A 72,089-nucleotide genomic window follows, 5' to 3' on the forward strand; every position below is an offset into this window, starting at 1 on the left:
AGAAACGTTTAATCTTTCCTTTAAGACATTCTGAAGTATTTTATTTTATACGACTTTAAATTGTTTGTTTGGATCCTTTTAAACATGTTCGTGTGTGACACGTATTGTGCCAATAAAGTTTATTTGGATTATAAACGGGAAAGAGTTTCATGAGAAAATAACGATTCTAAAGTATTTATTTTAGGAGCATTTTAATTTTAACAGAGAAACTAGCACTATATATAACTACAGTATATATATATATATATATATATATATATATATATATATATATATATATATATATATATATATATATATATATATATAACTATATAGTTAATTACATAGGGTAAGTGTTGTTTACCTAATATTATAAAAAGAGTGTTTTGTTTCATTTAACTCTGAAATAAAACACAGATTTTCTATATTATTCATTCATTTTTAATAATGTCAACGGCATTATTTACAAAATTTGTTTTAGTGTCAAAGAAAAAACAATCTTTTTTGTTATAAAACCAAATTTATCTCGTTAATTCACTTAAAAAAGACGAGTTTATAATAAAGAATAACAATTAGAATAACAGCACAAATAAGAATATCAAATATACAAATTCATAAATCATAAATATGATTAATATATTGTGAAATTATTCAGTACATACAAATTTCAATGTAGATTATATACCAGCTGAGATTTTGATGATTGATCAATTCATTGTTCTGTTTAATTGTTTTTACAAGAATACCAAAACTCTTCATCAGCCTCTATTTTGTTAACATATATTATTATGAACTGAATATTTTTGGATTTTGGACTGTTTAAACAAAATAAGACATTTAAAGATGGACTAAACTGTGAGGAGCAATTTCCACCATTTTTTGTGAGAACGTAAGTCAATAAAGAGTGAAATCGTCTCTCCAGTGAGGAGGAGACGAGTAACATCGTACCTGGTTTCTGGTTGAGAGGCTCCTGGTTGGTTTCCACTGAGCGCGCTCCGTACGAACCCTTCAAGCGACGCCTGAAGATCTCACCTGTGTCTCTCCTCAACGTCTCCTTTATTGTCTTGATCGTTGGCAGATTTGTCGACCTCTCGCTCCTCCGGGTGTCTCCTGAACCTCCTGTCTTGTGGTTTCAGGATCAGTTTCCAGTCTTCCCTGGAAAGTGCTGACCTGAGATCTGCCTCCACCCTCGTCCCTCGACCAATCACAGTCACCTGAACACTGACAGCGGGACCGGCAGCACCTGGGCCTCCCGCCTGGCAGGCCCGTCCCAGGTGACATCCCAGCTCACACCTGTAAACAAACAAGAGAGCAGGTAAAGACTGATGTGATTGGCCGCCCGGTGAGCAGATGGGTGGGGTGGGGAGGCTGCACCCCGGGGACCAATTAAATAAAACAAAAGGGTGTTTAGAAGGACGTCTGGGATCTGCACTCGAGCATGAAAAGACAACGGCAGGAACTCCACTTTCCCCTCCATCACCTGCTGCGTTTGGACCAAACTGGTTTCTTCCTCCTGTTTAACATCATTCACAGATACATCAGATTAAATCTAAAACAGGTTCAATGAAGGTACCGAGTAGAACAAATGGTCCTGATTATTCACTAAATAACCCATTGAAGTGGGTCACACAGCGTTAATGTAACAAATCAACAACACACAGCAGTGATGTGTTCTGAGGATTAAAAACACTGTTTAACAACAGTTCATCTGATCTAAAGGGAACTCAAAGAACCTGAATGTTAATTTGATATTTTAATTGGGGACGAATGTTTGGTGGGAGAACAGGTGAGAGAAGAGAAGAGATGAATGTCAGGTGAGAGAACATGGGAGAGAACATGGGAGAGAAAGGTCAGGAGAGACAACAGCTGAGACAACCGGTGAGAGAACCGGTAAGAGAACAGCTGAGAGAAGAGGAGAGATGAATGTCAGGTGAGAGAACATGGGAGAGAACGGTCAGGAGAGACAACAGCTGAGACAACAGGCGAGAGAACCGGTGAGAGAACCGGTGAGAGAACAGGTGAGAGAACAGGTGAGAGAACATATATATATATAAAGAATACAGTGGCGGCTGGTGGAACATGTTCTCGGTAGGGCTGTGCCACATCCCAGAAGGATTTAATGCAAAAACATTAAGGTATCAAACACGTATTGCTACTTTACAGTTAAATATTTAACCTTTATTCCAACATGAAAAAAAGCAGAAAATAACACTTTGACAAACACGTCAGGACATCTTATTATAGTCTCAGTATAATATAATAATATATATATCATATAATAATATTCAGTATAATATAAAACACACACACACACACACACACACACACACATATATATAATGATGTATTTATAACTATATATCATGTCTCAGCAGGTGCTTCATGTCCCTCACTCCCTAACTGTCCGTGCTGGATCTGTCCCCGTTGTTTTAAAAAGCTAAATAAGTTATTAGCATGACGTCATCCAGCTAGCCAAACCTGTCTGGTGTTCAGCTGGTGGAGAAGCTTCATGTGCTGCTTCCCTTTCCTGCTAGTCTGCTGTCTGGTTGTGAGGTCAGGCTGATCTGATATCAGCTCTTTGGCCTGAAGGTTCTCCTCAAAGTTCTCCTCTCAAACGGGTCTTGATCGCTTCCTTCTTCTTCCACCATTGCTGAAGTGACTGAATATATATATATATTTATATGTATATTTATATATAAAGATAATAAATGTCCTCAGTACTTTTCTCCCTCAGCATGTACTGAGTATTTTCAGTATTTTATCCTCTGATCAACAAAAGCAATTATGCAGCTTTGATTTTTAAACATTTTATTAAAAATAACAATAAAACACGGAGAGATTTGCAGAGAAAACACAGAAGGACAAACTAAACTCTCCATCACTCACCTGCTTGTTTCCAAGGTTGAACCCACAGACAATATATATAAGAAGGTGTATCTGAAATACCTTACAGCAGGTGGCGCTGTTGAGCTTTAAAACACATGGACTTGATCAGAAATATAATTTTTTGCAGAAATTCCAGCTCAAAACAATCATTCATTTTATTTAGACCAGCAACAAATGATATCACGATTCTGTATTTTACTGCATGTTTAACTCTTTGGCAGCTGGCTGGTATTTATTTACATTAAAGAAAGTTTTGGTCCATCAAACCTGAAAATGGTTAAAGTGCTGCAAACATCGGCTACATTTACACCTTTAAAAGTGAGCCTGCATTATTAAAAAGAGGAAGAAGATTGAGACGTGTGTTGGTTGACGGGTAGAAAACACAAAACCGTTCAACTGTGGAATCAGCTGTTATAGTGACGTCTCTCCTACAGTAACTATTCTAACATACGAGTATTATTCAGACACTAAACGTATTATGTACATTTGAAATAGTTTTGACCCCAAAAGAAGAAGTGATTCAAACCATTTAGTGGATGTAAATATTGAGTTAGTGTCTCTTTAAAGTGATTTGTTCAGCTGATATTCAAACAGCGATTCTAAACCTTCTATTTCTATTGGAACATTTGAAGAAGAGCTTTGCTAAAGCAGCACGTTGCCCCTTAATTCCAGCTTGTTCTAGGCTGCTTTTATTGTGAAACACGTTGCCACTGAAACAGGAAGCTGTTCATGTTTAAATCTGCAGACATTTTGATGCTAAGCTTCCACTTTCTTTTGCCGATAACTGGTGATTTCTTCAATTCTTACAGACATACAAAACAAAATATTATATATTAGAAAAGTGAACTTTCTGCAAGCTAAAAGCACACAGTCAAGCTTTGGTGGCAACTTTTGGAGAGTGGTGTGTGTGTGCGCGTGTGTGTGTGTGTGTGTGTGTGTGTGTGTGTTTTGTAATTTGGGTGAACTGGCCCTTTAAATATAGAGACGGTGGGAGCAGCCCTGCTTTAAAAAGAAGATACAAACTGTACAATAACATACAGATAACTGACCTCTATACAAATTAAAAAATACGTCTTCATCTCCTCTCCTCTGTGTGTGTTTGTGTGAGTGTGTTTGCACCAGTGTGTACACACTGCTGTCCATCATGCGTCATGTCTTTAGTTCAGTTCATCGTCCTCATCCTCTGGTTGGAGGACTGAAGGCTGCTGGTCTCATCTTCATCTCAGTGAACGGGACGGAAAAATCTTTTCCTTTCCAGGCGGTCCAGATCACACCCTGACACACACACACACACACACACACACACACACACACACACACACACACACTCAGTTAATGAGAGCGTATTCTCATAAAACAGTTCAAATGATATCTTACGAAAAGTTTTCTCCTCATTTTTCATGCATCTTCCTACAAACGTCCACGTGTCAATTTCTACTCGTTACATGAAAACAGTCTTTTCAAAATAAACTTCAGTCTTCACAGGAAACAACTTAAGTTTAGGCAACAAAACTACTACTAACTAATAGTTAGTTATGTTTACTATGGTTATCAAATGATCTTGTATAGGCTCAACACCGCTCACACAGACTGGGAGATTACTTTCTCAACACTTCACGACCTGCAGAAGAATTTAATCGTGGTATCGATTTGTTTTTAATCTTCTGTCAGAAAATCCTGTTGTCGTTTTGTTTTGCTTCACCACCACCGAACAAGTTCAACTTCCAGCTCAAGCGAACCAAACTAAACTGGCAAACACACCTTAATGAACGAGACCACGTCCACACTAACAGCAATATACTGTAAAGGTTCTCATCGCTTCACCTGGTGACGGACGTCGGTGCCGTAGACGCCGTTGAGGTTCGCCTCGTGGCAGTTCTTGTACCACCAGCCTCCGCGGTACGACATGGCACAGCGGGTGATGAAGGGGGACAGGTCGCGGTCTTTGGTGGAGAAGACCCGCTGGCTGTGGTAGCTGAGAGAGTCACCTGAGACCACGAAGGAGAGAGGAGACACCAGCAGTAAAGGGCTATTCACTGGTTTCCTTCAGGAGATGTTACAAGAAACCGTTTGAGATTAAATACCAATAGAGAGGTGAAGCCCCGCCCCTTCTGGTGTCTCCAATGGAACTTTATCTCTGAAAAAATATGTGCGGTAGTCAACGGCGAGAGACAAATTTGATCCTGTTTGAATTGTGTCATGATTTACACAAATTAAATTTGTCAATTTAAAAGATAATTTTGTCTTAGTTTGTATTAGAAACATTTAGTCTCTGAATATGTCACCTACACCAACATGGCCGTTAGCTTGGCTTGCTAGCTAGCTAGCTAGCTAACGTAGCTATGTTCCACGCACAAATGTGTCGTCCTTCTAATATATATTTTAACAGTTTTACAACAAACTGAGATGTTCTTGACATGCTAAATGATCTTCTAAATTAAAAAAACATCATATGTGTAATTCATGGCTCAATTCAAACGGATCAAAACATTATTTGTCTCTTGCCGTTGACTACCATACAAATTAGTTTTCCAAATTCCCCTCCCATGGTGCGAAGGGGCGGGGCTTCTCCTCTCTCATTAACCGAGCACGTTTCCTCTGACCTGCGGTGCCGCTGTATCCGCCCACGATCAGCTTGTAGTGCCTCTTCACCAGCTCAAACATCGAGTATTTGGCGAACACCGCCTCGTCTTTGTCCCGCAGGTCGACACGCAGACTCATCCGGGTCATCGCTGTCAGGTTGTAGAGGCTCTCCAGGCCTGAAGCGGCGAAGATAAAACTGTCTCAGATAAACACGACTTCCTGCTTGGGTTTACTTCTGGTTTAATGTTGTTGTTGTTTCTGAACAAAGCAGTAACTGACTTTTTAAGGTTTCTGGAATAAAAACTGGATTCCAAATTTCCTGCCACTTAAACGTCGATGCTTTGAACCTCTAATCCAAACACTTGTTTTCATAAAGGGACTTGTTCACTTCTTTTTCCCAGAATCCCCCTTGTTAGCGGCAGTAGTCTGGATCTGGTCAGGTAAAGAGTTTCCTGCTGAAAACATTGAAGTTTGACTTTGATGAAGAATTGAGAACCAAATGTTCGTTTCTTCTCCACTTCCACATTAAACTGAAGCTTTTTACTTTGAGTTTTTGGTGCTTTTGTCATGAAAATACAAGAGAAATTACTCCACGTGGAATAGTTATGTCAACAAATTACTTCAGCTGTAAAGTTTAAGATTTGTTGGAAAATCATTTTTGAGTTCTATAAGAGATTAATTTAATACCTTTTAAGATCTTTTAAAGATCAAATATTAAGAAATCTAAGACGTGTGTTTGGGGAAATCATGCCGGAAGTTTTCAGTCAGCGAATGGTGAACATTGGGGAAATATTTGGAGTTTTAAAACCACTGAATTTGATGCCTTTGGGAGTCAAAGTACGGCAGCCTGAATGTTCCAATGCTGGGAGAAATTGTTATGAATTGGTAGATTTTCTGGAGAATCTCGACGCGTCAACGAGCATTAATCCACAACGTCACATTTCTGGACAGATATTTTACATATATAAGGCCTTAAGATTCCAGTTTGATGCTCTATATTGGTAAAAATGAAAAAAAAAGACATTTTAAGGACCTGCAGATGTCGTGCAGAGTCAGAAAGAGTCAAAGTCAATGGAGAAGAGTTCTTGGTGAGTTTAAAGAGCGTTTGTTACGAGCTATAGTTAACAGTTTAGTCTGGCTTTTTGTGCTGCAGTGAAATTTCCTTTATTCTCAATCTGACCCAGCGCTTAAACTACTGTTAACTTTATTTAGGTTGACTTTGCTGTAAACACCACATTGACTGTGTATTCCCAACATGTTTTAGTGTCTTAGAGAGTCTCTCTCTCTTTTTCTCACCGAGCCAAAACTCTCCACTCAGACTCCCAAATCCTTTAGTGTAGTCCTTCCAGCCTCGGAAGAAATCCACGGAGCCGTCCTTCCTCCTCTGGAAGACCTGCAGACAGGAAACACACAGGAACACCTCCTTTACCTCCTTTACCTCCTTCACCTCCTTTACCTCCTTTACCTCCTTTACCTCAGTAAAAGTACTACGACCGCACTATCAATAGTAACAAAAGAAGAATACATGTTGTTATCAATTAAAACAACAACAATAAATAAAAGTAAATAAATAAAAAGAAAATATAAAAACAATGACTTTTACGACCATTAGCGTAAACTGTTGGGTAATTTAGTTATATTTATATATAAATATAAAGATCTCAGATAAATGAACTAAAAGTACAATATTTCTCTGTGAATTGTTCTGGATCAGAAATATAAAGTAGCATGAAAAGTTAAAGACTTAAGTAAAATACAACTTCGTTACATTTGTCCTAAATGTACTTAGTTAATTCTGGCTGTCAGTGGCGTCACCGTACCGTCCAGCCGCCGCCGTCGGTCTCCATGTCGCAGGAAACCATCATCGGCGTCCCGAGTTTCCCCTGAGGGAAGACCTCCGCCTCGCCGGACGTCCTGATGCCGTTCAGCAGCTCCTGGGAGCAATCTGTGGGGAAGGGGAACCTCAGGGTGCCTGAGGGAGAGGAGGGAGGAGGGAGGAAGGAGGAACACAAGAGGCGGGAACGTTAGCTCTCCATCAGTACATCCTCATGATAACGGTGTAAAGCGGTCGAGGCCGTTACCGGTGGTGAAGTCAGTGGAGATGGCAGCAGAGTATCGGCCTCCTCCCTCGGCCTGGAGCTGCACCGCGTACTTGGATCCGGGGTGAAGTCTGGTCAGGTTGTACTCCGTCAGCGAGGCGTCCACCATCACTTCCTGTGAAGACGCACAAAGACATTTTTTTGTCCTTTTGTTTTGTTTGTCTTTGTTAAGGATGGATGTTTTCATATTCAAAATATTTGGTACATTTTTATTTGTTTTTGTTTTTGATTGCCAGAACCAGACGGCAACCTCAGGTTCTGAAGAGTGAAGTCAAAGCTTCATGTGTTAAAGCTGCATTCTCTCTAATGTCCACCAGGGGGCGACTCCTCTGGTTGTATAGAAGTCTATGAGAAAATGACTCTACTTCTCTCTTGATTTATTACCTCAGTAAACATTGTAAACATGAGTTTATGGTCTCAATCTCTAGTTTCAAGTCTTCTTCAATACAGCATGATGTTCATTTAGTACATTATGGTCCATTTAGAGTCAAACAGACCATAAAGCAGGGGATGCTTTAGGGCGGGGCTACACAGTGATTGACAGATTATTTTTATTCTCTTTTCCATTAATCGCCTCACGACCCCTCAGGTTCCTCTGGTGACCCTTTGGTGGGGCCCGACCCCTAGGTTGGGAACCACTGGACCATTTAACTGTATATAAAGTAGTTAAAATAGCTCCAATAGCTTATAGTTTTGAATGCAGGACTTTTACTTGTAACAGAGTATTTTTACATCCATGTATTGCTACTTAGGAGAGACACTTTTTGTTTTGGGACAAATGAATCAAACCCTCCTCTCACCTTCGTCTCCTGACCTTCGCTCTGATAGGTCAGACCCTCCTCTCACCTTCGTCTCCTGACCTTCGCTCTGATAGGTCAGACCCTCCTCTCACCTTCGTCTCCTGACCTTCGCTCTGATAGGTCAAACCCTCCTCTCACCTTCGTCTCCTGACCTTCGCTCTGATAGGTCAAACCCTCCTCTCACCTTCGTCTCCTGACCTTCGCTCTGATAGGTCAAACCCTCCTCTCACCTTCGTCTCCTGACCTTCGCTCTGATAGGTCAAACCCTCCTCTCACCTTCGTCTCCTGACCTTCGCTCTGATAGGTCAAACCCTCCTCTCACCTTCGTCTCCTGACCTTCGCTCTGATAGGTCAAACCCTCCTCTCACCTTCGTCTCCTGACCTTCGCTCTGATAGGTCAAACCCTCCTCTCACCTTCGTCTCCTGACCTTCGCTCTGATAAGTCAAACCCTCCTCTCACCTTCGTCTCCTGACCTTCGCTCTGATAGGTCAAACCCTCCTCTCACCTTCGTCTCCTGACCTTCGCTCTGATAGGTCAAACCCTCCTCTCACCTTCGTCTCCTGACCTTCGCTCTGATAAGTCAAACCCTCCTCTCACCTTCGTCTCCTGACCTTCGCTCTGATAGGTCAAACCCTCCTCTCACCTTCGTCTCCTGACCTTCGCTCTGATAGGTCAGTCTGTAGCCGCTGGCGGGATTTGAGGGTGGTTTCCATGACAACATGGCGGTGCGGGGGGTCACGTTGTCGGCCTGCAGATCACGCGGGACGTCACCGTCACCGCTACCAGAGCCTGGAGAGGAAGACGGGAGGCCTTCTGGTTATTTCTACAGCTTCAAGGTGTGTGAGTGAGTGAGTGAGTGAGTGAGTGAGTGAGTGAGTGAGTGTGTGTGTGTGGACCTCCGGTGGTGGTGAAGCTGCTGGAGGCCTCTGGGCTCTGCGAGCTGCCCAGCAGGCTGCTGATGGTGACTGTGTACGTGGTGGATCCCTCCAGACCGCTCAGCTGCTGCTCCGCTGCGTTTCCAGAGACGGTGATCCTCAACTCTGAGTCTGAACACACAGAAACAATCAATCATAGACGTTTTATTATTATTATTATTATTATTAGTTTCATTATTATGGTTCTCTGCTGTAATTAAAGGTATAATATGTAACTTTTACACATCAAGATGTCTAAAACTGAAGAGACCTATAATATATAATCTGTTGTTTATTTATGTAATCCCAAAATTATTTTCAACGCCAGAGAAATCTGTAATTTAATCTCGGTAAATATTGTTTATATAACTTTAGTCACTTTCCAGGTTCAAATTAATAATACAAAATATAATCAAGAAATAAACGATGATGTATTGTATCGATAAATCTGTATTAATCTATAAACTATATATATGAAAAAGAGCTCCACATGTACGAGCTGCAACATTACAGTGATGAACACATTTATGCATCAACATAAATAAATGAGACATTACTGTGAATTGAAGCTATTCTGATGCAGAAACATAAAGTTCTGGTTCTTGGGTGTTTGATGGGCGGATGACATCACTCACCGGTCCCGGCGCCGTAAACGATGGCGTACTTATCAACGGCGGCCATCGCTGGACGCCACAACAACAAGGCGCTGGTGTCCGTGACGTTTAAGGCCCGGAGGTCTCTCGGCGGGTCGGGGACTAAAAGAGACATAAAGATGGTGAGAATCATCTTTATTCATCTGCACCAGAAATAAAACAATTACTGAATGACGACACGTTGTTTGAATTCACAAAAAAAGGCAAAAAAACAGACAAACAAAGAAAGCAGAGAGAAGAGTATTGTATGTGGTCACATATTTGTGGTATTTTTGAGACCAGACTCAAACTATGTGTATAAATATACGTGTATAAACAATAAGATCTCTGCCGAATTCATCCCTAGATTACGTTCAATGTTAGCTTAGCCTAGCACTGATGGATCCAAACTCCATTCAGAAAACAAACATTTTAAAAGTTGTTTGCTTGTCGTCTTGCTTACAGACCTGACAAAGCATGAATTCACATATTTTCTACAAATCAGCATCATTATGTAGTTTTATCTGTTTATTGCAATTAAATCACTGTTAATGTGCTGATTTTAGGTTCATACCGCTGAAGTAAATTAGCGATACGTATAGAAATACGAAAATTTGAACTCTTGACTTTCTTAAAGTGAATCTTATAGAAAAAAGGAAACTCTCATAACTGCTGAAAAACAACACCTCATGATGCAGTAATGCCGGGGCGTTTTTAAAGTAAAGACATCTCACTTAGAAAACACAGGATGCTTCATATTTGAACATTTGTTACATTCTCATTGCATCCAAGAGCAGCTCCGCTAAGACACAATAAAACAGGACTCACGTGTCGTGACGAAGTCTTTCATCGGATCGCTCTCGTCCAGTCCGAGGACGGAGATGACGCTGACCTCGTAAGAAGAACCAGGTGAGAGCTTCGATAGGCCGAGGGTGGAGTCGTCCGAGTCCAGGGACACGGACACCGGCTCACCTGCAGACACAAAGGAAGCTGAAACGTGCGGGACATCGCAGATTCACTGATACTCTAATCGATTGTGGCTGAACGCCGGCGAGCTCGTCTGTGTTCTGGCCCCAGAGTAGAATATCTAAATCAATCAGCGCATGAAAAACAATGTTATTCTTCCACATTGATCCAAATACTGAAGGTTCTGCTTCAAACAATATAAAGTACTGTACTATTACTGTAATATATATATATAAAAATCAGATTATATATGATTTGAACATTACATCTCTGACTCTTTGGTAAGTAGCCAAGAAAAGTAAAAGCCATAATAAACTCAGAGGTGTCCTGAAAGAGAAAATAACAGAGACTTGTTACATATCATTGTTAAATAAATCAAATAAAACATGGATGTCAGTTCTCACCCTCCTCTGTGTGGGTGTAGGTGACTTTGAAACCACTGATGGGCGTCTTGGGTTTGGTCCACGACACCGTCAGAGAGTTTTCCGACACCTCACTGAAGACGATGTCGGTCGGAGGCTCCGGGCCTGAACGGATACGAAGAATACCATGAGAGAGGTGGATGAAAGCACGGGAAGGAGACGTGGGAAGTGAAGAAGAAGTAAAAGAAAAGCTGGAAACATGAAGGAGAACTTATGAAATAGGAAGAAGAAACATCAGGTGAAGTAAAGAAGTGAAGGTTTCAAGAAAAGACGACAAAAGTGGCCACTAAAAGAGTGAAAACAGTGTGTTCAGTATTATTTTATTCATCCACACATTTGCTATTAGTGCTCTGGTGAGTCTGAGTGTATATATGTACAGTGCAAACATATATACAGTATACAAATCATATACAGACACGAAGTAATACAACAATTAAAAGCAAGATGATGGATCCTGGATAGCAGCGAAGGAAAGAATGGTGAGATGTAATAGTTAGCTGGTCGCTCACAACCTGTAAATAAAAGCGTGGCCAGAGTGAAGGATGTCAACACAAAGGGAGAGAAGATGAATGAAAACAAACACATTCAGATATTAATCCGACACAGTCAGAGGATTCAAAGCGCCGGGAAGTAATTTCGGGGACAGATTTTGAATCTTGCTATAGTGTGGATTATTCTTTAGGTAAAAACAACTAAGAAGTGCTGGGTATCACATTTAATATCTTATTATATTACACAATCGTATTATTAAAAAGAAGAACAAGACTCTTCTTGGTAACACCCAGACCTGTGAAATTCTAAAACTCAAAACACTGAGAAAAGTCTTGATGATTTGAAGTAAATGGAGGCCACGTTTAACAAAAGCAGAACTATATCAGAACTATATCACTACGTGTTTTAAATGTTAAGGTTTTACCGAAGATGCACGTGTTTTTGAAGTAGTGAACATATGACTGGATTAATGAGTCTTGGATTATTCTGCACGAGTCGCGAGAGTTTGTAAACTTAACTAAGTATTTCACGATCTTTTCCCAAACCTAAGTATTTTCCGATCTTTTCCCAAACTTAACTAAGTATTTCATGATCTTTTCCCAAACTTAACTAAGTATTTTCCGATCCTTTCCCAAACTTAACTAAGTATTTCATGATCTTTTCCCAAACTTAACTAAGTATTTTCCGATCTTTTCCCAAACCTAACTAAGTATTTTCCGATCTTTTCCTGAACTTAACTAAGTATTTTCCGATCTTTTCCCAAACTTAACTAAGTATTTCACGATCTTTTCCCAAACTTAACTAAGTATTTTCCGATCCTTTCCCAAACTTAACTAAGTATTTCATGATCTTTTCCCAAACTTAACTAAGTATTTTCCGATCTTTTCCCAAACTTAACTAAGTATTTCATGATCTTTTCCCAAACTTAACTAAGTATTTTCCGATCTTTTCCCAAACCTAACTAAGTATTTTCCGATCTTTTCCTGAACTTAACTAAGTATTTTCCGATCTTTTCCCAAACCTAACTAAGTATTTCACGATCAATCACAATAAATCCTTCAAACACATATTGTAAAACCTTCTGTCTGCTTCTCTCTGAAATCAATTTATTGTTTTTCCAAAACGTTGACATTTTTCCAGGGAGTGCAGTTAGTGACAGTGTGGGCTCCATGATAACATAGGTCAATTCATCAAGAAGCCTCAGTTTTTTTGTTCTCTGTTCACCATGGAGGCATGACAGAAAAACGGTTTTCTTTAAGAATTCAAGGTAACACGAGGTGAGTAGCTGATATACAAATGGTCATCTTGTGGGTGAAGTATTTGTTTGAAACGTGGATGTGAGAGGTGAAGACAGACCAAACGTACAGAGACCAGCCGTGGTCTTACCCTGGTTGGGGTGAGAGGTGAAGGGGTGTCAGTGAAGCTGGCTGTTAGCTTACCCTGAATGAGAGAAAACCAGAGCAGCAGTGAATGAATTGTGTTGTTATGTTGTTACTGTTGAACTCTCGTTTGATGTCAACTCAGGTAAAATAAAAGCTGCCTCACTAAAGAGGATATAGTTCTCAGTGTGCTGCCAGTCTGCAGTCCTTGAAGGCAGTTATTTATGTGGCTTGTAGCTGTTTGTGTGTTTCCTGCCAACATTTTAAAAAGATGTGTGGGTTGCAAATAAAGTATAGTAGGTGGTGAAGTATTAACATTCTTTAATATAACTTAAACCAATCCTTTCCTTTCAAAAGTACTAATAGCATTACAAGTAAAGCCATGCAATGTTACTTCAGGATAGTATGCAAGTATTATCAGGAAAATGTACTTGTAGTATAAAAAGTAAAGTAAAAGTTTTTGCTAAACATTTCAGTTTAAAGATTATCAAAATAGTTGCTACTTAATTTTCTGTCAACCCACTAATTGTTTCAGTTTTACTTAAATATACTGTTCAGTAGTTAAATCTACATCAAAATATTATATTAAATATTGTTATATTTTACAAGTTCTTCATGTGTTTTGTATGAAGAACTCTTAATTTATAAAGTAACTAAAGCTGGTAAATATTTGCTGCAAAGTAAAAAGTACAATTTTTCAGAAAATAGTAAAGTAAAGTACCTCAAATTCATACTCAAGCACAGCACTTGTGCAAATGTACTTTGTTACATTCCAACACAAAGTATAGTTTAGGTTTGGTGAAGTTTAGGTAACTCAAAAAACATGGTGAAGTTTGCTTCTTGTTTTTATTTAAATTGTTGCTTATTTGCATAACATCTGCTCAATATTTGAATGGAAACTTAGTAGAGGTTTAATTTCCTTGAAGCAGTATTTAGTGCTCAAGTATAGAACTTAGAATCAATCAAATGATGAACAAACTGTTTGCCAGCTAACAAAGTTAGCCAACATGCTAAGGGAAAATCATGCTAATGTTGCTAACCTGCATCTACAAGCTATCTAGTGCACAACTTGGCTGGCTAACAATGTGACAAACTGTCAATGCACATCTGAGGTTTGACATCAAATAACCGAGTTTATGGTTGAGAGAGTGTTGTTGTTATTATAATGTATGACTGCTAATTCATGAATGTTCATTAAAAGCTGATGAATGAGTGCACAAACAGAGCATTATTAACACAAAACACAATCACTTGATTGAAATTTCGAAGAAGATCCACTGAAAACAAACAAAACAGGTTACGTCGTCACCAAACCAGTGATGAAATAAGACATGGGGTGAACCTGTAAATCGTGAGCTTACAGTTTTCAAGAGCACCACAGCACTTAAGCTCTTGAAATGGACATGGAGGAAGCATTTAGTGGGCGAGCAAACATTTCCAGTCATACCCAACACGACTGACAATTAGTTAACAATTATTTTTTGGTTTAAATCAGCACAAGACATGTAAAGATACAAGATGTGTGCATGAGCATTTTTTTTTTAATTTCAAGGTGATGGTGCGAGGTGAAATGAGCAAGTTTTCTGTAGAGGACTTTACAACATTGACGGTAATGTTGTCGCATTGTGCAGTTAATGGTCCACTGTCACAATGGCTTGTACCTGTACTGATGACAAGCTTGTGTAGTCTGGACAGAAGGCCGGGTCCCTTTCCAAGCAAGGTCACGGTGTACTCGGTCTGAGGAGGAAGATTCTCAAACTGGAAAGAGCGAGCTGAACCAGGAAGAACTTTTTTGAAGGTTTTGTCACTTCCTGCTACAGGTTTGGCTTTTATGCTGCTTAGGATCCTTGGACCTCGTGCAGAGACACTTTCAGGTACTCTATTTTCATCTTCGGATTCTGTTTCTTCGGTTGGATGATGCTTCGCTTCCTCCTCCTCATTGCCACCCTCTTTCTCTTTTTCTTCATCTTTCCCAACGTCTCTGCTTGTCACCACAAAGTTTTTGAACTTCTCTTCCGGTGACTCCCATATGAGCGTAAATCCATCTGAGGTCCGGTTCGTCACTCCCACGTGGTCCAGAGGTTCCCTTGTGACTCCAGAAGAAGATCCATCTGATCCCGTTGTAGGTTTGGAATCAACACTTCTTGTCTGCTCAGGTTTACTGTCAAACAAATTTGTTGCGGTATTATTTGCTTTTGTTTCCACTCTCCATTTACTCCCACTGTTGTAGCGTCTTATCTGGGCGTGATGCTGTGCGGTTGTACCTCTTGATGGTGGTTGGCGCTTTGGAAGTGGAACTGGTCTTGGGGCTTCATGTCTTGAATCGGAGGAAGTTTGTTTGACATTAAGTCCACCTCGACTTGTAGCTCCAGTGTTTTTGCCAGCATTGACTTTCTCTTTATGGGTGTCAGAGTCAGAGTTTGAATCTGGGGTGCTAGTTGTTTCTCCTCCAGATTTAGGGGTTTGGATCGGAGCATTGTCCCACCCTTCTAATTCATTCATCTGTGGTCTGATGGTTGCATCATGGCCATCCATTTGGGAATGTGGAATTACTTCTGCAGTGTCTTGTTCTCCTGATTGTCTAATTTGGACTCCTTGGGTAGGCATGGGGGCATCCTGCCCTCCTGATTGGTTTTCAGGGGTATTATCCTTTTCTAATTGCATAATTTGACGTCCAACAGTATTGCCTCCATTTAGCCTTTTGTTTGGGAAAAACTTCCTCATGGGCCCCTTATGTGGGTGTTGAGGTGGTCTCAGGTTTGTGCGGGTTTTGTTTTGTAAACGTCCACCATACAATTGCGGCCGACGGATGTAACCACCTTTGTTAGTGGGGCGATGAGAGGAAGGCACTCCACTTCCTCTGATGGTCTGATTGAACTCAGTGGACATGATTGTCGAGGACAATCTTGTCCCAACTCTGTCTACATTTTTGCCTACTTTTGGCCCTGTATCTTCAGCTTCATAGGATTCTTTGGAGACAGGAGAAGAAGAAGTGGCTGGCAATTCAGTGGAAAATACCTGGTCTAACCTTGTATCTGATGCAGGATTTAAAGGTCGAGAGGGCAGAGGAAGCAGCCTCAAATTTGGATGAGTCCGGTTCTGAAGAGCTCCAAAGTTTGGACGACGCAGCAGGTATCCTCCCTTTGGAGGAAGACGGCGAACTGGGATTCGTCCTCTTCCAGTTGGCATCTTTTCCTGGTTTTGTTCAACTCCAGAGGATGCAGTTGTAGTTGCCCGATCTTCGTCTCCACTCGTACCCCTTATTGGTGAATTTACCTCAACTAAAGAGTCCTCTGAGGCAGATGATGATGGTGAAAACGATAATTCACTCGTGGATGTATGCCTGTTCTCTGTCTCTCCTTTCAGGACGAGGTTCAAACGAGGAGTCAAATGGTGAGGAACTCTTGAATTTAGACGGGTTCTGTTCTGAAACGATCCAATGTTTGGGCGCAGACGACGTACGTATCCATGTTTTGCTGGTGTGCGTTGGAAAATAGGTCCTGAGGGCGGTAGTTTTCTGTCTTCAGGTGAGGTAACGTCAGTCGTACTTTTGCGGTTATCAACATCTGGTTCATTACTTCCCACTGAACCTGATTTATCTGAGTTGGAAAGGGATGATGATGGAGTTGATCTTGGTAATGATGGTAGTGATGATGATGGTGGTGATGGTGTGGATGAGGGGGATGACATTAACAGTGTTAGTGAGGATGATGGCGCTGCTGTTGGTGAAGATGGAGCATGTGAAGGTGGTGCTAAAGAGGATGGGGATGATGGCAATGATGATGACGGTTCACCTAAAGAATGCGATGATGAATGTGGTGGTGATGAAGCTGCTGCTGATGAAGATGGACCAAGTGAAGGTGATGATAAAGAGGATGAGGACGATGACCGTGTTGATGATGATGAATGTGAAGTTGATGAAGGCAATGACCAGGACAAGGATGGCGACAATGGCCTCAATCCCCTTAAAATCTGCTTGCTCGCTGTTTCTGCATTAACAGAGAGATTTGATGGTTTGGACAGGTGAACAGAAAAAGATGTGATATTCAAACTGTCAAAAGTGTCCGTCAGGAGTTTGAGTAAAGGATCTGTTGAATTGTCGCGGTCCGTCTCTGCAGACGAGGGTCTCAAGTCTTCTGTTTCAGAGGAACCTTGATCTGAACCCGGTGTCTTTCCTACCAGCGCAGTTCCATCCCCTCTAAACCCACTGCCTCTGCCCCGATGGGGTAATCTAATGTGTGTCACTTTGACTTTGTTCATACATTTCTTCTCTTGGCTTCGAACAGTCCCAGTTGGCTCTGAAGACACTGGAGCAGTGTCGTTTCCCTGGACTGTCTCGCCAACATCTGGTTGTTCTTTGGAGCCGACATCAACGGTCGGTTCCTCGGAGCTACTTTGTCTGTTTGTATCTGAATCGGTCCCAGACGTTATAGCTGGATTCTTGTCAACCCTCCTCTTGGTGCTTGATGCCTCCACGTCTGGGCCTCTCATAGACAAAGCTATTGTCCTGTCTCTGATAGTGGGGACACCTGGTTTAGGTTTTTTGGGTACAATTGGTGCCTTCTTCTTCTGCCCCACCGGGGGCTTTTTCAAAGAGCCTGGGCCAAACTGTCTCCATCCAGATACGACTCTGGTTGTGTTTAAACGGAAAGGGCCTGAGACATTTGGCTTCCTGTACAATGGAGACCTTTCTGTGACTTTGGCCATGGTGCCATTTATTCCCATCTTTTTGCTGACCAGAGGTTTAGTTCTTGCAATCACAGAGGTTGTGGAGTCTTTGTTAGGGCCATCTATACCTCCGACTTTCACTTCCTCCCTCCTCCCCTGTTGGTCAAAGACGTGAACCTCAGCCGAGGGGTTAAACTCTTGGTGTCCGTCGCCAACATCTTGTCCAGGTGCTAGCGTCAAAGCTGCTGTGGTAACCCTTGGAAAAGTCTTCCCTAAAGATGTGAAAGGAGCAAGCATTTGGATTCAACTTTAAGGTCGTCATACACTACTGCTGTTAATAATCCAGAAGAGCTCACATCTAGTAAAGGAAGAAAAGCAGTTTTAATATTCATTACGATACTTTTCAGGAAACCTGATTAACAGTAGTTTGTCAGTTATTTTGCAAGAGAAAACAAACAACTCATGGCAGTAGGATCCATGTCGAACCTGCAAGGAGAAAATTGAAATATGATTAATGTTAAGCATGGACATGATTGTTGCTTGTTTTGGAGATTTCTTTTCAATCTCGAAATGACATTGGACCAAGCTTAAAACGTAAAGGATGAGTCTGTTGTTATTCTAGATTTCCTACAAATCACATTAAAAACACCAAAACCAACAATGTGTTAGTCCGTCTCGTAATACTTTCTGACTTCCTGTCATGTGGCTCTCAGCTCCAAGCCCATTTGTTCCTACTGAAGACGTAGATCTTGAAAAACGCAAATATAATTTTCTTAAACAGCTGGTAACTGTAGTATTTTATCAAACAAATAGAAGGAAATAGTGCATTTGTTGGGGACTATTTTCAGCGGCGGATTAATCCACATTTGATGCTCGAGTGAGTAAAGGTTTTCAAGGAGTAGTAGTGGAAACTTTCCCAAAAGAAAAGAGGAGTTTTCTTAAATCAAACAACACTGTTTTGAATTTTGAAAACTATTGTGACATCTTTTGAGCTAATATAAAATCGTTCATCGATGTCAATAGTTGAGAGGAACATTGTTCCTACTCACCTGGTGTAACCTGATTGGTTGCTGGTTTGCTCCGACTCGTTCCCTTCTCCGCCACCAGTTCGACGTCGTACAAATGCCCCGCCTCCAGCAGCCGGATGTGGGCGGAGTCTTGTCCAGCCGGGACCGTCATCTCCTGACTCTTCCCCGCTCCGTCGTTGGGCGTGACGGTCAAGCGGTACCTGTCGATCTCACCCTGCGACTGCTCCCATTGGACCACCGCAGACGTGGATGTCGTCTTGACGACTCGGAGGTTGGAGGGACCGGAGGTGACTGAAGACGAAGACGAAGAAGAGTTTTTACAGCCTCCATTCTGCCAGGTAACATGTAGCTGTGGGAGTGACTCCATGGTGGAAAGTAGATAAACTTAAATTAAATTTACTCTGCAGATTTGGCTCAGCACCTCCTCTTAACTCTCCAGAACTCACAGTTCAAACCTCCAAAACGTGCCGTTCACAGCCGCCCTGCAGCTGCCACAGACAACATCTTTCACAGGAAAGGCAGCGAGATGGAAATGTTTAAACTCTGACAGTTTGGGCGATTTGAGCTGTGTACGTCGGCCAATGGGCTAGTCAGAAGCACCGTTATCTTACTAGAAACTGTGCTTTTAAACATTTGTAAGCATAACTGTCAACTGCAATGTATTCATTATTTCAGCATCTGCCATATTTGATGAATGTGGCTTTTCACAACGCAGATATTTACAGCAATATTCTTGTATTGAAGCTGTAGAACACGGCAGCCATTTTCATCTGATGTCAGGCATTGATTCCTTATAACTTAGCCACTACTACGTTATCTTCTTGCCAACATAACTAAGCTAATGTCAAATAGCAACGTGTCGGCGGACTTTCCTTCAACATTGTGGATGCAACCTCCAATCCAGTTGCTGTATTTCTTTTGTTGGATCTTTACAGACTTATCGTCCCATGGTTCGATGTTTGAACACTATGCTTACACAAGTCAAATGTTAGGACCACTTCAACATAGATATACAGACCGACTAGTTTCCCAGACTGTACTTGAGGGATTCCTCCTGACCTCAGCATGACGTAGCAAAATGGCCGCCGTGTGAGGTGAGTTATGCACCATGAAACATGGCCTCAATAGCCTCAATACATTTTTCATTTATAGGAAGGAGGAATAAATAAGGACAGCTCACGGGTCATGAATTCAGTGGAGCTCTCGGCTCCCTTCCTGCCGTCGATCTCTCCGGTGACGCCGACGGTGTATTCCTGACCGGCTGCCAGGCCCGTCTGGGTGAAGGTGGTCAGGCTGCCGTCCACCTGGACCCTTATCTGCTGGTCACTCTCCTTCTGTGAGGACCAGACGAATTAACAAAACAAATGAGAGGGAGTACAACATATATACATGAATTACTCTTTGAAGAGACGTGGAGGTGCACTGCAGCTTAGTGAGATGCAAAAACATCTGACATGAAATATTTATTCTTAAATAAAAACAAGGAAATATTAAGATGGAAAAATAAGTGAAATCACTCCGCATATGAAACAATAAACATTATTATTAAACATTATCATTATTAAAGAACATGTTGCCGGTGAGAGGGAAGTCTGGGTCTGCCTGCTTGGCCTGTTGCCACCGCGACCTGACCCCGGATAAGCGGAGGAAAATGGATGGATGGATGGATTATCATTATCTCCCAGTTAAAGGGTTTTTTGGGGGCGTTCTTCCTGTTCCGATGTGAGGGTCCCGGGACAGAGGATGTCACATGTGTACAGATTGTAAAGCCTCTGAGGCAAATTTGTGATTTTGGGCTGTACAAAATATATTATAATATATATATATAATATATATACAGCAAAAAATGGTTCCAAAATAACAATAACCCTAATAAATAAAATGCAATATAAGTGTGAAGGACACAGTGAAGTTACTTGGTAAGTAAAGTAAAAACCAAATAAATTAAAAAAACTACATTTTGACTGTTAATATAAAAGCTTTCGTTCAATACTGCTTTGATTTTATTTCCTTTATTTATTCATTAAGCTTTATATTTAAATTCAAACTATCAAGTTATCTACATCAGTTATATTTGTGAATTCATTTACTGTATACGCAGTAATAAATCATTTTGATTTGAATATATGGATCAAAGAGTCACAGAGAGGCTGTTCAATAGAGGACGTGCACTTATATCTGAACACTGTCACATCTGATCCATAAGCACTTGAAAGTGTTTAAAGTTATTAAAGTGCAGCACAGTGACGGACCAGCAGAGGGAGTGTTCTCCTCCTGTTCCCTCACTGACGGCTGATCATTAGCTCTAAACTATTGGATCAAACACATCCTGAGTAATAATAAGAAAAACACACCATGATGTAATCATTACCATTAGAGTGCATGAAGAGTCTGAGCAGACGGAGTGGAAACTCTGTGCTGTCTGTAGGGCATGTGTGTGTGTGTGTGTGTGTGTGTGTGTGTGTGTGTGTGTGTGTGTGTGTGTGTGGGCGAAGACACTCGCTCTGCTGTATTTTTTACTTTCTGCAGATTCCAGAATCTAAATGTACTGAAGTAGAACAAAAAATAATCCCGAGGGGGAAGTGAACTGCACTTGAAAGCCTTGTTGTTTGTTGACTTCATACATTCAGTGATTGCTGCGCTGAGATGTGACCATGAAGCCACATTTTAAAAGCTGCAGGATGATGATGATGATGATGATGATGATGATGATGATGATGATGATGATGTTGTTAACAGTAAAGAGGCTCTAGAGACAACAGTAGCCCACAAAGTGAAGAGACATTTAAAAAAGGAGCTTTTAAACCAAATGGTTTTATAAATTGTTTTAAAATATTTCAAATATTATATATATGAGTTTGATTAGTGCTATATAAATAAAGTTTATAATTTTTTTATTGTCATTTTTGTTTATTAATTAATAAATTATATTTATACTATAAATTGTTTTTTTTCTTCTGTAAATTACTTTGTAACTTAAAGAAAAACGATAAATAAAGTTAATTATTATTATGATCATTATTTATAAATATATAAACAGGAGGCAGGGAGGAGAGGCACACAGCCAAAGAAGAGGGGCAGCCTTTATAGCTGGGACCAACCCAAAGCTCAGGTGTCGCCCATCAGTGGCCGATGAACATCCTGGAAGACAACTGAGGAGAAAACAGGACACAGACCCCTGGTGGAAGGGAGGGGTCGTCACATCACACAAAGTTCTCATTCATTCAATGTATTGTTGAAAAGCCTGGAACTTCATGAATTAAACACTTACTCAGCAGTGACTCAGCTGGGAGCGCTGGGCTGGTATTTCTAATGAATGGACACTAATGGCCATGGTGGTGGCTGCCTGGCGACGGAGCCTCAGAGGACACTTTCATCCACTTCCACATGAATGAGAAGTGACATCATTAAAACTGAGACTCCAATAAATTCACGATTTGCTTTAAAACAAGTCGAAGCTCTGTGGCGTCGTCGCGGGGCGTTCAGGGACCGTGGTTCTTTCTGGACACGAGGAGCTCTAACTGGGATTCTGAGTAACTCTGCATGTTTATGATTGTTGATATGTTGGTGTAAGCGTTATATATTATACTATATTTACATCATACAACACTTGATTTTATTGTATTAAACAGTTTTTTGATACTCGGTCATATTCTGTTTTATTGCTGTACTAATGTGTTACATTACATTACTAACTATTACCTTATATCTCATATCCCATACTATATAATACAATATTATGTTAATTTGCTACTTATTATATTTTTTCTTTTTTTGGCCATCTCCATCTTGGTTTTTTGACCGTCGCCATCTTGGTTTTTGGCAGTCGCCATCTTGGTTTTTGACCGTCTCCATCTTGGTTTTTGACCGTCTCCATCTTGGTTTTTGACCGTCTCCATCTTGGTTTTTGACCGTCTCCATCTTGGTTTTTGGCCATCTCCATCTTGGTTTTTGGCCGTCTCCATCTTGGTTTTTGTCCGTCTCCATCTTCGTTTTTGGCCATCTCCATCTTGGTTTTTGACCGTCTCCATCTTGTTTTTTGACCTTCTCCATCTTGGTTTTTGGCTGGCTCTATCTTGGTTTTTGACAGTCTCCCTCTGGGTTTTTGGCCGTCTCCATCTTGGTTTTTGTCTGTCTCCATCTTGGTTTTTGACCGTCGCCATCTTGGTTTTTGGCCGTCTCCATCTTGGTTTTTGTCTGTCTCCATCTTGGTTGTTGACCGTCGCCATCTTGGTTTTTGACCGTCTCCATCTTGGTTTTTGACTGTCGCCATCTTTTTTTCCAGTAGAGTGAATGCAGGTTTAAGACACTTCAGCATTGTCTTCACTTTTAAAAAGTGGAGGTTGATGCTTGGCTGTAGCATAAAATGGAAATACTACTAGTAAAGTACAAGTACCTCAGTACAAGGTTTAATACAATTTAGTCCAAACTACATATACATGATATATATTAATATTATTATTAATCTTAATAACATTAATAATAACACCGTTAATAATAATAATAATAATAATATATCTTTTGGTTAAATTAAGAATTCTACAGGTTTAGTAGACGGAAAGATGAATTCATTTGAAAACATATTTTGATCATTGGATCATCCTTTTAAAGCAACATGTCCTCTGGTTGTTTCTGTTTTATAAGATTGTCAACTGAATATTTTGGGTTTTTAGACAGAAAAAGTAATTTAAAGACGTCAACTTTTTGATGGACAAATCTTAATTACTTGTAGCCCTTTAAATACTGTGAAGACGGTAATGTGAAGATTTATATTAACAGTCATCTGGAAACAATAAATATTTATGAGATGTAAACGTGCTTCATCAAACCACTTGAACATTATTTCCTTCCAGCCAGATGTTCTCTCTCTTCTCTCTCGTTCTCTTCGTTCCTCAGAGACGAGTCTTCTTCTTCTGTTGACGATCTGATCTCAGCCGATGTTGTTGGTGTTGTGACTCTCTGTTGTTTATCTGTTGGTCCGGTAAACATCTCTCTCTCTCTCTCTCTCTCTCTCTCTGTCTCTCTCTGTCTCTCACAGCTGTGGGCCGGCGGTGACATCGTCCTTCTGGCAGTCGCCATGTTTTTGACAGTGTTTACGCGTTTCCGTAGCAACAAGCATCCCACATCTGCATCTTTTTTCTCTCTGCGGCTCCCAGCGTTCATTTCATTCACTGACTTCCTCTGTTTTCATTCTGGGCTTCGTCTGTTTGTTCTATCGTCTTCGATTTTGGCCTTTTTGGCAGAACCGTCGCTTTCAGAGAATTATTTTATTATTTTATAAATCGTTAGACGCTTTAAGGTGAATATAACTAACAGATATCAGCATGGAACTTCCCCAATTCATTACTTTAAATAAGACAATCACCATTTGCATTACTAGTTTGATTTTGTCGACATATTAGAGTCAAAGGTTTTTAAAGAGAGAATTTGGGATATCTCTTTGTATCACTCTGTAAATCAGCCATAAAAAAAATCATTTTTTTCCATATTTGTCAGAATAAAACATTCTATAATAGCACGACATTCTGTGTGTGATGATGAATGTTTTAGGCTTTGAGAGTCGTGTTAGGAGACATTATTACTGTGAAATGACTGCAGTTAGCTTTAGACAACGAAACCACTTAGTTCGGTTTAGGACGAACATCATGGTTAAAATGAGTAAACAACGTAAATTAATAAATAAAGTTGATTTGCGTCTCGTGCGTTTTAAAGTCCAGCAACACGCGTCAATTTCGTCTCATTAGATGCATATTAACTTCACTCCTTTTGAAGAACTAGATCCACATTCTGGCTTTTCAGATTGACTCCACTCTGACGTCTGTGCGGTAAATATTAAGCTAGAATCAGCAGCCATTAGCTTAGCATAAAGACTGGAAACAGGGGGAAAGAGCTAGCCTGGTAACAAGGTAACACCACAAATTAATAATTAATTGTTTTTGTGCAAAAGTTTAAGTGTTTAAAACAAGTTGTAAAGACTATATAAACTATATCTTGCTTTATATGTAAATACAAGTATCAACATTTTGATATCGTTGTGCTAAGCTAAGCTAAGCAGCCGCAACCTCATATTTCATTAGACAGGTATGAGAGTTGTATGAATCTTTAAATCGAACTCTCTGCAGGAGATTTGTAGGTTTCTTTTTCACCGTTCTGTTTTCTCTTTTCATTGTTTTGATGATTTTCTTTTGACTCTGGGTTATTTCCCTCCCTCATCCCTTCTCTCTCTCTCTCTCTCTCTCTCTCCTTCTCTCTCTCTCTCTGTGTTTCTCATGGACTCTTTGTGGGTTCATGAAGAAGATTACACTAAACACGAGTCCTCTTGTTGTCTTCATCACGTCCTCTCTCTTCACTTCCTGTCTTATTCCCTCTTGCAGACATCCACCCGTCCATCGATCTGGCGGCTGTGGATAATTCTTGGAGTCCAGAACCTCTCAGAGTCGTTACTGAGGCTTAGCTCCCTCCATGACGTGACCGCGGGGAGATCACCGCTCGTGTTTTGTTCGAGGTGAACGCTTGTAACTATGTGTGAAAACATGTTTGAGAGGAAGCCAGAACATGTGCGGTGAGGTGATTCCTCTGAGAGTGTGTGTGTGTGTGTGTGTGTGTGTGTGTGTGATGCAATCCAAAGCAGTGACTTGGTTTCTTTTCATCTCAGTGACGGATTTGATTTCGACTGATTTAGAAAGTGAAGTTGAGTCTTTTCTTTGTTCTCTCATAAATACCAACGCAATTAGTAATTTTCCGACTCTTTAATGCCGTCTGCTGCTGAGTGATCGCACATGTTCGAGGTCTGATGAACGAGTGAAGCAGAGGATCAGAGGTTACTGCTTTATGGAGCTGAAGGAGAGAAAAAACATTGTTCGATGAGGGCTCAACACTTGCTTCTAAGAGTGGTTGCGAGGCAACCGGGCAGCAACTTTTTGATTGCCGAGACCGAAAATATGTTTTCCATTTGAAGTCACTTTACATTTTGGGTAATTCAGATGCTGTGAAGATATACATCAGCTACATGCTGAACATGTGACATGTATACATGTTGTCTGTATTTTGTTTTGCAGCACAAAGATGTCGGGTTTTTCCTTTTTGTTGTTGTTTGTTCAGGTTCATCTAGTTTGTTTTGTCAGTTGAATCAATCTGCACGTTAATTTGTAGTAAAATAACTGAATTAGTTTCACCGTTGTTTCTAAAAACAGATGCTAGTGCACACGCGAGTAAACGCACCAACACACATGCAGCGTTGTCTGGTTCTGACTGGAACTGAATATTTAACTGTCACTAATGCAACAAATATTAAAAATATATTTATTTTTTCTGTCTGTTATTTTTTTGACTTGGTAGCAATTTAAAAAAAAAAAAACTCTGAGCCCGTCAATACACATTAGTAAACTAAGTAGTCCAGTTCTCCAATTAAAGGTTCTAAATAAGAGATTGGGAGCATTTCGATTGCCTCTCAATAGCTAACAGAGCTAACAGAGCTAACAGTGCTAACAGCTAACAGAACTAACAGCTAACAGTGCTAACAGTTAACAGAGCTAACAGCTAACAGAGCTAACAGCTAACAGAACTAACAGCTAACAGAGCTGCCTGAAGGTTCAAGCGTTTACATTAATGCATGAGAAATAATAACCTACTGATATAATATATAATAGTAGGAAAGTCACAGTTGTTCCATTTATTGATTTATTTTCTGCTCCTTGTTGACTTTGCTTAATTATCAGTGAATTATTCATTCACTGATTTTTGTTTTAAATGGTTGAAATGAAGATGAAGAGGTGAAGTAAAGACGCTCTGTGGAGAGTCAGCTGCAGTCTGTGTGTCATATCTCGGATGAAATATCAAGTGTTTTGCACAAACATGTGAGAGCAACGAGCTGCTGGTTTAGATGAAGATGAAACATTAGTCAGAATGTATAAACTTGGCCTTTTGATCCAAACATCAAGAGGAGTCGATATTCTTTTCCAGGGAAGAGACGGATTTGTTTTTGCCATCTTGAGGATTCCAGAACTTTGAATTCACTACTAGATTTGTATTCATTTTTCATAATGTTCGTCTTGGAAAAAAAGTCTAGTTTGATTTGATTTGATTTGATTTGTAACACAGAATTGACTTTGTTCCTGAATAAATAATTACATAACCTTGTGGTTGTTTTTTATGACATGCTTTGAACCTATTGAAAGCAATTTACTGATGAAACTTTTGCATTTTTGAAGTTTTAAATGTTTTAAAACATTTGTTTTGAGCTCAAAAGGTCAAATTTACAGTTTTATCCGAGTCTACTTCACCTTTATATCATAAAAAGGTATATTATATAATGTAATCTAAGTATGTTCTGTCTGCAGACTCCTTGAGGAGATGTGTATCCCGTATGACGACTTCGACCCCCTGAGCCGCTCTGAATGCTGGGACATCAGGACGCTGAGAGAGCACGTCTGTCCACAGATACATCTGCTGCCTGCATTACATGGACAAGTATTTAGAAGTACGTGTGTGTTGTTTATCCACGTTTGGCCAGTTTACACCTAGGTTGTGTGACAGATTTAAACAGTGTGAAGCGTAAATCTTTCCTTCCCTAATTCCTCCCTAAAGAGGGCTATTAATGAAGATTAGAATAATTGCACCCAATAACAATAAATCCTCAGGTGGATTCTGGTGAGTTCAAAGTGCAGCAAAAATGACGAAATTGGACGCAAACAACGTCATTGTGGGTTCAAACGGATGTGATGCTAAGTGAGTTAATAAAAGCGACTGTACGAGAGAAAAGAAGAGAGAAAGACTCAATCTAGAATCAAAGCGACAACATCTGCTCGTCAGCAGGAGGTCGGTACCTGGCTGGTGAAGGTGATGTCGTACGTCTCGTACTGGACTCGAGGTGGAGTCCAGAGCAGAGTGACGGACGACTCTGTGACGTCTCTGGTGCTCAGCTGAGAAACCCCCGACATCACTGGAGAGAGACGGAGACGGAGGCTCAGTCACAGTTATTTATTTAATCATTGGTATTATTTCTGTGTTTAATTATTAGTATTATTTATGTATTTAATTATTTGTATTATTTCTGTGTTTAATTATTAGTATTATTTCTGTGTTTAATTATTAATATTATTTATGTATTTAATTATTAGTATTATTTCTGTGTTGAATTATTAGTATTATTTATGTATTTAATTATTAGTATTATTTATGTGTTTAATTATTAGTATTATTTCTGTGTTTAATTATTAGTATTATTTATGTGTTTAATTATTAGTATTATTTCTGTGTTTAATTATTAGTATTATTTCTGTGTTTAATCATTAGTATTATTTCTGTGTTTAATTATTAGTATTATTTATGTGTTTAATTATTAGTATTATTTCTGTGTTTGATTATTAGTATTATTTATGTATTTAATCATTGGTATTATTTCTGTGTTTAATTATTAGTATTATTTATGTGTTTAATTATTAGTATTATTTATGTGTTTAATTATTAGTATTATTTATGTGTTTAATTATTAGTATTATTTATGTGTTTAATCATTAGTATTATTTATGTGTTTAATTATTAGTATTATTTATGTATTAAATTGTACCATTAATAAATTAACACATAACCATGAAATTAAAGTTGATAATGTGTATTTGACAATAAATAAATAAATTCATGAGATGGGCAGCATGTACAATCAAGAGAGCTGGAACTGTTTATTAAACAGGGTTAGTTTTATAGCAGTTATTAATGTTAATATAAATATAGACTGAATAAAACTGCATTTTGCTGCATTTTCAGAAACCATTTGAAAGACAAAATGATCCTGTTATAGACAATAATCAGAGTTTTGACAAACAAAGGAACTTAATTTAATATTCCTGTTCCCATCAAAGTGAAACTCGATATCCGTCTTCTGGACGTGTGAAACCTCGGCTGTAGTTTATCGAGTTTTTATCAAATTATTCCTGCAACAGTTTCCACTTCCTGTCTGTGAGACCAGTCGGGTCCAAATGCTAATATATTTTCACCAAAATGTGGTTGAATACATGACTCCACTTCTCTCTCTTTCATTGGTTGGAGCCGCTCCATCCTAGCGCTCTCATTGGCTGGTCACAATGCAGATAATTAACATACAATAGATCAGATTGTGTTTTTGTAAGCCCGCCCCAGATCAGATCAGGTCCTGAGTCTATGGAGTAGGTTTCCCTCAATCGTGTCTCGTTTTCCTTCTGCTGTGATTGATGCAGTGGAACAAATGAACCAGCGAAGCTCAAACTGATGTATTTATCAGCGCTTGGCGTCAAATCGGCAGCCGTTTGCCGACTGGCACCAAAACAATAAAATAAACCGCTCGACCTGATCCGCTGCTTGAAATAGAGATGAAGATGTTTTTGTCATTAAGGGTTTGATCCAGACCAGGTTCAGGATTTGGGAGCTGAACGGGGCCTCGGTCCAGATTAGTGAGAGGAAGGTGAATGTCTTTGAGATTTAAAACATAATAATAGAGAGTATATTTAGCTGAAGAAGGAGGAGGATAGTCTCAACTCAAGTAAATACAAGTACCTGAAAAATGTACTTAATGATATTTAGGTAGAGTAGAGAGTTGTCGTACATGTTAGTGTTGATGCGAAGTGTGAATGCATGAGCTGGGATTTGATTATAGACCATATTTGGTGACCGCAATAAAGTTTAAAGATCATTTTACTAATTTGCATATTGAGATCCGATCAAGATGCAGGAACAGTCGATATGATGAGATACTGACGCCTCCCTCTACATACGTCTTCATTAAGGGTTCTGTGTTTTGTTGGGTTTGACTCACCGGTGTCACAGTTGGGTCCCGTCATGCCCTCCTCACACCGGCTGCAGTCCGGTCCGGTGAACCCTCGTCGGCAGACACACCTCCCTTTGACGCACCGCCCCTTATTGTTGCAGTTACCGGGACAGCCTTTGGCGCCGCAGTCCGGCCCGGCGAAGCCCACGTCGCAAACGCACTTCCCGTTCACGCACTTCCCGCGGCCGCTGCAGTCTTTGGGACAAGCTTTACCAGAGCAGTCCTCCCCGACGAATCCATTGTCGCAGACGCACTGTCCGTCCACGCAGCGCCCCCTGCTGTTGCAGTTTCCCGGGCAGGATTTGTCGGCGCAGTCGTCTCCGGTGAAGCCGCTGTCGCACACACATCTGCCGTTCACGCACCGGCCGCGGTCGCTGCAGTCGTTCGGGCACGTTCTTTCGGAGCAATCCGGTCCGCTGAATCCATCGTCGCAGACGCACTCTCCGTCCACGCAGCGCCCCCTGCTGTTGCAGTCTCCAGGACAGCTCGTCTCGGAGCAGTCTGCGCCGGTGAAGCCGCTGTCGCAGACGCATTTACCGTTCACGCACCGGCCGCGGTCGTTGCAGTTATCAGGACAGGCCTTTTTAGAGCAATCCGGTCCGGTGGATCCAGGATTGCACACGCAGCGCCCGTTCACGCAGCGCCCCCTGCTGTTGCAGTTTCCAGGGCAGGTCGTCTCAGAGCAGTCAGCGCCAGTGAAGCCGCTGTCACACACACATTTACCGTTCACGCACCGGCCGTGGTCAGCGCAGTTGTTCGGACACGTGGCCTTGGAGCAGTCCGGGCCGGTGAACCCAGGATTGCACTCACACTTCCCATTAACGCAGCGCCCCCTGCTGTTACAGTTCGCCGGGCAGGATTCGTCCGAGCAACTGGGACCGGTGAAGCCGGCGTCGCACACACACCTGCCGTTCACACACCTGCCCCGGTCGCTGCAGTTGTCGGGGCAGCCCGTCCGCGAGCAGTCTGGTCCGGTGAAACCGGGGTCGCACGCGCACTGTCCGTTCACGCAGCGTCCGTTGTCGTTGCAGTTTCCGGGACAGTTGGACTCGCTGCAGTCCGGTCCGTGAAACCCGGGGAAGCAGACGCATTTCCCGTCCACGCAGCGGCCCTGATCGCTGCACTCGTTGGGACACTCGTCCTCCGGTTTGATGGAGCAACCTGCACCTGAAGCAGAGGGACGGAGGACAGACGCGTTATATACATCAATATAAAATGAAAAAATATATATTATTATCATTAATAAAAATAATAATTAAAGAAAAATACACAATTAACCATGACAACAATAATAATTCATTTTATAACTTGACCTAAAAAAATGTTGCCAACAGTTTAAAGACTTTTGTTGTTTTTCTTTTGTCAAATAATATTTCTATCACAGTTTATAACCAGATCTTTTGTTTTAAAGTGTCAAAAAGCCCTAAAAACGCTGGAACCCACTGATCCAGAGTCTGATATAATCGTGATGATGAAGCCGTTCTTATTAGTGGAGCTAAAGGACGTGAACGTTGATGGACTGACCGCCGGCTCCACCCTCAGGCCTCCGTGACAGAAGCTTTGGTTTGCTGCAGTTTGTTTGTGGAAGTTAATTTGAAACATGAATCTTCATCCTTCTTAGTCTTTTTTTTTGGGGGGGGGGGGGGGGGGGGGGGGGGGGGTTCTAATCCTCTGTAATTAGAGTGCAACTTGCTTTGCTTTCACTAATTTGAGGGAAGTAGATGGAGACTGAGATCACACTGGGCAGCGAGCTGAGGACACACACACACACACACACACACACACGCACACACACACAGAGTGAGCTCATGCTCTGAGCTCTGCCAGGTTATAATGGGATCATTATGACGGAGGAGGTGAGTCAAATAATTTGACTGAGAGCACAGTCACAAATACTCAATACCGAGTACAAGTGGAGGTAATTAATAGGATTATTTGACGGGCCTACCGGGTACAGGTCCGGGGGCCCAAAGAGTAAAAGAGTAAGGGGGCCCCGCCAGACTTTACCAACAAAATATCACTCAAAGAGACATTTACCTCTGGGGAACATGAACGTCTGCACAACATTCATCCACAGAAGTTTAAATAATTCAGTCTGGACCAAACTGACGACAGAAAAGGGGATTTTTTTCATCAAACAAGAAACATTCAGTGTTTACACAACTCATGAACACATGCTGCACACACACAAAACACAGATGTGTCATTCAGACTGTTAACAGATTCAGAAAGAGTCTAGACTGGTTTGTTATGTTCTTGATAGTAAAAGAATTGAGAGAAGACGTGTGTTTGTATTTGTTGTCATGGTGAATATGGTCAGATCTAAAAACTATCATTTCACATCTTAATAACTCTTTGGAACATTGAGAACAATGTGACAGTCGCCCCTTTAACCGTTGTTACTAATTTAGAAATGAATATTTAAAAATAGCTCTGGTAGAGACCTGTCAATCACTGTGTAGCCCCGCCCTAAAGCATCCCCTGCTTTATGGTCTGTTTGACTCTAAATGGACCATAATGTACTAAATGAACATCATGCTGTATTGAAGAAGACTTGAAACTAGAGATTGAGACCATAAACTCATGTTTACAATGTTTACTGAGGTAATAAATCAAGAGAGAAGTAGAGTCATTTTCTCATAGACTTCTATACAACCAGAGGAGTCGCCCCCTGGTGGACACTAGAGAGAATGCAAGTTAAGGACAGCAACAACAAGACTAAATACACATAAACATTAGTTTTCAGCTGAACTCAGTGGTTTTAGGTGTTTAGTTACTCTTAAAAACAACAACCATCTGGTTTTACCTTTGCTCTCCTTGGAGGTGCAGCATCCTCCTTCAGGTCCTCCACATTTCTCCCTGAGGGACGACACCTCCCTCTCCAGCCCCTCCAGACGCACCCGCAGCGCAGCAAAGTCCGTCTCGCATCCGCAAGACCCGGATCCGGAACCGAAACCAGAACCTAACGATGGAACCAGTTTGATCCGATGGGTCAGGACCAGAGGGGAACCGGGGATCAGGTTGATTTCTTTACCTGAGAGAAGAACCAGGTCGGATTAAAACAACACGGGAGGAGAACTTTAGAAGCAGAATCTGAGAAGTTGTAAGAGAACATGTCAAACTATCATGAAAGAAATAAAAGAGGTGTTTTACCTCCCAGGCTGACATCAGATGAATCCCCCTGAGTGATGCAGCCCTCAGAGATCACCACCTGCAACAAGGAAATGAAATGAAATAAAATAAAATAATCCATATCCACAATTCTTCACTAAATCTCCCAACCATCGACTCACCTTGATGGAGTCCTGCTTGGCGTCCCTCTGCATCCTCTGACCTCTGACCTGTAGCTCGCTGGCGGTCGAAGGGGTCAGGAGGGCCGGAGCAGCCAGGAGGAGGAGGAGGAGGAGGAGGGAGGGGATGGAGGGACACATCGCTGTGGTCAGACCACCAAATGCTTCCTCGGGTTGTTTAGGGAAGAAAAAAACAAAAAGCTCAGGAAATGTGTTTGGTTTGAGTTGAAGCGATTGTTTCCAACGAGGAGCAGATCAGAGGGAGCTGAGCTGCAGGTGAGAGAGATCTCCGTCAGTCAGATCACATGAAGACATCTACCGGCTGAGCTCCGGGGACTTTCTCTCCTTCTGGAAAACAGAAACAAACAAACATTTAAATCCACCTGAAAGTTTCTCGTCGGCTCAACAGACTCCACTTCAGTCGCAATCAGCAGAAATGAGGCCGTCAGCTGTTTATGAGCGCGTCGGTGCAGCGTGTCGGCCAATAAACCACGACGGAGAAGAACCCGCGTCTCTACGCGGCCAGTGTTCGACACTGATGACTTGTTACGCTGTGAGTGCTTCATTTATTTATTATGTTAATAAATGGATCCTCACGTCTTATTGGTCCAGCTGCTCACAGTCTGTGTATCCGTTCATATTATCGCGCTTTTGTGAATGAAAAGGATTTTATTTCATTCTGATGGTCATGTCAACCAACTTATGCAATATAACTTTTTACTTCTTTTCAATATCATGCTCAAACATACTGTTTGGTTTTACTTCTTCTACACTTTATATTTCTACTCTTTTGATAAACATTTTTCTATTTTAGTTGAATTGTTTTACTTGATTTTGCGTCGGTATCGATGTCAGCGATCAATATTACATTCTGAATTTCTACAGGAAAGAAAGAAGGTGAAAAATGAAATGTTGCGTTTGTCCCCTAAGAAATTCTGCAGTTTTTTGACTTAAAACTTTGCAATTTCACTCAATTTTATACCATTATTATTACGAGTTAAATGCTAATTATTTACACATCTCACAGCCTTCGTCTGAACAGGACGTGAACAATGAATTTAAATCAAAAAGGTAAAACTACGAAAAACAACAAAATACTAGAAACCCAGTCTGGAGCTGAACATATTCTGATCTATTCTTAAGAGCGGAGACACAAAATCATAATGTTTGATACACAAATGTAGGTTTTCCCCCTCGTGGTTCAATTTTCAATTTTCAATGTTTTGAATATTAATTTGTTTCGGATACTTTTCAATTACCTTATTCAAAATTCTTACAAAGACAGAATCTATGAATAACCAAATACAGTTGAACAGTTTGGCCTTTCAGTCTCCTCACAGTGAAGCTTCTCACATGTGAACTGTGCTACTCAGACGTGACCCGAGACAAACAGGGTTCAGCATCTGCAGTTTAACGCTCGCCTCCGTCTGGACCTTTGCTGAGCCGTCTCTATTGACTTCAATGGGAACAATCAGCTTGTAAATACCTGCTGAAGACAGCTGCTCCAACTGGACCCTCCGAGGAAACACAAGAGGGCAACAGAAGGTCCCTGAACGCACCATGAAGACTTTCTCTCCCTGCTGCTGGTTTGCATTCCTCCTGTTTCAGCTTCAGAAGCCAAAATAAACTCCTTCAGAGCGGCTCGTTGAAGCACACACTCGGTTCATGCAATGAGGAAGTGATACCTGGAGGCATTTACATGTGAGGGGGTGTGCTTTTACTCATTATTAATATAGTTTGTGGAAGTTTAACTGCAGTTTCTGTCAGTTTGTTGTTGTGGTGTTCCTACTTGAAAATAATAATTTTATGTGACGCATGAGCATTTATGTTTTACCCAACATACATAGCAGTAGTGACATCACTCCCAAAACAACCTTAACTCGAGGTCCACTGCTAGCTTTAGCTTTTAAACATAGACTGTAATCACATTAGCCCCGCCCTAAAGCATCCCCTGCTTTATGGTCTGTTTGACCAGAGGAGTCGCCCCCTGGTGGACAGCAGAGAGAATGCAGCTTTAACACATGAAGCTTTGGCTTCACTTTAAAGAACCGGAGGTTTGAATTCGGATTTTTTTTTGATCAAAATAAGGTTTGTCTGTATCGCAGGTTGATGGCGTGTTACGATGCTTTGATTGGCTATTAGTGATGTAATGATTACACGCCCCTCGTTAAGGAGCATCGATGACTCAATGACTGAAGTCTGAACAGCCAGACGGAGACGTTCACACGAACAACACACCATGACATCATTTGGAAAAGAAAAAAAAGAAGCTCACAAGTTTGTGGTTTCACATTAATTTACATCAATTTTCAAAATTAATGAAAAATACAACTCGCAAAGATATGTTTTCTCCTGATATTAATGTTTACAGGAAATGTTTGCAGATACACTTTTTTTTTTTTTACATTTTTTCATGTTGAATATATTTAGTTTTTCAGATAAATTCATTTGTAGAAATTTCTAAAAAATCCAGTCATTATGGGAAATTAAGTACTTTAATTTTCTCTATTGCATTTGTGCAAACGTACAACTTTATACCGCACTCTAACTGTATTTCTGGTCTTTTCTATTTGTATTTAAGCATTAATGCCGGAGCCTTAACATGAAGAAGTTGAATCCAGTGAAGTGCAGTAAAAACATCCTCATCTCAACATCTGGAGAAAAACAAGTTGTAAAATGTAAATTCTCTTGTTTTAGGAATTGGCCGGCAATATTTTCTTGCAACAATCTGTCTTGTTTCTGTTTTGATGGATATTGATCAGAAATAAACTCATAAACCAACTTGCAGACTGTGGATTACACACAAGATATAGAACACAATAAAGAGATGATTGCATGACAAGAACATTCACCTTCTATGAGCCATTCTAAATATAAAAGACTCCTGCAGTCACAAAAGCTGTGCAAAGGTTTAAATAGTTTCCTGAAAGTTGTTAATATTTTCTGTTCGGTGCAGAATATTTAATATATTGTTGCTTTTATCAGTTATCTATTAACTGATGATCACGTTGCTATAATTCTTTCAGCTCTAATCGATTTAATTGGTGCATATTAAAGCAGTATCCATAATATCAATGAACTCATTTTAAAATCTCTAGAATGATTATGAGTGAAGTGGATGAAACATTCAGAGAATGTGAAGAAGCATCCTACCTGCTGTGAGCCGGTGACTTTCTCTCTGTGAAGCTCTCATTGACTGACCAGCAGGACGAGAGGGATGGACAGAAAAAAAGAGAAAGAGAGAGAGAGAGAGAGAGAGGGGGGAGGAGAGCTGTAAAGTTTTCTCATACTTGAAGAATTTTCCCTCCCTCTCCTCCTCCTCTCTGTCTCTCTGATGTAACTCGATGTGCTTTACAGGTCCCAGTTGGGCGGAGGATTTGCGATGGAAAACATCTGAATTTTTAAATGTTTTTAGGGTAACCTAGGGGCCTCAAGACCTTTAATGTGTTGGGAAGCGCTCTCTGTTGGTGGCGTCAGAGACTCTGCTCCTCTCGCTCTCTTTTTGTTTGCTGCATCATTTTCATTTCGATGCTGACAAACTGTTCACTGACAGAGAAGCAGTTCCAGGATCCGATGTCGCCTTCTGTCTCGTTTTGCTCGGGGAGAGGATGTGCAACACATCTCTGTGACCTGAAATGCTCAGATTGTTGCTGCCACGTTAGCTCTGCATGGTCTCTGTTGAGTTGAGGAAGCATCAGGACCACAGGATGCACAAAAAGTCATGGACGGATCACTGAGCAGGTCTACAGGGTAACTCCTGGTGCAGAGCCTCAGTTTGAAGTTACTCTCATTGGAAAGTCGCAAAGAGGTACTAAACTACCCAAACAAAGATGCAAAACTATGAAAAAGAGACGCAAATCGACCAAAAAGATGGTAAAAGTCTACAAAGAGGCAGTTTTTTTTGGCCGTCACAACCTTAATGGCTTTCATGAAGTGAACACACACAGGGAAGGGTTAAAGTTTTAAGAAAAAAACACGGACAACTCCCAGACCGGACAACGCTGAGGTAGTGACCTGTCAATCACCGTGTAGCCCCGCCCTAAAGCATCCCCTGCTTTATGGTCTGTTTGACTCTAAATGGACCATAATGTACTAAATGAACATCATGCTGTATTGAAGAAGACTTGAAACTAGAGATTGAGACCATAAACTCATGTTTACAATGTTTACTGAGGTAATAAATCAAGAGAGAAGTAGAGTCATTTTCTCATAGACTTCTATACAACCAGAGGAGTCGCCCCCTGGTGGACACTAGAGAGAATGCAGCTTTAACACATGAAGCAGCGGGTTCACTTAAAGAACCAGAGGTTACTGAAAACATATTTTTCACCAAGAAAAGCCTTCAGCTTCTTTTTTTTCAACTTGTCAATCACTATTAAAGCACTTTGGATTGCATTTGAATTATTTGAAAGGTGCTATTCAAATAAAACTTTATTGACTTCAGACTAGCTGCAGATACATTTTCCGTCCATCTGAACTCATTGATAGTATTAACATCATATCTCCGGGGAGTATTAAGAGGATGAAGATGAAATGTTTGACCTCTGAAACCAATCAAGTTTATTAACTATTAAGTTTACGACTCTGACCTCTGGCTGACCTCCGACACCTGAAGCTCTTCGGTCCGTCTCCCCGTTGATCAACTTGTTCTTTTCAGCTTTGCTTCAAACTGCACTAAAGAGTTAAAACATTATCATCACGACTGCTTATTGGATTGTTTAAAACGGTTTCACGCGTTCACATCAGCTCTGCTGCACGTGGTGGGCTTCAGGTTCACGGGTCCTCTCTGCTCCTCTGCTCCTCTGCTCCTCTGCTCCTCTGCTCCCTTTGGCTTCTCTCCACACAGAAGCTGCATTCTTCACTCTGAGCTCCATCACATCCTCCGGTTACTCCGGACGGCTCGAAAACCTTCAATCTCTGAGAGAATTTATGAAATCAAAAGAGTGGATATGTGGGTAACACCTGGGGGGGGGGGGGGAATTCCCGTAAAAATACATTTATATTCCAAAGATTCCCTTTATAGTCATTATGTTTGATGTATTTTACACAAAAAACTAATTATTAATCAAAATAAATAAATATTAAGAAAAACGTTTATCTCAAAGTGCTGTTCTAGTGTCAGACAGGATGTTATTGTTCATCTTGAATTTTCTATAATAATAATAATAATTATTATTATTATTGGCATTATAATAATAAAAATAATAATTATTATAATAACAATAATAATAATTATTATTATTATAATAATAATGATTATTATTACAATAATAAAAATAATAATAATTATTATTATTTTTGTATTATTATTATTATAATTATAATTATAATTATTTTTGTATTATTATTATTATAATTATAATTATTATTATAATAATTATAACTATTTTTATTATTATTATAACAATAATCTTTATTATAATAATCATTATTATAATAATAATTATTATTATTATTAGCAGTGGATCAGATAAACATGAATATCCAACAAAAGACGACACAATAGAATCAAATGAAACACTCACTCACTCACAACTTGTTTCCATAAATTTAAGATACTGACAATATAAAAATGTTCATTAAAGTGTGAAATCTAAAATCTTAGATGACAGATAAACATCCTTTACACTGAATCCACATTTCACCTCTTTTAGAGAAATATTCATCCAATGAAGGTTTTTCAAAAATCTATGAACAAACAAATTAAAAGATATTTAACAGATATTATTTCATGCAAAACGCACAGAACATGTTTAAATCTTAAATCAAACAGTTTACTTAGAAATGAATTGCAAAGGTATATTTAATTGAGAATGTTGAAATAAGAGTGAAAATGTCCGAATCTCTCCGGTATCGAAAACATCTGCAGAACATCTGGAGCTCCAGTTAACGTTCAACGAGGTTCCAGATGAAGAATAAACAAAGTGCTCCAGAACTACAATAAACAGTTTCACATCGATGGCTATCAGCTCACTGGACGATGGAGGTGCGCTCACTTCTGTTCCTCTTTCTAACATCTGTGCAGCGGTTGTTCTCTTTGAAGCTTTAAGTTAACTTTGACAGGAAGTCGTCACATGAAGCTGCATTTCAATTTCTTTCTCTTTATTGTTCTGGTTCCAGCTTCTCTGAAGGATGGATTGTTTTTCTAATCCAAGTCTTCAGCAGAGAATCAATTCAATCAGATTACTTTGAGTATATATTTATATATATGTATACATATAGTAGTATAGTGTCACACTGATGCATCTTTCTGTGCATTTTGTTCATAGAACTATTCTCAAGTCGCAACATTGTTTTTACAATTTTTGAACAATTATGAATAGTTATTAATTAACATAGTAACCAGCACCCTGCTATATCTGTTAGTAAGTATCTCTAGTTCATTATTGCTCTAAGCATTAGAAAACACTGCTGTATTACAAAATATACATTTTCCTTTAAACAAATGAAATAAAGAACATTATCACATTATCACGTACTTCTATGTTCTTTAAAACAAGATATTCAAAGTAAGAAATTCCACAGAACTGTAACTGAAAAGAAGTAATAAAGTTCATCCTGATGACGATGTTTGTATATTTCCTTTAACTGTCATTGATAAGTGATGATAAAGAACAATAACTCAGTCCATACAGCAGTGCTGAGCTGTCACTCTGTATGAAGAGTTCAGAGCTAACCACCTGAACTCTAACCAGCTCACAGGCCGTTTACTCGCCCTCGTACACTCATCAACTGGACTTTCATGGTCTCTTTAAGGAGCCCTGAAATGACTGAAAGGCCACAGAAACTGGCACCAGATGCACGACGGCTAATCGCTCCACATGCGTCTGTGAGCAGAGCCAAGGCGAGTCCGTGGGAGCGAGAGCAGAACATAACGAGTGCATGGATCCTGTCGAGCTGCAACATGCTAATTGGAGTCGACGCCTTCGTCTTGATTGTTCCGTCAGGAACTGACTGACGGATGACGTTTGTGTGTGTGACCAGGAAACGGACACTTGGCCCACTAATGTGGGTCATTGATTTACTCTCTGCCTCTGTGGTTTCAGTCACAAGTGTGAGACCACGAAGCTCTCTGGCTTCACTCAGACGTCACGCTCAGGAGCGAGTTACACAGTTAGTGGAAGAAGCTTTCACGTGTTCACTTGAGAAGATTATCTTGATGAACAACACGTGTGAGAATCATAAACGTTTGGTCGCCACAGAGATTATTTTCTGTTATTATTCAAAATCCAGTGGAAGAATCCTGCTTTATGTTGAGGGAGTCCGTGTGACACTAACTTCCTGTTGGACTACAGAATGATGTCATTTCTGCAGCACTCTATAGATCTTGTTAGGTTGTTTTTGACTGTTAACACAGTCCAACACAGATGTTCAACCTGTGTGTTCGTATTTCTAGGAGCACAACATGGTTAATATTTCCCCCTCTCCTCATCACCATTTAATGATTCTGTTCTTTCTGTTTCAGCAGCTCGTTTCAAACCCCAGACCTGATCCCCAGAGTCCCATTACAGGCGGAGTCAAACCCTCTCAAACCCGTCGGACGTGTTGACTTTGTCAGAGAACAACGAGATGAAGGGACGAAGACGAAGAGGCGAGGAAATAAAATCGGTTTAGTCGTTTGATTTTGTGCCAAAAGCACGGAGCTCTCTGCTTTTGACAAATGCTGCGTGAATGTGAGCCGTCAGCCAAAATGACCAATCAAGACTTTGCGTGCACGGACTATACGAGTGTTCACAAACACCCGAAACCAGCTTACTTTGTCCTGCTGGTCCTCACATACACTTTAGATGGACTATCACATCCTCTCACGTCACTCTATGTGCAGGTGGGAGCTTGTAGTGTTTGTGAGCCATCGCTTGTCAAACTCATTTACTCTTAAAGGTGCAGTGTGTACGATCTGGCGGCATCTAGTGGTGAGACTGCAGATTACAACCAAACTGAAACTGAAACGCTTTCTTTCAATCATCGTGACAACAGAGGAAATAAGTCATTAGACGAGAGGAGCGGTGGTTAAAGCCGCCAAGTCTTAACGACCGTCAGAGAGTAAAGGATAGCAGAGCTGAGAGGAGTCAAAGGTAAAGAAGAGGAGAGGAAAAGAAAAGGCTCGTACAGTGTTTGTGCTCCTGGCTCTCTGGCAGAGTTTCCCCGAGCAACTTCCTTTTTCTTCCATTAAAGGCGACTCACTTATGTCCCTTTGAGTCGTAAGCATCTTCCTCTGGAAAAGGTTCGGCGACGTAGAACTGATGGTTGATCAGTTAACACACAAGATAGCGGCAAATTGAAAAGAAGTGAGAGTTAAATCCTTCAAGGACGGAGCGATTCCCTTCAACATGGTGTGATTAAAACAAAGCATCTTTGAACGTCCCGTTATTCTCCGAGGACGTCAGAGAGCCGTCACACATCGTTGGACTGATGGAAGTCATTACTTTCATTGAGGGTTCACAGATTTATCAGAGTTTTCTAAACAAAATGACGTAGAGGACAGAGAGGACAGAGAGGACAGAGAGGATAGAGAGGATAGAGAGGACAGAGAGGACAGAGAGGATAGAGAGGACAGAGAGGACAGAGAGGATAGAGAGGACAGAGAGGACAGAGAGGACAGAGAGGATAGAGAGGACAGAGGACAGAGCGAACTTTGGGAACTTTATTCGTTTTGCAGGTATTTGTTCATAAATAAACCCAAAGTATTGGAGATATTAAACATTTGGATCTCCACAATCAGTAGGATTCTTCTGTGAATCTTCAATGCTTCAATTCATCAAACACTTGTTTAAATATAGAGGACGGACAGACGGACATCCCTCGAGCGACGCCGCTAGCGTGGCTAAAAATGACAAGCGAAAATAAAAGAGTTATTGCAAACTGGGAGAATATTGGGCAGTTTAAAAAAAACACAAGTCTTATTGTGCGGTTACATCATGTCCCATTTAGCCCGGAGCTCCTCTGGATGCAGGACTGTGTCGTCTACACCAGAACCAGCTGGTCTGAAACTAGTCCACTTGGCTGCTCCGTGACTTGGTTCGTAGGCGGCCTGTCGACCTGCAGCCTCAGTGATCGCAGTGAGATTTTCAGGGTTCAAGTGAAACTGAAACAGCGCTCTGTGGTTGGAGGTGTGAGTGTGAGTGAGGTATCGTTTCCTCCACTTCCTGTGTGCTGCACACTCACCGCTCTGTGTTTCTAACCTCTAACCACAAACACCACATCTGAGCATCGAGGAGCTGCAGTGTGAGAAGTGAAATATTTAAATACAGCCACAGTGAAGAGGTTTCTGATATCAGTCCACCACTTCAACTGAACATCTGAGACGGTAAAAAGGCGACTCCTCTGGTTGTATAGAAGTCTATGAGAAAATGACTCTACTTCTCTCTTGATTTATTACCTCAGTAAACATTGTAAACATGAGTTTATGGTCTCAATCTCTAGTTTCAAGTGTTCTTCAACACAGCATGATGTTCATTTAGTACATTATGGTCCATTTAGAGTCACACAGACCATAAAGCAGGGGATGCTTTAGGGCGGGGCTACACGGTGATTGACAGGTCTCTACCAGAGACGTATACGGCGTCTCTACGTCACTCCTCCTCAGTCCAGATATGGTCACTTCCTGTTTATTGGCTGCAAAAAAGTCCACAAACCAATGAGTGACGTCACGACTACGTCCACTTCTTATATACGCTATGTGGTTGCATTGGAAGTAAATTGTGCATTGTCAATTGTGTAATTCCAAAGGAAACTAGCAACTTGTTGAATGCCGACGCACACACACACACACACACACACACACACACACACACACACACACACACACACACACACACACACACACACACACACACACACACACACACACACACACACACACACACACAAAACACATGCAGAGCCGTGAGGTAAAACCTCTCCACCAATCAGCTGCCTGCCAGACTGGGCAGATGTGGAGACACTGAACTCTTTCACATTCACAACAGCTTTAGTCGGATAGACCTGCAGGAGTGGTACGACTCCTACACTGAGGCACTTACTTAAGGATGTTATATCGAGTCCCTGTAAATGTTGCCTTGGTTAAGGACAGACATAAAGTAATTTACTCAGAAATAGAAGAAGCTAAACAGTAGAACGGGACGACGTAGCAGGATGGTGAGAGCGGCGGCCATTTTTATGTGTACCATTGCGTGGACGAACTGCTGTAAGAGCTAAACCGAGTTACATCACGTCACGGACGCACTGAGGTTTTGCAGTGTCAGCACGGAGATAACACGCTTGTGTTAATGTGACTCATTATATTAAGATATAAACAACTATAAACAAGTACATGGCAGCTTCAATCCAAAAACATTATTTTGAACATCATAAGACACAAACACGTGTTCCACAACAACAGCAGGACCTTTGCAAAGAGAAAATTATTTTCTCTGACTTTGAAATGATTCGGGCCAAACCTGTCAACTTTTAAAACGTATTATTTGACAATGATAAAGTTTTATGTGGGGACAAACTGTGTTTTGGTTGGAGCTGTGGGTAGTTACCTCGTACGTTAGCCACCGAGCGGCCTCCACACTCTGGTTTGTCCATCTCACAGAGAGACTGGACCTGGAAGAACATCAAGAAACAGCTCGGCTATCGCTCCTCTGAGAGCTGAAGAGAGGGATGTGGGGGAAGAGTTTACAAGACGGACAGGGAAAAAATGTCTGCCTACCTTTTCTTCGTCCTCTCCATCATTCCTTCACCATATGGGGCTCCTCGTCTCATAAACGGCAGAGGGACAGAAACCTGGAGCAGCCAGGAGGTGGAGGACACGACCTCTGACCGACAAGAAGATGAAAAACAGAGAAAATTTACCAAAACAGACAAAAGTCAAAGCTTCATGTGTTAAAGCTGCATTCTCTCTAGTGTCCACCAGGGGGCGACTCCTCTGGTTGTATAGAAGTCTATGAGAAAATGACTCTACTTCTCTCTTGATTTATTACCTCAGTAAACATTGTAAACATGAGTTTAAGAGTTTCAAGTCTTCAAGGTGTCTAGTTATGCGTTTGTTAGTTTCACTGTCTAGGATCGGGTAACTTCTGCCACCGTTAGCACATTGACAAATGTCCTGGCTGTCTGACGGACAAAAGCTGAATGTCTCTCAGTGATGTGACGTTTGTCTGTGGAGCTGGACGGACGTCAGTGACGGGGGTCGTCTTTGTTTTGGCTGAGTAACGCTGTGGGAAACAGACTTCCTGTGAGCCAGCACCGGGATGCTTGTGAAGTTACTCAAATGTCAAATGTTAACGGTCAGCAGTGTGAAGAGGTTTTCTGCATCTTTGCACATTTTGCAGACTTCGTCCTGCAGCCAAGTAGAAAATACTGCTTTTAGTGTCGGTGTCTGAATACAGGTCTCAGTCTGCAGACCACTGTCTGTGAAAAGCTTAAAATAACTGAATTTTAATTTTACTGGATGTTTATAGAGTAGAGTTTGAGATTGTGTTTCTTTACTCACATAAAATCCTCTCAAAACGTTCTACTTGTTTTTTAGATTTATTCTTGTGATTACGATGAACTTTCTTTAATTCCCACAGTCATACAAAAAGTCAATTATCCTCTTTCATTGAAATGCAGACGTTGAGCTGCAGAGACGTTGTTGGCTTGTTCCCAGGAAGCTGAAAGCAGCCTTTGTGACGGCGGAGAGGAGGAAGAGGATTTTCCTCTAAAGGAATTCAAACTATTGGGTGACGGATGGAGCAGCAGAATGTGAATAATGCCGAGAGTCACACCGAGTGGGAATCAGAGGAGGAGGAGGTGTTCCGCACATGTCGAGAAGAAAAGTCAAGAACCAGGAAGACAACAGATGTTTGTGTTGATTTCATGAACGTGAGAACCAATCAGCAATATCTTGTTTTCAGCGTTTGTTTTTAAAAGTCGTAGCTAAAAAAAATAATGCTGCGTAATTCGTAGATATGCCACGAATTTATACCGCATGTTATCCACGTAAACATGAACGAGCACACGGGGATGATGGGAGTCAACGTATCCTCATGCAACTGTTCGGATGACATCCTACGAAAAGTTCCTCATTCTTCGTGTGTTTTCCTACAAAAGTCTTCAATAATAAACATATTGTCGTTTGGGTTAAAATGACGTGACGAATAAATCAACGTTGACTTCTCGTTTCACGCGAACAGCGGCCTCCTGGAGGACAGAGAGACGGTCGTTGGACTCATCCACATCAAAGGTTTGTGGTTTTAGGATCTTCATACTTCCTCGTTCATGGTGACGTGGATAACATACAAAATAAAATAATGTGGGATATCTACTAATTACGGTGCATTATGTATCGTGGGTGTATCTACGAATGCTGGATGAGGGGCGAGTCCGACAAACCGCCATCGTTGATTTATTTGTGATGTAACTTGCGTACTTCAGTAACAGCACTTCTGTAGTTATTTTAACCCAAACGACATCTTTTACTCAACCCAACGAAGTAGTTTTGTTGCCTAAAACTAACCGCGTTTCCTGTGAAGAAGGAAGTTTATTTTGAAAAGCCCGTATTCATGTAACGAGCGGAAATTGACACGTTAGCTGGATTTAGCAGGAAAAGGTGAGTAACTTTCAGTAAGATATTAAACGAACCGTTGTTTGAGGAAACGTTGATCCTGGAGAGGTTTCCTGTTAAAATTACACAAAAACAAACTAATCCAGCGATGGCACCATTACTGCGATGGAGAGTCCTTTTGACCCTTTTCTTTGCATTTTAGGTTTCACCAGAATCCGACCCGGTGGCTCCGATGACGAGCATCAAGAATAACTCTATAGAAACAGACCATCTTCTCTCTGATGGTCTCTCTACTGATGGAGGTCTGATAGAGGACCAGGACTACACTGAGACTGGTTCATATAGAGGATCAGGACTACACTCAGACTGGTTCAGGACTAGTTAAAAGTTCCTCACTGTCACTTTAAGTTCGATTGACCCTAAAATGTAAAGTAGAAAATATAAATAAGATGACGTGGTTTTGTCTTCCTCCACATCCTTCCGTCCCGGGTCTGAGTGAACCTGGACTACTTAAACGGTTCCAGTCTGCGATCCAGACGTGGAACCCGGTCTGTCCTCCGGGACGGATCCCGTTGAAGACAACAGCAGCAGATCAACAGCTTCTGAAGTCACATCTGTAATGTGAGTTCATGTTATCATCGGGGGGGGGATCGGTAACTGAATATTTAAGTGCTGCTGGAAGGACGAAGAGCAACAGTGATGTCATGCAGGGCAGCTTTCCAGAAGGCATCATCATCACCTTCATCATCATCATCATCACTGCTGGACTAAACTCTCTGTAAGGAGATGAAGCCGCCTCCACACTCCGTCCTCAGAGTCTGGATCTTTCTTCTCTGAGATATTCTGAAGGGAAACGTTCTCTTTTCACTTTTCACACTTTGAGGTCAGAGGTCAGAGATTTGGGGTGCGTCCACTGCTCACATTTGCACAAAAACAGGAGAGGAACACTTGAGATCACTGAGCTAGAAGCTGAGGACTTTGGGGATTTGGAGTTGTTCTCCTTAAAGGAATAGTTCAACACTCTGGATGTTTAAGATGAGAAGACGAAAGCTGAATATTTGGATTGTCAAAGGAGGAACACGGTTACGTGTTTATAGAGAGCTAATAGGAATAAAAAGCTGCGTTTCTTTACCCAAGAGCACGATATTCTGTTAATCATCACCACCTCAGAAAGACCTGAGCTATCCCTTTAAGACGATGCTGCATCTGTGCGTCTGTCAGCTTGTTTTGGTGTTTTTTCTGCTGCCAAAAATGACCTCAGTAGGTCGCAGGTCACAGATGCAGGTTACACGATGACAGCGTGTAATAACTGGATTTAAGAGTGAACACTTTAATGATTTCATACCTCAGTCACAGTCTTGAACACCTTCTCTCCAAACACTAACACAGCACGGAGCGCCACAACAAGCTGCAGCCATGAAACACATCATCCTCTCTGCTCCTAAAGCCCACGCTTACATGTTTCTTCTTATCACAGCTGTTGCTCCTGTCGTGTGATACGCGACATATAAATGGGGCATTCTTCACTTTTTCACTTCGGTATTTAATATCAAAAGCACAAGAGTAAACAGAGAAACCTCCCGTCTCTCCTTCAGCTCACAGAAGTGCTTTTATATCCAAAGTAGGACCGCTGCTTTACATTTTAAATATTTGCCTTTCGTTGGATTTCCTTCCTCAAATAAGCGAATTAAAGCACAGTGAACACAGCAAACAGCTTGTTTGAATGAAGACAGGAGGGTTAAGGCTGCTGTTAATGTCAATATTCCTGCAGTGTGTCGGGTTCTATTAGTTTCTGTGACTTTATTATTGAGTAAAAAAGGTTCAGTGATGAAGACAAGGAAAGTTTCTTAACTTCAAGTGTAACTTTAGTCCGGGAAATGATCTACAGATTTACTTTTAAACATTATGTTACGCAACGGCGTGACGCACCGAGGTAAAGCAACGAGGTAACGCAACGAGGTAAAGCAACGAGGTAAAGCAACGAGGTAACGCAACGAGGTAAAGCAACGAGGTAAAGCAACGAGGTAAAGCAACACCGTAACGCAACGTATATATATATAAATGTTTTTTTTAGAAATGTCAACGTTTTTTCCCGGCGACGTAGCGGTTTATGTTAAACATGTCCAACACACATAAAAACAACAGAAGGCCCGTTCTACCAGGTGAGCTAGCAGGCGCCCCGAGTACAGCAGTGGACCCGGGTTTGAGTCCGACACACGGCTCTTTGCTGCAAGTCGTCCTCTCTCTCCCCTTTCCTGTCTGTCTACGCCGATAACAGCAGATAACAAAGATGTTCTTAAACATTTTGTGTCTTTTCTGAGTAACTTCAACATTTGACTTTGACACAAGAGACGTCGTTCATTTTGTGTCCAAACCCACAAACACAACAAGTGTCTCTGTGTTCAGACCTGCAGCTGATTCAAAGGAGACAGACGGACATTAAACTGCAGAACTGAGTTCAAACTGTGTGTTTCTTCCTGGAAAGAGGAAATAGTTTCATGACTAATATTTACTCTGCTGGAAAGCTTCATGAATAACACACACTGTTAAACAAGCTGTGTGAGGGAAACAGTCCAACCAGAGAAAAGCTCCTCAGTCATGTTGAAGAGACCGTTTGCACCCAAAAGCTCATTCAGAAAGGTATTGACAACTTCACTGTCACTTTAAAGATATAAATCTTATAGTATCTCCAGAAAACGGTTTGTTCAAAGCCTCCTGAGTTGCATTAAAAGCAGAAAATCAAACCAGAAGATTGAGAATAAATCTTGTTTCTTGTAGAATCTTCTGGTGACATTCAGATCAGATTAAACGAGTCTTACTCTTCCTCGTCTTACTCTTCCTCCTCTGCTCTTGGTCGGCCATGCTTGCTGGTAAAAGGGGGTGTGGCTCTAGTGCAGTCCACTTTAGATGACGTGGTACTCTGTGATTGGCTCAGAGACATCCAATCAAACACCTTCGTGCGTCACATGACAGTAATCGTAGATCTAGACATCCTAGAAGAGTCCCATCCATTAGAGTGCTCGGGGGATCCGAGCAGTTGAAGTAAAGATTATATTAATATTTAATAGATACAAACAAAACTTTAACTTTTCAGCCGTTTAGTGTCAGTTACAGACGATTAATAGAATTATACAGTTCAGTTAAATTTGTATTGTGTACATATATAGTTAATTAATATAGTTTTCTTCATTTTTGGTCACCTTGCTGCCGGTTCAGGTTTCTATCTGTTGACACAAATCACTTGATAATTATTTTTCTCATTTGTTTATGAAAATAAAAACCTTTTTTTTTAATCCACAAACTCGCTGCTCAGCTCTCAAACAAGAATCACAGAGCTGAACATAATCATTATATTCACTGAAGAAATACATAAACATGAGACTCCTTCTCGATGTAATCCAAAGCACTAATCTCACCACAACGTCCCTTTAGTGGCTGTTCTGGAGCTTTCAACCGTATTACATGATCTTCATCATCAGATGGAGAATGGATCCTTTTAGAGAGAAGCTCTGGACTTCTTCATAGTTCTGTCTTCAGTCTTCTCTCGTTCTCAGAACATAGAACGTATAATAAAGATAAAGATAGAAGATTGATTGAGCTGAAATAAAATGAGCACGTTGTGTTTATTGACTTTATTACACACAGACACATGTGACTCCTGTGTTGCATTAGAGATGCATATTTCACTCACAGCTGTTTCAACCATCAGTGCAGACCTCAACATCTGGCTGAGGGGGGGGGCACATGACTGCATCGCACCTCCTCTAAAGCCCCCCTCTGAAAACACAGCTGTCAGATTAATGGTTCCCAGGAGAGAAGCCCCCCCTCTGTTTACATTATCACGCTTCTTATTAGTGACGGAGTTACTTTACTTCTGTAAACAGGTTTCAGGACTTTGATGCAAACTGAATCTGTAGCGACCACTAGAGGGCGCAGATGTGCAGATGTGATCTTCATGAGGAGGTGAAGAAGAAGAAGAAGAAGAACCGCGGGAGCGACACGTTAACGCAACATACAAATGTGATTAATATTCGACCTCAAGACATTTACTAACTTTGATTTAAAGTTTTTTTTATTTGATAAATTTATAAAAATAAATCACATTATGAACCATAAAAGGAGAAAATATACAAACAAACAAATACAAATAGTTTTTAAAAACATCCGTATACATGAGGCCTAGTTCGTACTGTTTCATGTAATATGCATCAACTGATACTTTGATCCTCTTACTCATAAAGCCGCTGTGCAGAGGATTGTGGGTCAGAATAGACGGAGGACGAGCTGAGTAGCTCGATGTTGGGAAGCAGGTTCCAACTTTGAGGATTTTGTTCTACAGGGCAGAACATCTGACTTCATTTATTTTTCTTGACTCTCCCACTGACTCGGTGTCTCTTTGTCTCGACCCAAAACATCCTCTTTGTCTTCTTCTTTCTGCAGCAGATCAGACGTCTGAGTGATCTCCGTAAAGACATCAAAGGTTTCCACATTATGAACCTTCTGACGCTCTTCACTGCTGCTAGGATTATAGTTCCACGTGTTTATTTCCAGGTCGGAAGGAAACGTCATATTGTCAGCTGGTTTGAGGAGGTCCAGGTCCAGATCCAGGTCCAGGATCAAACTGTCCCCCCTTTGGTGTCAAACTGTGAACAAATTGATCTGCTGGAGTTCTGCAGTAAAACTTGAGGTATTAGATCAAAAGTGCTGAGTGTAAAGAGTCTTTACTGGGTTACTGCCTCAAACACAGTAAAAGTACTGCAGTCGGACTGTTAAATGTTGCCATTTTTGCAGTACTACTACTTCTGTATTGTACTCGCAGGACTAACGTATCAGTGTCTCTGCCACAATAAACAATATTTCATGTTTTCTAGTTTTCTACAACTTTCACCATCTCAAATTTTTCCTCCAAACAGTTTTATTTCACATCCATGTTTGTCCAAAGTGTCCCCACTTCATCATGTTATCCTCTTAGATATTTGTGTTAATATGTCATAATATACATATTAATTATTGAGTTATTAATAGTTCATCTTTTTTATACATACTGCAAACAAAACATCCGACTCGCCAAACTACATAAAAGGGAACCTTGAACCGCTCACAGCCGTCCTCAGAGCAACCAGCTCCTCGTCTGTTGACTCGCATCTCAAACGCATGACTCTAGAAATCATCACACGGCTGTAAACAATATAAAAATACATAATGCACAGATTGGAGTTCATCGTCACTGATAAGAAGCTGCATAATAACTGCATTAAAACAGGGATTACATTTAGAATCATTACTATTTTGCTGCATATTCCTTTAAACGTTGACAGCTTGATGATGTGGAGTGAGAATGAGTTTAATCTGTTTGTGATGAAGTGAGGTTTGGCCTCGTTCTGTTGGAAACACTGAAGAGCGACTCGGCAGGACGCTGAACTGTTGAGTTCAACTCCGCTGATGAGTTTTTCATGTGAGACGGACGAACACAAAAACACCGTAAAACCGTTTTATTGAGGAAGAGACAAACTGTTCTCTGCTTCAGAACGACGCGTAGAGATCTCGCTGTGATGTGATGTGAGGAGGAAGAACCGGAAACTGCTGGAAGTGCCCTTGAGCAAAACTACTTTAATGTATTCTGCTTTAGAGAGACAGGAGAAGACAGTGGAGGACAACACAGAACCAGAGTTTTCATAGGATAAATATTAAAGTTGCTCTCCACCAATGTAACTTCTGCTCAGCCTGTAAGAAGCAGTTCTGTATTATATTATATATAATATATCATCAAATATTATATTGTATATAAAGGTGTTAACAAAAAACCACCCAGGGGGTTCTACTGAGAACCCTTTTATATTCAAAGGGTTCTATCTAAATACTGTTGTAATCCAGGGTTCTCTGGATTAAAAGGGTTCTTAAACTTTTTGAAGGAAAGAAAGAGTTCCTCTTCTTGAGTTTTGATTTATTTTTAGACTTGAAAGTCGTCATCAGACGCTGACTCGAGTGACATCACGTGAGGTCGTTGATCAGACTCCGTCTGGAGACGCTGAAGGTTTACTACACGTGCAGTGAGGTATTAGCATCTGTAGCTCTGTGTGTGTTCCCTTGTCATCGTGATAACATGAATAAATAAACACAAATTAAAATGTTGATTATTTCGTTCGTATCCAACGACGGCTCTCATCACGTTTAACTGCAGCGCTGCCAAAGGCTGCATGTTTATTGTCCGTTTAGTGAAACTGCAGCGTGTTTATAACGGAAAATATGCTCACGTTCACAATCTGTACACTAGCTCTCACACATACTGTGTGTATATATATATATATGTATATATATATATACACACATACTGTGTGTATATATATATATATGTATATATATATATACACACATACTGTGTGTATATATATATATATGTATATATATATATACACACATACTGTGTGTATATATATATATATGTATATATATATATACACACATACTGTGTGTATATATATATATATGTATATATATATATACACACATACTGTGTGTATATATATATGTATATATGTATATATATATATACACACATACTGTGTGTATATATATATATATGTATATATATATATACACACATACTGTGTGTATATATATATGTATATATGTATATATATATATACACACATACTGTGTGTATATATATATATATGTATATATATATATACACACATACTGTGTGTATATATATATATATGTATATATATATATACACACATACTGTGTGTATATATATATATATGTATATATATATATACACACATACTGTGTGTATATATATATATATGTATATATATATATACACACATACTGTGTGTATATATATATATATGTATATATATATATACACACATACTGTGTGTATATATATATGTATATATGTATATATATATATACACACATACTGTGTGTATATATATATATATGTATATATATATATACACACATACTGTGTGTATATATATATGTATATATGTATATATATATATACACACATACTGTGTGTATATATATATATATATGTATATATGTATATATATATATATACAGGCAGACTGCCTCCTATGAGGTAATCGGTTAAAACCTCGGAGTCCAAGTTATTTCCTTGGCGGTTCATAAACAGATAATTCTCCTAATTACCAGCATGTTTAAAACAATAAACAGCAATTAAAGAGGTTCAGCGGAGAGCTCGTGGGCTCATTAACTGTGTTCTTCAACATGTGGGCTGATGTTTCTGTGGGAGAATCTCACACAACAGAGTCGATGTCATCCTCTAACAGAACATAAGATGATGTTCTGGTTCTGTTGAGGCCAAGTTAACACGTGCAGCTTTAAATCTCTGTATTTCCTGTTTCTTTCTCTTTACGGGAGCTTTTTGGCCGTCGACACCAAACCCCTTAAATCTGACGCTGTAACTGAGACACGCTGCTGTAAACCTCCACATCCTGAGGGATGAAGACTGAGGACTAACAAGCTCCGAGGAGGTCGAGAGGAACATTAAAAAGCTGCCATGACGGCCATCCTCGCTTAGAAATATCTCCAACGCGTCTTCATTCAATGATGTAATGAGTTAGAGGCAGACCTAGATTTATAGATTCATAGACCTTTTTAAAGCCGGCGTCATCTAAAATATTAGCGAGCTTACAGCATTGAATTAAAACCGTTAAAAGCATCAAGATGTCTGCTTGTTGCGTGTTCGGTTTGTCAGAATCTAAATTTCAAACTCAAGTTCGGTGACCGGTGACCGTGTTAGCTGGTGACTCTTCTCTTCCTGGTGTGTGAGGTTCTGTTCATGAGCACAGAGAACTGAACGGATCATCTAGTGACTCTCGTATGTCTCTGGGTTCTTGTTGACATCTGGACACTAAACACTGGACACTAGCTGACGTGTTCTACTCCTCACTAATATCTCACGGCTCTAGAAAGTCTTTGTTCAGGTTTCATTCTCCATCTTGAATGTTCTTCACTGATCAGCAGAGAGACACCAGACGAGTGTTTGTTTCAGGCTTTGATTATATTCCTCGTTCCTTCATTTGGTTTCCACTGAACTCTGTTGAGTTTTCTTTTTCATCCACAAACGTTTCTGCTTCTGCACAGACGGAGAACGTGTTTCAATATTTAGAATTTTATATTCAAAAACTCTCCCGCTTATTTATTTTTTATACTTAAACAGAGAAGGATGAATGAATGAATGGAGCATACTGTACCAAAATATAAACTATTCATCTGAAAATACAATTATGTAACAAAACATTATGTAATAACAACTGCATTGAATTAATTACTAAACATCGAACAAAAAGTTCGGAAAAGAGTGTTTGGTAGATTATTTCTCTGTTGTAACAATGCTTCTTGGCAATAAATGTTGTACCGTTGGAAAGCCTGTTTATTTACCTTTCTAACCCCATTTGTAAGGAACCTGCATTTCTGGGATGAGCAGCACAGCGGAGTATGTGGGTTGCGCCCATGAAAGATTTGCCAAATCTTCTCTGCCGTATAGTTCAGTTCACCTGTCAATTAAACAGTGTGGGCGGGACTGAAGCTGCAGACTGAAATATCTCAACGACGACTGGATGAACTGCCATGAAGTTCATGATCCCCAGAGGATGTTTCCTTCTGACGATGGGGATCATTTGACTTTTCCTCTAGCGCCACCATGAGGTCAACATTTGTGGTTCTGAGTGAAATGTCGACAACTATACGTCCATAAATCTCTTTTTATAAGTGCAGAACTTGCCTGAGAATCGTCCCGTTTTTAAGTTTTCTTCAGTACTAAAGTACTCCGGTGATAGCTGTGTGTACATACGTGGGTACGCTGCAAACAGGAACCACTAGCGGCTAATTCTGCGTACTTATAATGGTGCTAATTCACCAAAATACAAAGATATCTCGGCTAATAACGGCTTTCTGTTTTACTTTGCAGTTTGGAATAATAATGCAGAGTTTCACTTTACGCTCAGGTTTAAATCTGTGAGGGAGACAAACAACAAATAGAGTAAGAAGAGTTGCAGAAGTTTTGCTCAATTGCTCTCTTCTCTCCGATGTCTCATTTCTTAGTTGCATTGACACACAAAGTTCACACACATTTTTCTGAAATCAGCTGTCAAAAAGTATGTTGGCTCGATGGTTTTGTCTTTGAAGAAGAAAACGAAGAGCGTCAGAGAAAGAGAGAGAACGTCTGTCATCAGATGCAGATTTAAAAGCTGCTGAGGAGGAAAACAATCTTTAATACAGACCTCATCCAACACACACACACACACACACACACACACACACACACACACACACACACACACACACACACACACACACACACACACACACACACACACACACACACACACACACACACACAGGGTATGATATCATACTGAGGATTAGAAATCAACTTATTGATGAGTTTCTCTGGCACACGGTTTACTGCGTGCGTGTTTCTTCCATTTCTAGATTTTCTTAATAAATTCTGAAGTAAATTATTTTGTCTTCTGACATTTTAATGGTGACAGTGAAGAACTGTGATAATTCTCTTTTCTATCCCTGTGGATACACTGTTTTCTCTTGTATCATAGCACACATATATGTATATATTATATATATTTACAGACATATAGATATATACATGTCTGTGTTTAACACTGCTTTGCTGACGTCTTTTCCATCAGTTTCCAGAAGCAGCAGGATGTAGAGTCTCTGTCTGCAGAGCTACGTCGCCCTCTAGCTGATACAGATATATCTACACGTATATACTGTATATAGATATAGATAGATATAGATCAGGTTCTTCTTCTTCCTTTTCTCTCACCAAGGCAACTCAAGAAGGAGTTGTTCCCAAACATCTTCCATTGAAGAATTATGGAGGTCAGCCCAGGAAAATATGATGATTTCTGGAAAAAATCAGTTGAATGTCAACGTTGTTGTATCCGGTCAGAGCGAGTGACGTAATGTACGGAGCGACTAAAGCTATGTGGTTTAATAGAGAGTATGTCAATTGAGAAAAGACTCTAAGGGTGACACAAACACAGGACTTTCACTCAGGAGACCCTTGTTCCTGTGCCATGTGAAGAGTAAACATTGTCATATATTTACTTAAGTTGCGTTATGTTACGTTGTGACTGTCTTTCAACAAGCTGATATCAAACAGATTTATGAAATGATTTTTGGTCTCTATGGGTGGATAGGAGTGGTAATCGACACGTCAAACAAACAAGACTTTCACCCAGGAAACCCTTGTTTCTGTGCCATTTCAAACTACAAGTAAACATTGCTATATATTTACTTAAGTTGCGTTTTCACGTTACATAGTCACGTTGTTACATTGTTACATTATGTTGTTACGTTGTCACGTTGTTACATTATGTTGTTACATTGTCACGTTGTTACGTAGGACTGTCTTTCACCCAGCAGACCGTTGTTCGTGTCCCATGTGAAGCTAAAAGTAAACTTTGTCTTTATGCTTGTTATGTAGCGCTGCTTCAGAAAGTCTGCTAATGCCGGTTGTTATTTATTTACTGTGATTATGTTGTTTTATGAACACAAACCATGTTTTACCGGATCTTAATCAAGTAGTTTTGTTGCCTAAAAGGAACCAATCGTTGACGTTAACCACATGAATTTATGAAATGATTTTTGGTTGAGAAATGTCAACGTTCACTGTATCTCATGGTTTTCAGAGCTGTACGATGGTTACTGCGTTGCTTTGTCTACTGAGAACTTAAACCGGTTTGTGCAAAGAGTCTGAATACTTCAGTCATATTTCAGTTTTCTCCAACACATTTGAAAACAGTGACGGACTAAAATCGGCTACTTCTGATGTTTTGTTTTTTAAAGATGTGTTGCAATATTCAAATGTGAGCTTAAACACAAACATGTGCTACTCAGAGGTGAAGCAGGACAAACTCAATGCTTCCCCCTCAGGTGAAGAACACCTGTGTTCAGATGAGGTGTGTTAGTGCCCCCCCCCCCCCCCCGGTTGTTAACCTGCAGCAGCAACTGCTTTTTACGACTCTGAACTTTATCCTACAGCAGCTCATTGAACATTTACTGCTCCACCATTAAGACGTTTAACCTGAGAGCTGAGGGCCTCAGGTGGTCTGCTGCTGGTCACGTGGTTTCTCTTCAAATGAGTTTCAGTTTTAAGGAGGTCGCCGTTTGTTGTTCTGAGAGAATTATTGGAGAGTTTGTCATCAAATTTGCTTCAGAAATAAGTGAATAAACATCAATAAATGTGCTTTGAAATCACAGAAAAGGAGTTTTTTATAAGTGCAGCACTTGTCTGAGAAAAATCCTGTTTTTAAGTTCTTTGGGTGTCAAAGTAACCCAGTGATGTTATCTGTATGTTAATGATTACACTGCTAACAGTTCAGTCGGCACATCGTTAATGGAGCCAGTTATAGAAATAAATGCAGGCTCCTGAAAGAGACGCTGTAGCCGGATTATTCCTGACATTTGGTTCAGACGTTCACGTCTGCTTCTGGATAAGATCAGAATAACTTTAGTGATCTCTGTTCATGTGGCGCATCATCAGGTCATTCCTGAATAGTGATCAACAAAAAGAAAACTGCAACATTCCTCCTTTTAATATTTACAGACTTCAGAAAACACAACTACTATCTGCCGAATGTTTGAAGTCAAGCTCTCATTTCCAAGTAAAGTTGAGCATATTTATATTTTGTTAATTGTCAACAGCTGCAAAAAAAGATTTTATTTATTAAGAAAAAGACAAAAACATGAAATAAAAGTGACAAAAACTGAAACCTCGTCTCTGCTTCTTTTATCTTCTCAACCAAACTGGAACGTACCAACTGTCGGGTAAAGGTAGGCAGAGCCAAACACAGAAAACATCAAACAAAATGATGAATAGATATGTTAAATATGTCAGAGTCCCTGCTGACATCACAGCATACCTGTGAGCTCACACATACAGGTGAGTGCTTCAGATTTAATAAAGTTATTAACCCTAACCCTCCTACATGAAGCTGCTTCACACAAACCTGGTTTCTATCAGCGGTGATCAGCGTCATTAAAACAAACTTATCTAACAGATAAACACCGTTAATGATTAAACTCAAACAGGAGATCTGATTTAGTTTATTAAATCTTTATCAAACTCAAACGCTTCGTTTCCTACAAACAATAAAAGACAGAAGTTCAGATGAGTTAGAAAGATGTATTTACATATTTAAATAATAAAAAGGACAACAAAAGTAGCAAACTGTGTGTGTGTATATATATATATATATATATATATATATATATATATATATATATATATATATATATATATATATATATATATATATATATATATATATATATATATATATATATATATATATATATATATATATATATATATATATATATATATATATATATATATATATATATATATATATATATATATATATATATATATATATATATATATATATATATATATATATATATATATATATATATATATATATATATATATATATATATATATATATATATATATCGTATTTACATCGGTACCACAGCTGTGTGTGTGGAAATCCTTTAAACGTCTGACAGTAAATAAAAACAAATGAATAAATGAAAGTGTGATTTGTGGACTCGGTGGTTTTTAACTAAAATTCTTCCTCAAACGTCACAATTCAAAGTTTGTAATTCACACATTTATAATTTCAGAAATATCAGATTTAAGGAATACAGTAAATAAGTTGCTTAAAATATGTGAAAATTAATCTATAACTATTTTGATATTCTGTCTGCGTTCAAGTTATTTTATTTAATAAAAAAGTGAATCTTTGCAGGTTTTCTGCTTTGTCTTCTAAACAATATTAATTAACTTTTCTAAATATTTTTGGATTTTATGACCCAAACAAATTAGATTTATTGAGGAAAATAACTGACAGTAAATGTATAATAATAACCAATGTTTTAAACAGGAAGTAAAACCAGTTTATTATTGCCCAAAACATTTGTTTGAATCAGGAAACAGATGTTTTCATGAGAACATCTGTCTCTCTGTTGCTCTCTTCAACATTTAACTTCATGTCCACTTTTTTTTTTAATCTTTATTTCTTTACAGAAAAAGTAACAAATTCAATCAATCAGTATAAAAAATGACAAAAATAAAAAAAGCATTTTTATATATTTTTTTCCAGACTTGCAGTTCAGCGGGACGACGACGACGAAAAGCTCCACAAATAAAACATGAAAATAAAAACCAGAGCCAGAAATAAAGAGTTTAAAGTCAGTAGTAGTTAAAGGAACAGTGCTGCTTAGCTTAGCTTAGCATAAAGACTGGAAACGGAGGGAAACAGCTAGCATGGCTCAGGTCAAAGGTAACAAAGTCTCACTGATGATCAACGTGTTACATCTCGTCTGTATAATTAAGAGTCAAAACTACAAATCACGAGTTCTGTGATTATTTATTGATGTAAAAACTGTGAAGATTTAAGATTAAAAATAATAATTAACTTTTATTTTACTGAATCTTGATTTCTACACGTTTTATTATCAAATACAAAATATTCAGGAAGTTCTTTTTCTAAAAGTAAAAGTTTTTATTTCTTTGATTGTCAAACTTTGTGTTTTATGGTTTTCTCTTAAAGGGCCAGTCCAACAATTCAGTGTTTCTCCGCCATCAAGTGTAAAAACCTAAAGATACGCACAGAAATAAAAAGAGTAGAATGTGCTGCAGAGATATTCTGAGCCACACAAGATCATACATTTCCCATGATGCCGAGGAAACTGGTCTTGATGTGTAAAAAGAGTGACTCTGTTTAAGTTGTTAGATTCGATACGCGAGAGGCAAAAAAACAAGATTAGAAAACAGGCTTTTGTTTTGAAAAAAATAAAATTAGAGACATTTCTAAAACAGGAAGTGTTAAATGTTCCAAACTTTATTTTACAAGTAAAAAGAAGAAGATTGTCTTGTTTTCATGATCTTCTCTGAGAAGGTTTATTTTAGACGTTTAAACTAAAAGCTGAAACTTAATGAAAGTTAATTCTGTATAAGAACAGTTTATATTTCCATCAACATATTGTATCAGGACAGAACATCGGATGAGCTGAACTAAATATAAAACACCAGCCGTCTGTTTTTACCCTCCGAGTCGCTTTATTATATAAACTTTTACTCTTTTTTTTGTTTGTTTATTCTTTTTGTTGTCAAAAGATCAAAAGACAAAGAAATAAAAAAATATAAAAAGGTGACAAAGACAAAGAGAAATATCTACAGAAGGAAACACTGATATTTACAACTATTAAATAACCCGTTCAACAAAAACATGATTTATATAAAACAAACTAGAATCTGACGGACGCCACATGAAGCCGGATTTTAGTGGACTTCTGAAGGTTTCGTCTGGATTATAACCTCAGATTATTTATGTTTTAACATCTATATTCAGTAAGCTTCTCCTTTTGGGATGTTAACGGTTGTTAGTTGGTTATATTTTGGCTTTTTGGGACCATATAAAGGATGCAGAATCATCTGTCATCATGCGTTATCAGTGTACCTGTGGATGTATGAACTACTGTCACTGGATCGCTGAAGAAAACCTCTAACGTGACGAATCCCTTTATGGTTTCTAAGCAGATTTATGGATGTTTATTGTTAATGAATCAGAGATGATTATATCAGTGGAAGGTGCACGTTACACAGAATCTAACAAGTGTTTCATAACAGAATGAAGGAGCGAATGAATAGAGAACTTTAACTTGTAATTATTTTGCCATTGACATGTTTTTTCCTCCTATAACGTATTTCTTTAATGATCTCAGGACGTTGAAAGAGCAGCTCACAAAACTATTACATTTTTTTAAATTAATCTGCATATTATTATTAGTTTTCTTTTCAATATCCAAATATATTACATTTCGGATGATAAACGAACAGGAAAAGCAGCAAAGTCTCGCCATTTGTGTAATTTTTTTGGACCATTTAGGGTCGAAAAATGACAAACAATGAACTGATAAATCAATCGAGCGCTTTCTTTCACCTTTAGCATGATAGAAATAGAAATAATAAAAATGATAGTGTGAGCTGAAGCTACAAACAACAGCTTAACACGTTTCAGCTGTCGGACCAACAGCAGCTAACCGCTGATCTATGGATAGAAGCTTTGCCTCCATGTTGGGTTTACAAACCGTCACATTAATCAATAATAAAGATGAATATTGGAACTCTCTCTCTCGTCCTCCACATACATGTTCTTCCAGCATTAAGATCCGGCTTCACGCAGCAAAAACCGACAAAAGCGAGTCACGACGACACAAATATACAAACGTTAACTCCTCAGAAACCTTCAGTAGTGTCGAGGAAAACAGGAAGTGACCTCACGTCCGTCCTGCTGGAGCTGCACAGCGACGACTTTAACACAAACGGGTTTATTGCTGATCAACAGGTGAGTGTTTAGGTTTCTAAAGGTGTGACAGTGCAGCTCTTCAGCGCCACCTGTCTGCTGGACCAATCACAGCCACTTCCTGTCGTCCACGCGTCATTCAAACTGTACACTTTCACAATTAAATATTAAAACGCAGGATTATTTTCTAAGTGCGTTGTGCTGCCGGGTCTGCACCCGACGTCTACAAATATATTCTTATATATATTAGAATATTATCTTCCACAGAGAGTCGAGTTTCTATCGGCTCTGTCGGCCATTTTGAATTAGTGATTTAAATCGTCCTGCGGGCGTTTCGTGGACGATTCTCTCGACTTTTCCGGTTTCTAGAAAAACTGCAGGAATCTCTTCCAGAGATCAGAGATGTGTGAGTGTTACCTGTCGATGATGAAGACGACGAAGACGCTTTTTAAAGACTCAACGTGAACCTTTAACCTTCCCTCAGACCCCTTCTGATTGGCTGATTAGATATTCGTCTGTCCGTCGGCGGGCGGGTAAAGGTTGCCTCTGAGACGAGTGGTGGTGGTGGTGGCGCCCTCGCAGCGAGGTGTGGTTCCCGTGGTGGTGGTGGGGGGAGGAGGGGGGAGGCGGAGGCGGGTCGCGGAGAGACGGCGGGACGGCGGAGGACTTGATGGGGACGATGCGGGTGTCCATGACCTCACAGTCGACCTGCATCATCATCTCGTAGCCATGAGAGGAGTTATAAAGGCTCTCTGGGGGGGGGGGGGGGAGGGGTCAAAGGGAAGGAAAGAAGGGGTGAGGAGAAAGAGAGGGAGAAAGACAAGAAGGCCAAAGTTTATACTCTAAAAATAACCTCGTAAATGTATTTTTAATGTAATTTTCCTATTTATTTAAGTTCTGACCACCATGTTTCATCTATCCAGGAGTCTTCTCTCATGACTCATTACAACAGGTTGCTGTTGAGACTCACCGTTCACAGACATGGCCGGCATCACCAGGGACATCTTAGGTCGGCTGGTTTTGTTGTGGCTGATGGCCGGCAGCAACAGGTGATCCTGTAGAGACACGGACCAGGTTTGAATCCATCAACACGACTACAAACACATAAACACGAGTGTTCAGCTGGAAGAACTTGGTTTAGGAGTTTAGTTACTCGTTAAACTACAGGGCGGAGCCGTCATTTTCAAACAAAACCACCTTAATTAAGATGAATCTAAAGAAATCCAACAGATGAACTGTGAATGTCTGCATATTTAATGTTGTAAAGGTATCACATTACAGTCAATCCCTTCAGTGTTTTATCATGCGTCGTACCCGTCTGAAGGAGACGACGTAGAACGTGTCCTCTCTGCGGTCGATGGCGTCCAGGAAGTCGCTGTAAGTGACCTCAGGACCAGGAAGCACCTGCAGCTGACTGCAGACAGGAACAGGAAGTTCAGGGTCGTTATTGAGTCTTACTACAAAATAAAAGACTCAAAGAAATCGTTTCGCCGACTGAAATATTGGTCATGTTGGTAAAATATTCAGACGTGAAAATGTTGAGGGATATTTTTATGTTACTATCAGCTGTAGTTCTTGTTCTCATCTTTAATAAAACAATTAAATATCAGTTATTAGCTCATTTAGATTTTATAATAAAACCAGTTTCCTTGTCTTCACCCAGCTGACAGAAACTCACTGGTGTACTGTCAGTATGTAAAGTGTATGAATATATTCTCAGTTTCATAAAGCTTTGCATTTAAACAGCCTGAATGAACTCCTCACAGGAGAAACTAGAGAAACGTCTCATAAACGTTTGTGAGGAACTGAACCTTTCTATGGAGCGGTGAGCCTGGATCGGGAGATATCTGGAGAAGTTCGTCTTCCTCAGCTGAGCTTTCTGCGACGAACACAACGAGATAGAAGAACAATCAATATAAAGAAGAAGAAGAACAAGATGAAGAAGCATTAACAAGAACAAGAAGAAGAAGAAGAAGAAGAAGAAGTAGCCTTAAGAAGAACAAGATGAAGAAGAAGAGGCAGAAGCAGAAGAAGAGGAGGAGGGTTTCTACTGAACCTGGGCGATCTTGGCTTTCTTGGCGACTTTGGGTTTTCCTCCAGACTTCTTCCTGTCGATCTGGTGTCGTTGAACCCAACCTCTCAACTCGTCTGCTAGTCTGTCAAACAAGAGGAGAAAAGAAAAGAGACTTTAAACTGAGAGGAAAATGTGATGCGACTTCCTGTATCCAGTGTGACAAAGTTCACACATCTAAAAACCAAGAAACAGACAGAAGGTAGAAAGGAAAGAAGGAAGGTTTGAAAGAAGGAAGGAAAGAATGGAAAAGGGGAGATGAGAGAAAGGAAAGAGGGAAGGATATAAGAAGGAGGGGAGAAAGGTAAGAAAGAATGAAGGATTGAAAGAAGGATGGGAAGGAAGACTGGACAAAGGAAAGAAAGAAGGGAGGGAATAAGGAAGGGAGAAGGAAAGAAGGGAGAGAGAAAGGAATGAAGAGATGAAAGACATGGATTTAAAGAAGGAAGAATCGAAAGAATGAAGGGAGAAAGGATTGAAAGAAGGATGGGAAGGAAGAGGGGATAAAGGGATGAAGAAAAAACTAATTAATTTGTTTACATTCAGTCTGATAAATCAGAAATGTGTTTGTTATATGAAGAGAAGCAGGAGGATGAGGAGGAGATGAAGAAGGACCAGAGGAGGACAAACACTCATATAAAGATATATTAATACATGTGTTAATATATATTTATTAGTGCTGGGCAAGTTAACGCGTTATTATCGCGTTAACGCATTTATTAATTAACGCCGACAATTATTTTATAGCGAGTTTTTTAAATTTTGAAAGTCCGTTGCTCACTGGCAGCGGTGGAGGAATGGAGACTACTGGACATCGCTGCGGTCAACTCAGCAGACACTTACATGTTAGTGCACCTATATGCTGACATTCACGGTAAACGCATTCAAACGGCACAGATCGGGAGCGAGCGAAGGACTTTGAAAGTTAGCGGAAAGATTAACGTGAGACAACATCCGGTTTCTTCAGATGAACATCCGGTTTTCAGAATAAGATGCCAGCAAAGTCTGAATTATATTCACATTAAGTATAAAACATGCTGCATCTCGTGAGTTAAAGGGAAAATACACCGGAATTGTGGGTAAAGTGTCTTTATTCTTTGATTGCTGGGTCACCATCATCACCTCTGAGTTACAGCGTTATCGTGATGAAGAGTAGAGCTGGGTCACCTGCTCTGACTGTCATGAAGACACACATTTTTGCTGAAACGTGCTGAAACATGTTGTTCCTGTTGCACAGCAGTGGAACGTTTCACACACAGTCACACACTGAGCACAGATAGTGAAGAGATAGAACTGCTGCTGTGTGAAGAGAACACTGCTGCTAACAACAACCTGATGTGTTTAAAGTGTTTACACACAATGTTATTCACCTTTAGTTCATAGAGCAGCACTTTAAAATAAAAGTGCACAATACACTACTTTTAAATTCATTATTGAACTTTGCCATAACAATGAGATTAATCGCAAAAAATCCATGCGATTAAAAATTGTAATCGTTGCCCAGCACTAATATAAATATATATTAATACATGTGTTAATATATATTAATATGTATTAAAGATGTGTGACTGACCTGAGCGACTCTGAGCGGTTGAACTGTCTGCAGTCTGAAGAGCTGAAGTAACGATCGATGTCCTGAAGAACCAGATCCTTCATGTCACCGAACACGTCGCTCAGGTTCCTGAGGAGGAGGAAAGGAAACAAGGAAAGATGGAAGGGGGGATAGGAAGAAAAGAAAGACAAAAGATCATCTACTGAAGTGTGAGCTCACAGCATTGTTTGTTTCCTCACATATTTCTCTTTTTCCTCTCCTCCCATCTTTCCTTTCCTCACTCCCTCCTTTCTTTCCCATCTCTCCATCTTTCCTCATTATCTGTCTTTCCTTTCCTCATCTTTCCTTCTTTTAATCACTCCTTCCTCATTTCCTCCCGTATTATTACATTCCTAACTTTTTGCACTTTTTACTCAGTTAATGAATTATTTGTTTTAATAAAAGATGAAATCTGGTTCTCTGATGAAAACATGCTGATTAGTTTGAGCGTCAGCTGAAGGTGTGAACACTGGGAGTGAACCAACGGTGGAGATATAAACACGTCTAAAGAAGGTAATATAACTATGATGTGAAATGAATCACTCAGTGACTCTGCTCACCTGAACTGATAAGACTCTGCAGCCTCGTCTCCTGCGTCCTCCTCCGTCTCCGTTCTGTCCTCCACTCTGCTCGGAGGCTGTTGTTGTTGTTGTTGTTGCTGTTGTTGTTGTTGTTGTTGCTGTTCGATCTCCAGCAGCCGGCGTCCCGTGTACGTCACCACGTCGTCCTGGAGGCCCGAGAGCTTCCTGTCTGAGATGCTGCGGGACAGAAGAAGTCAGCTCAGACACAACTTATTGTTTATTAGGAACGTTTTTATGATTTAAAGACGCTCCAGGATTCTGGATATTTATGAACGTTTTAGTTCATTAACTCAGAATGTTTTCAGTCACTTTACGGTTCGTATCCGTTCACTGAGGAAAGTAAGTTCTCCTGATTTAAAAAGAGCACAACACAGTTAAACCTGATGAAACATATTTCATATAATCTATTTATCAGCTTCAATAACTAAATCTAACATTTGATGAATAAATAAATAATCTTTGATTTCGTGTGTCGTGTGCGTTGTTCCATCTTTAACCCTTAATGTTTGAGTAACTTCAATATGACGGGCTGAACACACGCGAGTCGTCCTCTTCGTTTACGTCTCCATGCGTCCTCTGGTTACCGCGTGTTTAACGTCACATTGCAATGAATTGTGGGTAATTCCCTCGGGCAAAGTCTGCATCTAATGCTGACTTAAGGAAAGGGTTCAGGAAGGATCAAAATGTCAGAGAGAGACTCAAACACTCGATGAGTTGACAGAACTAAACCCTCAGACTTTAAGTGAGTCCTTGAGTCAGTGAGTCCGTCAGTCCGTCAGTGAGTCCGTGAGTCCGTCAGTCAGTGAGTCCGTGAGTCCGTGAGTCAGTGAGTCCGTGAGTCAGCGAGTCAGCAGGTTTAGGATTTTGGTCAAAGTGTTGGGTTACCTGACGGGTCCGAAGCTGAAGGTCATGAACAGCAGGACGGCCATGACACACACGGCCCTCTTGTTGCTCGCCGAGTCGCTGCCCTGAAACACAGAAGAGAAGCTCATGAAGCTCATAACGAATAAACAAACAATGAACCTGAACATTATGCAGAAAGAAAGAAAGTTAGAACTCTTTACTTCACAACAACTACACTGTTCCTGCGTCTGCATTCAACTCAAGAAGAATGAAGAAATATTCATCATTTGCATATTAGTTTCAGGTTTTACAGGTTTCTCTGTTTAAGGTGTTTTAGGGATGTGAAGTTCAGACTCGATCTTCGTCTCTCTGAAGACGTATTTCCTCGTGTTCAACCTGTTTGTTGTTAACCGAGGTTCAGCTGAACTGTAAACCTGCTGAGTCAGCAGGAGTGTTCTCTTCTTTCACACTAGAACACTGAGTAGTGAGACGTCCTCCTGATTTAACTTCTAGGACACCGATTAACCGTTGGAACGATGGGCCAACAATAAAACCACCTGAAACCTGATCACCCTGCTGCATGAAGATGAACATGAACTCATTAAAGTCAGAAGGTGAAGCAGTGAGGGTTGCCTTTAACATGGTAAAAAATAGATCTTCATGATTAATCTGATGGTTAACTGTGTCGTATCTGAATCACTGACTAAACAGTAAAACATTGAGAGTTGAGGTCTGTGACTATAGAAGTGAGACGAACTAGAGGAAGTTAGACCTGATTAAGGATGATGAGTCGTGACGACTTCAAAAGGACACAATAGTCACTTTCTGTGAGTTCAGTGTTGAGCAGAGTTCAGTGCTGCTGCAGAATGAGCTCGAGTGTTCAGGTGTGTGTGTGTGTGTGTGTGTATATGTTCAGTGAGGATTGTTTTCTCTTCTCCAGGAAACAAACGTTTCTGCTCTGCAAGTTCTGCAGGTTGCTCAGACACGACTGTCACAAATAATGAACTGTGAGCTCATTATGTGTAACGTTGACTTCACCTCACAGGTTCTTTTCTCTTCCAGTAGCTTTCATCAGTGTGTGTGGCTTTCCGGGTTTTTCCAAGACTCGTCTTTATACTAAGAAAATAGTTCTTTAATCTTTGGAAATGTTCATGGAAGTTAGTATGTTTACTGTCACGTTATATGTTGTTGTTCACCTGATTGTCTAGGGTCACAGCGCTCACATGTGTTTGTATATGCTCACTAATAAGATATTTCTCATGTTGTTTTCTACCTTTTTCTTTGTTTTTAACATCAACCTGCTCTGCTTCTTCAATGACAGCTGAGATAGAGATGCACGTAACATTGAATGATACTCATGAGGCCTTAAAATAAACTGAGGAGGAAGAGGAGGAGCAGAGGAAGCTTGTATGATATTTAACGTTATTTTTAGTGCTGGACAAGTTAACGCGTTAATTTCGCGTTAGTGCACCTATATGCTGACATTCACGGTAAACGCATTTAAACGGCACAGATCGGGAGCGAGCGAAGGACTTTGAAATTAGCGGAAAGATTAACGTGAGACAACATCCGGTTTCTTCAGACGAACATCCGGTTTTCAGAATAAGATGCCAACAAAGTATGAATTATATTCACATTAAGTATAAAACATGCTACCTGCATCTCGTGAACCAAATGTTATTGCCCTTTTGTTCATATAGCAGTACTTTTAAAATAAAAGTGCACAATACACTACTTTTGAATTCATTATTGAACTTTGCCATAACAATGCGATTAATCGCAAAAAATCCATGCGATTGATTAATCGTGATTAAATATTTTAATCGTTGCCCAGCACTAGTTATTATGCATCTTTTTTTAATGGAGCCCATGAAGTCACGACTTCACACATCTGGAGAGCAGACGATTGTTTAAGAAGACAAAGAAGATGAAGAAGATAAAGAGTCACCTCCTCTCCCTCACCTCTCCTTCCTCCTTTCCTTCCCGGCCAGTCTCTCCCCTCCTCTGCCTCCCTCCTCTCCCTGCTCTCTCTCACCTCTTTCCCGGCCAGTCTCTCCCTCAGCGCCTGGTTCTCCCGGCGGAGGCGTTCGTTCTCCTGCTGCGCCTCCCTGAGCTGAGCCTCCAGGTTCTGCAGGTACTCCTTCTTCTTCTTCCTCGACTGGCAGGCCGACTCCCGGTTCTTTATCATCCGCTGCTGCCGCTTCATCACCTTCATCTGCACCGGGAGGAGGAGGAGGAAGAGGAGGAGAAAAGATAAAGAGGAATAAGGGACGATGAGGAGGAGGAGGAGGAGGATTGGGGAGGGAGAAAAGGGAAGAAGGATAAAGAGGAATAAGGGATGGGAATAGCCCGGAGGACAGTAGAGTTTTACACACAGAAGGAGGATGATGATGATGAGGAGGATACAAAGACAGGAAGAGGAGAGAAAACAAAAGGTTCAACAGGTGAATGACATCATCAGATTCATTCATTTATATTTATATATATATATCTCAGCTTCTATAAGAGGAGTCGGTCTGATGTTACCAAACCGCTCTGTTTCAGACTAAATACCAGAGATGACTTTCTCCGACATGTTGAGTTCAGTTCATTATTTGTGAACGAGGTGAACATCAAAGAGCTGAAACAACTTGTGAAACTTGCTGAGCAGGAACTGTGTTTTCTGTAGAAGAGGATGAAGCAGCCGAGTTAGGACCAAATACTTGTGAAGGACCAACAGGAAGCTGTCTGGCTCGACAGGATTGGACCAAAGTACACTGATAGTAATAGTAGGGGTTCAACGATACACGCATTGAACCGTTGGGTACGAGGCTCGAGATAACGTGCTGTCTGACACGCCCACCATGGAAGAACAACATTCTACACGCTATGCTAAACTAGCTTAGCATGAAAACCAACAGCAGCACACGCTACAAACTCCCCCCGCAGTGTTTAGTTGTTCCCTACTGATTCAAACAGGGCTGAAGGTCTATTTATAGCCGTGATACGAGACCTTCTCTGAGTGATAAACATGCTTCATGCTATTGAGCCTCGTGACGCTAACTGTTACTCCTCCAGGAGCCCATCCAGACCATAACTCCTGCTTTGTAGAAGAAAACAACCAACATGTCTGACGGTGCACGTCGTCGTTGTTTTCCAGGTTCTACTCACGTCGATGTCGTTGGAGTTGTTGCCGGGTAAAGCCGTCGTCGCCGGGACGATGGGTTTGCTGGTGGGCGGAGCCGTGGGGCTGGAGCAGTGCTGAGGAATGCTGGGAGATACGGGCTCCATCTTTACTATGGTCGGAGACGAACCGAGACACACCGACTGAGACAAGACCACTGGAGGAGGAGGAGGAGGAAGAGAGGGAGAAAAGGGAGGAAGGGTAAAGAGGAATAAGGGATGGAATAGACCGGAGGAGAGAAGAGTTTTACAGATAAAAGGATGAGGATGAGGAAGAGGAGAAGGAGGGACAGCAGAGAGACGGGTCATCAGTGCTCGGAGTCTTTAAACAATTGAAATGAATTCAGACATCAAACACAAAGTCTCTTCACCAGGTCTGCTCTGGTCCATGGAGGGGAGGCCCTGCAGGATGAGGGTCTTGGCCGGTGTGGAGGTCTGTGTGACGGGGATAGTGGTGATACAGACCGGTCTGGGCTGGATGGGGGTCTTGGTGCTCAGGATGGAGGTCTTCAGCATGACCGGAGCCGGAAGAACTTCAGGAGACGGAAACGACACTTTAGAGTCATTTTAAACTGCTTTGTGAAATGATTTGATTCCACGAACACGACGTCGTCGTCCGAACCCACCGGCGGTCTGCGTCGGTCGTCCACAGACGACTGCCGGGATCTGCGTCGTCGTCGGTAACCTCGTCTGCGTCTGTGGGGGGGGTACGGCTGACGTTGCCACGGTGATCTCCATGGAGCCCAGCGGAGGAGACAGAACGTCTCCGTACATGTACGGAGGAGTCGGAGGGTTTTCACCTTTCACCGTGATCTGGATCATCATCATCATCATCATCATCGTGTGAATGTTAATATGTAACTCATAACTACTTTGACATTTTGAGAAAACAAATTCTAAAATAGTTGTAACAGCTTAATAATCAGGACTTTATTTTGAAGGCTTATTTTATTTTATTTCCTTAAATTAACACCAAATTAAAAGCTCCTCCGTGTTTTATTGTTGTCTTGATAAATTCGGTGTACTATGTTTATTTCCGCCGCACTAATTCCATCATCGATGTAAGAACTAAACTCAACACGTTATCCAGTATTTTCACACTAAAAGTCTTCCCAGTTATAGGAAGGCTTTTAATGTGAAAAACCATCAGGAAGAACAAAGAAATACGGCTGCAAATATCTTCAATGCTTTTCATGTTGTGCATGAATCACACTCACCTTCATACGTTATTAAAACTAAACAAACACATATATTGTGTATTTTATTTTGAAACACACCTGTGGGTCTAGTGACAAAGAAGAGCAGTCGGACCCGAGTGAGGAAGCAGGAGAAGGAGGCTCGGCTTTCACCTTGAACACTAGAAACACACAAACCAGTAAAATGTGTGTGTTTGTGTGTGTGTGTGTGTGTGTGTGGAAACTGAACTGGAGAACTTACACATTTCCACAGGTAACGGTTGAGTGATGGTCATTTCACTTTTGATCACAGGAGTTTCTCCTTCAGACAAAAACAGGAAGACAGAAACGATGAGGTTTTAAAATTAGGTTTTTAAAGGCTTAATATTAATAATAAAAAGTGTCATAAAACAATTCATAAAGTGCATAAAACTTTACATAAAAACATATAAACCTTCATGAAGTTAAGAGACTTAAATAACTTTGTTTCTGAAGAACTTCACTGATGTCTGCAAGAAAAACTGAAACCAAAACCCTCTGAATAAGAACACTAAAGGGATTACTGCGCCTTTAAAAGATGAAACTATATATCTGTGCATTTAAAGATGCCTTCAGAATGAACCAATAAGCTTTGAGCTGAGAGTCACATGACAGGAAGTCAGACTGTAGAGAGACGACATCACATTGACGGTTTGGGTCTTTTCATGAGATTTGCTGACATTAAGTCATTATTTTATAATTTTTCATTATTTTATAAGAAGTATTATTGGAGGACTGATGCTGCTTTTTAATCTCAACCAGAGGACGAAGCGTCTCTGAGGACGTCTGCGGCGTGACAGCTAAACGCTGACCTCAGGTGTTTTTAGTTTCCTGTTGGTCGGTTCGTACCTGTGAGAAGGTTGTCGTCAAGGTGTTGCCACGGCGACGTGGGGTTGTCAGGATCGAGGGTGAGCACGAGGTCGTTGTCGAACTGTGGGGGGGGGTGGAAAATGCTGGATTAGACAGTGTGTGTGTGCAGGTGTGTGTGTATGTGCACATAGGTGTGTGTGTATAGGTGTGTGTGTGTGTGTGTATAGGTGTGTGTGTGTAGGGATGTATGTGTGTGTGTGTGTGTCACTCAACTAACTGACAAACATTAAATGAACATCATCTGAACTGACTTGAGGGTTAAAAGACTGATTTATGTTGCTGACAGAACGTGAATGAGAGACGCTGTTTTGTTAATAAATAATTCAACATTTTGTTAAAATAAAGAAGAACACGGACCTCCTTTATGTTGGATAAAGAAACACACAGTCGCTGTTGTGACTAAAGTTTCTGGAGTCTATTAGAATAATGATCTGAACAGATTCACCTCCGTGTGAAACGCTCATAAATGAAACAGTTTAACCGGCACAGTGAAATAAAGTCTTACTGAGGATGGTTCTCCTCCAATATTCAGTAGAACATGTGTTTCTAGTCTCTGATCATGTTTCATTGTAAACAACCAATCAGTGTTTAAAGCAATCAGAGGAGAGCTAGTAACGTTAGCAGCTCTGCTAACGGCTAACCAACAGGAGGAGAGCTAGTAACGTTAGCAGCACTGCTAACGGCTAACCAACAGGAGGAGAGCTAGTAACGTTAGCAGCACCGCTAACGGCTAACCAACAGGAGGAGAGCTAGTAACGTTAGCAGCACCGCTAACGGCTAACCAACGGAGGTTCACTTCAGTTACATGATGATGCCTTCAGGCTCTGCTCAGTGAACATGAGTACTGGCTGAAGGTACATTATAACGTTATTATGATGTGTTCACATGTAATCTGTAAAATG

At 40.3% G+C, this 72,089-nt stretch overlaps 2 protein-coding genes across 2 annotated transcripts in view; both read right to left on the minus strand.

Annotated features, from left to right (window-relative positions):
• Positions 1-2,773: 2,773 nt before the first annotated feature.
• Positions 2,774-47,413, minus strand: LOC142939175 (tenascin-R-like). The gene is made up of 21 exons (XM_076082394.1): positions 43,640-47,413; positions 43,470-43,533; positions 36,097-36,139; positions 32,947-33,291; positions 32,807-32,864; positions 32,460-32,687; positions 29,642-30,820; positions 27,678-27,793; positions 20,033-20,186; positions 18,874-19,143; positions 11,268-11,390; positions 10,726-10,869; positions 9,901-10,020; positions 9,248-9,397; positions 8,995-9,140; positions 7,533-7,665; positions 7,272-7,423; positions 6,748-6,844; positions 5,472-5,627; positions 4,693-4,856; positions 2,774-4,143 (listed from the first exon to the last, which is right to left on the minus strand). The coding sequence occupies exons 4-21, from the start codon at positions 33,082-33,084 to the stop codon at positions 4,045-4,047; spliced, it is 3,627 nt and encodes a 1,208-aa protein (XP_075938509.1). The 5' UTR covers positions 33,085-33,291; positions 36,097-36,139; positions 43,470-43,533; positions 43,640-47,413; the 3' UTR covers positions 2,774-4,044.
• Positions 47,414-58,421: 11,008 nt separating this feature from the next.
• The window catches only part of atf6b (activating transcription factor 6 beta), a 15,302-nt gene continuing 1,634 nt past the window's right edge, over positions 58,422-72,089 (minus strand). Inside the window, exons 3-17 of the mRNA XM_076082356.1 lie at positions 71,167-71,248; positions 70,541-70,600; positions 70,381-70,460; positions 69,730-69,916; positions 69,475-69,636; positions 69,092-69,261; positions 67,977-68,156; positions 65,984-66,066; positions 65,078-65,275; positions 64,500-64,607; positions 62,912-63,011; positions 62,667-62,734; positions 62,170-62,269; positions 61,826-61,910; positions 58,422-61,607 (exon numbers count right to left, since the gene is read on the minus strand). Of these exons, the coding sequence (XP_075938471.1) occupies positions 61,336-61,607; positions 61,826-61,910; positions 62,170-62,269; positions 62,667-62,734; positions 62,912-63,011; positions 64,500-64,607; positions 65,078-65,275; positions 65,984-66,066; positions 67,977-68,156; positions 69,092-69,261; positions 69,475-69,636; positions 69,730-69,916; positions 70,381-70,460; positions 70,541-70,600; positions 71,167-71,248 (1,935 nt within the window). The 3' untranslated portion in view covers positions 58,422-61,335. The remainder of the gene's footprint in view (positions 61,608-61,825; positions 61,911-62,169; positions 62,270-62,666; positions 62,735-62,911; positions 63,012-64,499; positions 64,608-65,077; positions 65,276-65,983; positions 66,067-67,976; positions 68,157-69,091; positions 69,262-69,474; positions 69,637-69,729; positions 69,917-70,380; positions 70,461-70,540; positions 70,601-71,166; positions 71,249-72,089) is intronic.

This window comes from Anarhichas minor, unplaced genomic scaffold, assembly GCF_050575085.1.
Source record: "Anarhichas minor isolate MPS153535 unplaced genomic scaffold, ASM5057508v1 ptg000094l, whole genome shotgun sequence".
Taxonomy (NCBI): Eukaryota; Metazoa; Chordata; class Actinopteri; order Perciformes; family Anarhichadidae; genus Anarhichas; species Anarhichas minor.

Excerpts from the sequence above, each read along its gene's own strand:
- LOC142939175 (XM_076082394.1), bottom strand. The coding sequence starts at position 33,084 with ATGTGTCCCTCCATCCCCTCCCTCCTCCTCCTCCTCCTCCTCCTGGCT. Across the intron at positions 32,865-32,946 it reads CCAAGCAGGACTCCATCAAG|GTGGTGATCTCTGAGGGCTG; the intron begins GTGAGTCGATGG and ends TCCTTGTTGCAG. Across the intron at positions 9,141-9,247 it reads CAGCTTCACCACCACCGGAG|GCTCTGGTAGCGGTGACGGT; the intron begins GTCCACACACAC and ends CTTCCTCTCCAG.